The sequence below is a fragment of the Lactuca virosa genome, chromosome 5 (assembly GCF_052849685.1).
Source record: "Lactuca virosa cultivar CGN04683 chromosome 5, Lactuca_virosa_CGN04683_v6, whole genome shotgun sequence".
Lineage (NCBI taxonomy): Eukaryota > Viridiplantae > Streptophyta > Magnoliopsida > Asterales > Asteraceae > Lactuca > Lactuca virosa.
In genome coordinates this window covers 436,731,315-436,803,403 of record NC_136430.1, presented here as the reverse complement: position 1 = coordinate 436,803,403, position 72,089 = coordinate 436,731,315, and the positions used below count along the sequence as shown (strand labels likewise).

At 37.7% G+C, this 72,089-nt stretch overlaps 2 protein-coding genes and 2 non-coding genes across 6 annotated transcripts; 1 reads left to right on the top strand and 3 right to left on the bottom strand.

Annotated features, from left to right (window-relative positions):
* Window positions 1-24,348: 24,348 nt before the first annotated feature.
* On the top strand, window positions 24,349-28,732 carry NET4A (Kinase interacting (KIP1-like) family protein). Of its 3 annotated transcripts, none has more exons than XM_079049736.1 (4): window positions 24,349-24,547; window positions 26,305-26,361; window positions 26,493-26,604; window positions 27,106-28,732. In XM_079049736.1, exons 2-4 carry the CDS (start codon window positions 26,347-26,349, stop codon window positions 28,491-28,493), a joined length of 1,515 nt encoding a protein of 504 aa, XP_078905862.1. In that variant the 5' UTR covers window positions 24,349-24,547; window positions 26,305-26,346; the 3' UTR covers window positions 28,494-28,732. The 3 variants fall into 3 exon arrangements, with proteins under 3 accessions (XP_078905862.1, XP_078905863.1, XP_078905864.1); XM_079049737.1 differs by having other exon boundaries at window positions 24,349-24,551; XM_079049738.1 differs by lacking the exon at window positions 24,349-24,547 and adding an exon at window positions 24,714-24,784.
* A 3,836-nt stretch (window positions 28,733-32,568) lies between these two features.
* Window positions 32,569-38,056, bottom strand: LOC145113673 (DEAD-box ATP-dependent RNA helicase 20-like). The gene is made up of 14 exons (XM_079049735.1): window positions 37,637-38,056; window positions 36,432-36,524; window positions 36,156-36,320; window positions 35,936-36,031; window positions 35,531-35,605; window positions 35,162-35,323; window positions 34,842-34,922; window positions 34,558-34,656; window positions 33,926-34,021; window positions 33,718-33,849; window positions 33,539-33,613; window positions 33,308-33,397; window positions 33,116-33,190; window positions 32,569-33,038 (listed from the first exon to the last, which is right to left on the bottom strand). Exons 1-14 carry the CDS (start codon window positions 38,018-38,020, stop codon window positions 32,856-32,858), a joined length of 1,806 nt encoding a protein of 601 aa, XP_078905861.1. The 5' UTR covers window positions 38,021-38,056; the 3' UTR covers window positions 32,569-32,855.
* Window positions 38,057-68,751: 30,695 nt separating this feature from the next.
* LOC145118179 (small nucleolar RNA snoR74) lies at window positions 68,752-68,892 on the bottom strand. Its single transcript, XR_013713154.1, has one exon. It is a non-coding gene; the product is annotated as a small nucleolar RNA snoR74 (small nucleolar RNA).
* Window positions 68,893-69,038: 146 nt separating this feature from the next.
* On the bottom strand, window positions 69,039-69,146 carry LOC145118174 (small nucleolar RNA snoR100). The gene has a single exon (XR_013713150.1). It is a non-coding gene; the product is annotated as a small nucleolar RNA snoR100 (small nucleolar RNA).
* Window positions 69,147-72,089: the final 2,943 nt, after the last annotated feature.

Sequence of the window (72,089 nt, the reverse complement as noted above, 5' to 3'; positions counted from 1 at the left end):
AGAGACCCTGAGGGCGGAGAAACTTTATGCGAAGTTCTCCAAGTGTGATTTCTGGCTGCGGGAAGTACAGTTTTTGGGGCATGTCATCAATCAGGAGGGTATTTCGGTTGATCCAACCAAAGTTGAGGTTGTGATGCGGTGGGAAGTACCGAGGAATGCATCAGAGATTCGTAGCTTCTTGGGTTTAGCGGGCTACTATCAGAGATTTATCCAGGATTTCTCCAAGATTGTTGTGCCATTGACCCGATTGACCAAGAAAAATATGACTTTTCGGTGGGGTGCGGATCAACAGATGGCTTTTGAGACCCTGAGACGGAGGTTATGCGAGGCTCCGATTCTAGTACTACCTGAGGGGTTAGATGATTTGGTGGTGTACTACGACGCGTCGATTTCAGGGTTAGGTACGGTACTGATGCAGAGGGGGCATGTGATAGCTTACGCCTCGAGGCAGTTGAAGCCTCATGAGGCGAATTACCCCACTCATGACCTGGAGTTGGGGGCAGTGGTGTTTGCCCTCAAGATTTGGAGGCACTATTTATATGGAGTACGGTTCACTATCTATACCGATCACAAGAGTCTGAAGTATTTGATGGATTAGCAGCACCTCAACATGCGACAGAGGAGGTGGTTGGATTTCCTGAAGGATTATGATTGCGAGATTATATACCACCCAGGGAAAGCCAACATGGTGGCTGATGCATTGAGCCGCAAGACGGCAGGGTCCCCGATTAGGGACATTTGTATGAGGATGGCGGTGACTTCTCCTTTGTTGGACTTGATAAAAGAGGCTCAGGTCGAGGGGGTGAAGAAGGAGAATTGGAAGATCGAGCGGATTCGGGGGCAGTATCCTTTGTTTGTGAAGGATAGTTGCGACCTTTTGACACAATGTGGTCAAGTATGGGTACCAGTGACAGGGGGAGTGAGACAGAGGCTATTAGAGGAGGCGCACAAGTCCAAGTTCTCTATACACCCAGGAGCTACGAAAATATATAGGGACTTGAGGCTGGGTTATTGGTGGCCCTGCATGAAGCGGGAGATCGCCTGGTTCGTGGAGCGGTGCTTGACCTGCCGGAAGGTCAAGGCCGAGCACCATCGGCCTCATGGCAAGGTTCAGCCACTACCCATTCCCATGTGGAAGTGGGAAGAGATCACCATGGACTTCATCACAAAGTTGCCTAAGACGTCAAGGGGAGTGGACACTATATGGGTGATCGTAGACAGACCGACGAAGAGTGCCCACTTTATTCTAATTTCCGAGAGTATATCCGCGGAGAAGTTGGCAGATATTTATGTGCGCGAGGTGGTGGCTAGACACTGGGTGCCTGTGTCTGTGGTCTCCGACAGGGATGTCCGGTTTACTTCCAGGTTTTGGAAGAAGTTCCACGAGGAACTGGGCACCCAGATACACTTCAGTACGGCGTACCATCCTCAGACTGACGGTCAGAGTGAGAGGACGATCCAGACGCTGGAGGACATGCTTCGAGCATGCGTGCTGGATTTTGGAGGGAGTTAGGATACATTACTCCCACTGGCAGAGTTCTCGTACAATAATAGTTATCATGCCAGTATTGACCGAGCTCCATTCGAGATGTTATATGGCCGGAGGTGCAGGACCCCAGTGTGTTGGGACGAAGTTGGGCATCGGGTCATGGGGAGCACTGAGGTAGTGCTCAAGACTATCGGATTGATTCAGCAGGTGTGTGACCAGTTGCGAGTTGCGCAGAGCCGTCAGAAAAGTTATGCTGACCGACGGCGTTCGGATCTCGAGTTTCAGGTGGGGGATTTTGTACTGCTGAAGGTGTCACCTTGGAAAGGAATTATCAGGTTTCGAAAGAGGGGCAAGTTGGGGCCTCGGTTCATAGGCCCGTTCAGGATTACTGCCCGAGTGGGCAAGGTGGCATATCGCTCAGAGCTGCCATAGGAGCTTAGTCAGATTCACAACACCTTCCACGTATCTCAGCTTCGGAAGTGTGTTGCTGATGAGTCCGTGGTCATTTCCTTGGATGACATTTAGGTGGATGGGAGTCTGAATTATGTCGAAAGGCTGGTCGCCATCTTAGATAGGAAGACTAAGGGTCTTCGGAACAAGGAAGTGAAGTTGGTAAAGGTGCAATGGCAGCACCGCAAGGGTTCCGAATGGACTTGGGAACCGGAGGATGAGATGCGGGAGCATTACCCTGATATGTTTTCAGCTACGGACTTCGAGGACGAAGTCTAGTTCTAGTGGGGGATAGTTGTAACGCCCTAAATCATGTATGGCTTGAACCCTCGAAGAATCCCTATTTTGTCATAATTGGCCCCTTGAGTACGCTGGGCATACTTATGAGTACGCTTAGCGTACTCTGCATGAAGGATCGCGGAGGAGCCTTACGTACGATGGGCGTACGTAAGGGTACGTCGGGCGTACGCTGCAGAGGGCCAAAACCCTAAATCTCGGACTTATCCCCTATTTAAACACCTTTTAGCCTCTTGGACCAAACCCAACCAGTCTCTCTAGCCTCTTTTCGTCTACTTTCAGTTGTGATAGTGTGTGTGAGGGTTTTGGAGCTTAAGGAGTGAGTTTTGTGGCCATTTTAGAGTTCTTTCAAGAAGGAGGGGGTTGCTAAACAAGCTTGGTTCGAGTTGGTGCTTCAAGAATCTGCATATTGGTCATCTTGCAAAGCTCCTGGACGTAAAAAGCTTGCACCTTTCCACTTAAGTCTCTAGATCTAGCTAGGGTTTTCTAGATTTGTTCCTTTTTTGGATTTTGGACCTCCATTTCTGAGTTTAGCAACTCCAGAAGATGGGAATGACAGATCTGAGGTCCCTTGGTCCTTTAATGTCATAAAAATGGAGTCTTGGTGGGATTTTGGACCTCATGCATGGGTTAAGAGCCTTGGAAAGGTCTTAATGGGGGTGTTGGGTGCATATATGGCATGCAAAGGCTTAAAGTTGCCAACTTTATGCCTTAGGACATCTTATCAAGCTTAGATCTGACTTTTGGACGTAAAGGAATCGTGTATTAAGCACTTAATGGAGAAAGTGCTTAACCTGGTCGTACGATGGACGTAACCCAATGTACGCCGCACGTAGTCCCCAAGACCCTAGTACGCTGCACGTACCAGGATGGTACGCCAAGCGTACGCATCACAGTTGGGTCGTATCTGTTTTGGGCCTTTGAGCTATTGGGCCTCATTTGATTATTGGGCATGGTTGTATTATAGGAATTATGAGTCATATCATCTGTTATGGGCCATGGACATATTGATTGGGCGTTATTGGTCCAAGAGGCCCATTAAGGATTTTGGACTTGGACTTTGGGCCCATTAGCAAGGGATGGATAATTGGGCCTTATGGAAGGGTTTGGAGTTTGGGTTTCCTTTGATTAATTAAAGTCCTAACATTGTTTAATATTATTATTCAACACGGGAGGTTACAGACTGTTAGGAGAACAGCTTTTGTATTCAGCAGACAGAGGTGAGTCTCCTCACCATACCAATGGGTCTAAGGCACCAAGGCCGGTCCATTTTATGATGTGTAGTATCCTAGCTGAGATTGTATCATGTGACATGTTAGTTGGTATGAACTAGGAAGTATGCTTTTGATATATGTGGTATGTTGTATGGAAGACCATGGGAGAGCCCATGACACTTGGATGTAAGACCATGTGGAGAGCCCATGACTTTCCTATCAAAGACCATGGGAGAGCCCATGGCACTTAGGTGTAAGACCATGCGGGGAGCCCATGACATCCTGGAGTAAGACCCTGGGGACGAGCCCATGGCATCCTTATCAGTTGTATGCATTGACTTATGTGATGTATGTAGCCTTAGGGCTAGTATGATATATGCTATTTGAATTGTATGTGTGGTATGCTCTGGGGAACTCACTAAACATTCGCTTACAGTTTGTGGAATTGTTTCAGGTACATATGAGCCCAAGGGCAAAGGCAAGGCATGATGGCGCGGCATGCACTCTATCTCTCTTTCACTGATATGTTTTCGGGGACACTCTGATGATTTAAATAAGTTGTAATGAATGCTGATTTGAAAATAATTATGTTGGGATTTCATGGTTTATGCAAATGTGTTTTATTAATTAAAAATGAAAATTTCTTTGAAAAATTTGGGTCGTTACATAAAATCTACGTAAGAGTTCAATTTAACCAAAATGTTTGCCAATTAGGATCATATATGGAGACCACATCAACTTTTTGCCTAGTCGATAAGTGAGAACATTGAAACACCTGAAACAAACCGGTCGATTGGTTAAATTTACAACAAATTTGTAAATTTAGTGACTTAATTGAAAAACTATAAAATACAGTATCAAAATCAAAATTTTGTATAAACTTAGTATCTTTTATGCAATTTTCCTTTATTATCATAATAAAACATAAATATATAATACAATTGATTTCCAAATATGTTTATTTTGATGAATATTACTTTGGTAAATCCAAATATGATTATTTTGATGAATATTACTTTGGTAAATTAAAGTCTGTTGACAATCTCGGTAGAAAAGATACCCAATAAAAGGGCTTCTAGTTCTATACTAGTAGTATCAGATGTTGTTCTTTCTATTTGAGATCGAAAGTTCAAGTCTCGTGGTGGACATAAGTATTAGATGTTAGTTTAAAAGTAAATTAGATTTACTTATTAAAAAAAATAGATAAATCGTTGCACCGTAAAAATTTATGAATGCATGTTCGGTCTTATCATCTGATACTAACTCAAATATCAACTAGGACTAGGCTAATGTTATTTTATTGTTTTTTACTTTATTATTTTTTATCTATTTCCAAAATCATCCATTAATTTTCCTTTGCATTTAAACAAGTGTGATAATTTGACCTACACTACATGACTATGTTCGGCACCACCACAACTTTAAATATGGACCGCGTGTAATAAGTTTATATTATAGATGGTTCCTTGGCCCATCAAACCCTAACTACCATCTGGTAGCTTTTTTTCTACGTTTTTCCTAGAGTTATTGTCAAACAATCAATATATTTTCGATTTATTTATGGCCAAAGTTATGGTTTTGTTTTAACGAAGAGAGACAAGAAATATCAAGTGTTTATAAATTAGAGACCTATAAAAAGAAAAATATCGTTTTTTTTGTAATAAAATTGAATGTCATTTGAATAAAAATGAATAAAAGAATTTTTCTATAAATGACCATTTTATAATTTTATTTTTGATCTTGTTTTATTATTTAGCATAATTTTAATGAGTTCTCTTCGTTTGATCAAAATAATCACATTAAATTTTTACTGTGTTGTGCTCTTTTGTCTATCCTAATAATCCAATCAACCCTAACACCAACATTGAGCACAAGTCCATAAGTCTCACTCTTGGTAACAGGTGATGTGCGCATATTCCCCATGATCGGGTTCAACCTTCCATGCTCCACTTCCTCACTTTCTTTTTAGCCCATGCATATCAGAACAAATATGAAAACCACATCTCATATCAAGGACCCAGGAATGAGAAAACTGTGTGTTGTTGATTTGTATAATGTATATACATGACGAGGAGCCAGATGGCTTGATCTTCCCCTCTTTCAACTCTTGCAGGTATTTCGGACAACTTCTTATCCAATGCCCATTTTCGCCACAGTGAAAGCAAGTGGACTCCTTTGGATCACCAACAAAAAAAACATCAAAGTTGGGCTTCCTCTTCGACCCACTGCTAGACGCTCCAGCATGGGCCTTACCCTTCCAATTTGGTTGGGAGGTGGCCTTCCTCTTCCTTCCTCTACTATGACCAATGGTCATGACAGGAGCACTTGTCGCAGAAGGGATATGATTTTTCTTCATTCCTGACTCAACAATTTGCAACAAGTTGTGAGGTTAGGTCAATGCGGTCGTTGTTCAAATGATAGGTTAATATAAACTGATCATAACTGGGCGGTCAGGAGTTAAGGACCATATCAATGGCCAACTCCTTATCGAAAGACACATTGAGTTTTGCCAACCTCTCCCCATATCTCTGCATCCTTTTCTCATGAGCACAAACATATTCTCCTTCATTTAGCTTACATGCCATAAGGGACTTGGCGACTTCATACCTTTATTGTCTTGCTTTCTTGTAAAACTTTTCAGCAAGATTCAAGCATATGTCGTATGGAAAGTAGTCCTCATAGAAATTTTGTAGCTCGGGTGCCATGTTGAAACCATTATGCAAGCGACCTTAGTGGCATCGTCAATATGTTTGTTATAAGCAACAATTTGTTCGGAAGTGGCAATCAACTCATCGATTTCAACAAGAGGTTTATCGAGAACATACTCTTTGTTCTCGTAGCGAAGAGTCATCTTCAGGTTGCGCATCCAGTCCATGTAGTTTGGAACTGTCATCTTTTCTTTTGATATAATCGACAAGAGAGTGAAGTTGGAGTTTTAAGTGGAGGTTTGAGCAGCAGGAGCATCACCGTTTCCAGATATCTATCATAAGAGAGATAATTTTAGTCAGTTGATATAAATATTTAATAATTTAACCCAATTTAATATTTAAGGCTAGGATCCAAAATACAATTCACAATTAAGAAGAAGGATGTCGTAATCCAATTGCGAATTATTCAATGAGATAATACACATTTACCAATTTCAATCTAATATGAAATTCATACATCGTTTTTGATGCGTTCTAATTTCACAATCAAATGGCAAAACTTAGTTAAGATGATCAACAGGGGGCAAAACCTTCAACACAAGGTTTTCACGTGAATATTCCAAAGAAAAAATTAGCATCCAAAAAACCGCCGTTTCTGGCTTAGGGTTCGGAACAAAAAAACATGCAAAACCAAAATTTTGGAAAGTCTAATAAACTTGGAAAGGAAATATTAAAAAGTCAAAACAAATTAATTTGACCACCAAATAAATAAAAAAAAGGTCTGCACGTAATTAAAAATTCACCCCAATTGAACTGGGTCAAGATCAGATGCTCCGACATCATCCTCCCCTGCTTGAAAGTCTTCCTCGTCACTTGCATTGCCCTCTACATCTGTTCCCTCATATGGTGCTAAATCCGACACATTAAAGGTAGCTGAAACATTGTAACGACCCGGCAAATCCAACTTATATGCATTATCATTTATTTTTTTCACAATTCGAAAGGGACCATCAGCCCTTGGATGAAGTTTACCAAATCGTCCACCAGGGAAGCGCTCCTTGCGCAAGTGCAGCCAGACCAAGTCGCCTTCTTTAAAAGTGACTTGTCTACATTTTTTTATTAGCCTGCTCCCGGTAACGGTTGTTAGCATTGATAATGTTCTGTTGTACCTGTTGGTGGAGCTCCTTGATATGATCTGCATGCTGTTTTCCATCTACATTATTCGGAGTAGTTATCGGTACCGGAACAAGATCCAATGGTGTGATGGGATTTTTCCCATAGACAACTTCAAATGGTGTTTTCCCTGTGGTCCTGTTAACAGATCGATTATATGCAAATTCGGCCTGTGGAAGAGCTAAGTCCCACTGTTTGGGTCGATTCCCAACCAATCCTCGTAATAAGTTCCCCAAGCTTCTATTCACAACTTCAGTTTGCCCATCCGTTTGGGGATGATGGGCACTACTAAACTGTAGTTTGGACCCGAGGTTACTCCATAGAGTCCGCCAAAAATGTCCCACAAATTTAACGTCACGATCAGATGTAATAGTCTTGGGAACTCCATGCAACCTGACGATTTCAGCGAAAAATAAACGAGCCACTTGGCTGGCGTCATACGTTCGTGTACAGGCGAGAAAATGTGCCATCTTGGAGAAACGATCGACTACTACCATCACCGAGTCTTTTTGCCGTTGAGTTTTAGGTAATCCCAAAACGAAATCTAAACTAATATCCTCCCACGGGGCGGTAGGTACCGGTAACGGTAAATATAAGCCTGTGTTACTACCATGCATTTTGGCAACATGGCATACCCGACACCTTGCGATAACCCGACCAACATCTTTGCTTAGTCTTGGCCAGTAGTAGCGTTCCCGGACCTGCCCTATAGTTTTGTCACGACCAAAATGACCGGCTAGTCCACCCGCATGGCTTTCTAAAATAATCGCATCACGTAAAGAGTTGTCGGGGATACACAATTGGTTTTCTCGAAACAAATAACCATCTTGTTTTGTGAATCGTTGAAATGAACCAGACCCACATGCTGCCCATATATCTTGGAAATCAGGATCATCACGGTACAGGTCACGGAAAGTGTCAAACCCAAGAACCTGCACACTCATTGTGTTGAGTAAAGAATGACGTCTGCTAAGGGCGTCAGCCACCTGGTTTTGTGCCCCTGCCTTGTGTTTTATAACAAAAGAAAAGGCTTGTAATGTTTCAACCCATTTTGCATGACGGGGGTTAAATTTATGGATCCCGTTAATATACTTGAGGGCTTCGTGGTCGGAAAAAAGAACGAACTCGCTACCAATGAGGTAATGTCGCCACGTTTCAAGGGCCCGCACGATGGCATAAAACTCCTTGTCGTACGTAGAGTATTTGCGACGGGCTTCGTTTAATTTTTCACTAAAAAAAGCGATCGGGCGTTGGTTTTGGCTTAGAACACCACCAACCCCCACTCCGGATGCGTCACATTCTACCTGAAAGGCACACGAAAAATCAGGTAGGGCTAAGACCGGAGATTGTGTTACCTTGACTTTGAGTTCCTCGAAGGCTTTAGAGGCTTCGGTTGTCCATTGAAAATGACGGCCCTTCAAGCATTCGGTAATAGGTGCGATTATTGTGCTAAAATTTCGTATGAATCGCCTATAAAATGAAGCCAACCCGTGAAAGCTACGTATGTCGTGTATGGTTCGAGGTACGGGCCACTCGAGAATTGCTTCCACTTTCGTAGGGTCCATCTTTAAGCCTTCCCCCGAAATAATATACCCCAAAAATGTTACTTCTGGAACAAGAAAACTGCATTTCTCTCCATTAGCATATAATTTTTGTGACTTCAGGACATTAAACACTTGGGTGAGGTGTTGCACATGTTGGTTTGTAGAGTCACTAAAGATCAATATATCATCAAAGTAAACAACCATGAATTTTCCAATATAATCCTTAAAAATCAGGTTCATAAGCCTCATAAATGTACTTGGGGCGTTGGTTAGACCAAAGGGCATGACTAGCCACTCGTATAACCCGTCACGTGTTTTGAATGCCGTTTTCCACTCGTCACCGGGCCTCATTCTTATTTGGTGATACCCGCTACGAAGATCAATTTTCGAAAATACTTTAGCCCCGTGTAGTTGGTCAACAAGATCGTCAAATCGAGGGATCGGAAAACGGTACTTAACGGTGATCTTATTGACGGCTCGGCTGTCGATACACATCCGAAATTTTCCACCGCTTTTTGGTATCAACAACGCGGGAATGGCACATGGGCTCATGCTCTCTTGAATCAATCCTTTATCGAGCAATTCAGAGACCTGTCTTTGTAGTTCCTCGTAATCTTTGGGATTCATGCGGTAAGCTGGTCTATTCGGAATAACTGCACCAGGTAGAAAATCGATGCAATGTTGAACATCCCTCATCAAAGGTAAACCTGGTGGAATTTCGGTTGGGAAAACATCGTTGAATTCTTCCACTAGCGATTGGATTGCAGGAGGGAGAGGTGAACTTGTTTGTTTATTAGACTCTAAAATTATTAAAGCAAAAAAGTTACCTCGTGACTTCAAGTTACGTTGGAATTCTGCATGGGGTATAAAGAGAGAATTTTCTTTCCTTGGTTCTTGTTGCGGGACCAAGGGGGTAAGAAGAATATTTATTCCATCCTTCTTGAAACGGTATGTGTTTTTGAAACCATCGTGTATGGTTTTCCGGTCAAACTGCCATGGTCGCCCGAGTAGGAGGTGGCATGCATCCATCGGCACTACCTCACACCACACTTCATCCTTATACTTGTTGCCGATCGTGAATTGGACTAAGCATTTCTTATCAACTGTGACCGTGTTCCCTTTTTTTAGCCATGCGAGTTGATACGGTTGAGGGTGGTTCTTTACTGGAAGTCCCAACTTTTCTACCATTAAGGTTGATACTACGTTCTCGCAGCTTCCTCCATCAATAATCACGTCACACACCTTCCCGTTAGTTGTGCATTTAGTTCGGAATATATTATTCCGCTTCCAACCATCCTTATCTGTATCATCTGCCTGAGTGGTGTTTAGTACTCGCCTAAGCACTAACGATTCCCCGATATCAGCACCTATAATTTCCTCTGCATCCGTCTCCACGTTATCATCGATTGCTTCATCATAGTGTGTAATCGTGTCCTCGACGAGAGTGACCAGGTGCTTATTGGGACATTCACGTGCCACATGCCCTACCCCTTGACATCGAAAACACCTGAGAACTCTTGAGCCCGATGAACTTGATGGGTTAGCGGAGTTTACTTTGACTGTGGCTGGCGGGTTAGGCGGGGAAACAGGTGGAACCTTAGGACTAGCAAAGTTTCGGGATCCCAATCTTGACTTTGCAAGTTGTTTTTCGACTTTTAAAGCTAATTGGCATACATCATTATAACTCCAGTAGGGTTGTAGGTTAATGACATCGGTGATTTCTGGTTTGAGAGCCCCAAGGAATCGGGCTATGGTATGTTCTTCTTCTTCCTCAACGGCACAACGTATCCTGAGTCGTTCAAACTCAGCGATGAAGTCGGTCACTGTGGAGTTTTTCTGGGCAAAAGTATGATATTCCATGAAGGCTTCTTGACGGTAATTGACGGGTAGAAATTTACCTTGTAACAACTTCTTGAACTTTGCCCACGTTTCAACTTTGGATTTTTGAGCTTGTTGGCGACGTTTTTTTTCATGTTCCCACCATAGTGATGCAGATTTCCGTAGTTTAATGGCTACGAGCTTAACCTTTAAGGGATCAGGGATATCTTTCAAGTCGAAGATCCGCTCTACGGTGCTTAACCAGTCTATGAAATCATCAGGATGGGATTTACCATCAAATTCAGGAATTTCTATTTTCATTCCTAAATTCCGCAAAGGGTCCTCGTGAGTTTGTCTCCGGGCATGTCGCTGGTATGTAGCAAAAGCGTTGGGTCGGTCAAAGCCAAAAGGGTTTACGTCCTCCCCGACTCTGTCATCCCAAAATTCTGATCCAGTTTCTTCCTGCTCCTCCTGTCTTAATTCCAACTCCCTGATGCGTTGCTGGAGTCTTTCAATCTCACGATCTCGTGGATCGCGTTCTTCTTCTTCGTTGCCTCGGTCGGCGTTTCTGCGAAGAGGGGGCGTCCACGACGGCCAGCCATTTGAATAACCTAGAGCTCTGATACCAAATGATGCGTTCTAATTTCACAATCAAATGGCAAAACTTAGTTAAGATGATCAACAGGGGGCAAAACCTTCAACACAAGGTTTTCACGTGAATATTCCAAAGAAAAAATTAGCATCCAAAAAACCGCCGTTTCTGGCTTAGGGTTCGGAACAAAAAAACAAGCAAAACCAAAATTTTGGAAAGCCTAATAAACTTGGAAAGGAAATATTAAAAAGTCAAAACAAATTAATTTGACCACCAAATAAATAAAAAAAAGGTCTGCACGTAATTAAAAATTCACCCCAATTGAACTGGGTCAAGATCAGATGCTCCGACATCAGTTTTGAGATTCATTGAATCTTATCAATGACATGTTTAATCTCGGATTATGCTCTTCAATTTGTAACCGGCATATCAAGGATCACAAACAAGATGTGAATAACCGTGCAAACCAACTCGACAACCTCGATGTCATTTATCATCTCAAATTGACGTGTCGGTAAACCACACACGCTTCATCAATAATGATAATCTTCGATTTGTTCCATCATTTCAACTTTATAGTCCTAGTTTAGTGTGTCGGTTAGCCACACATGATTCACTAACGACTTATAAAGAATGATGTGCATTTTTATAGATTAGCATACATTTCACATTTTTTTCTAAAGTAACTATAGTGATATTTTAAAGAAGGTTCTAGTACTTTATAACATTATACTTTTAATGAGATTATGTTCTATCAAATTTGTTTGGCTAACGACCCTCCACCACATAAAGGAGCGGTGGTTGAAAAGGACACTCATTCAACATTCATTTTATAGGTTGTTTCCTTATACCCCTCTTATATCATGGCTTCGGGAATGAGGTGTACTAGAGATTCGGCTAACTTTTCATTTAGGAATTAAACAATTATCTTAATTATACCTTTAATTAAATAATCAACTTTAATCTCAATCCTTCTAATTTTTCGAAATTAAAGTTAGGGTTACCAAGGGTTAATTGTTCAAACTTTAAGACATTTAAAATAAAACGTAAGGAAACTAGAAACCCTAAGAAAACCCTAGGAATTTTATAAAATAGGCAAGGAGGCTAGGGTTTGAATAAACCATAGCAATAATCGAAATTCGCAAGAGGCAACAAATTATTTTCGATAAACCCTAGGTAGATCAATTCAACTCATGCACAGTCAATTGTGAGACCAAGTCTCTGTGTACCACCGTAAATTTTCAGACAATTTTTTCATTTTTAAAAAACATAATTCTCAATATCACATTCCAAAAACAACAAGTGTCAAATTGTCAAAACACAAATATCATACATCGTTTGATAAAATCCAGGATCCACAAAACATAAACTCCATCTCAAGTGTGTGTACAATCAAGTCGGCGCCTTCCCGCGATCCTGAGAAGTACCTGAAACACATATCACATAACACGGTAAGCACGAAGCTTAGTGAGTTCCCCCAAAATACCACACATATCTAATTAGACTTCCATGGTTATAAATCAAATCAGACCCTCCGATCAATGTCTTTCAGTGGGACCCTCCGGTCCCACAACTCGGGTGGACCCTCCGGTCCTAACTCAGTAAAGCTCAGAATAATACACATCATAAATCACAAAGACATAATGCAGGATATCACAATACTCAATAATAGCATATAAGACCCTTCAGTCACACAATTTACTACTCAAGGTAAGTATAGTCAGAAGACTCACCTCGTAAGCAAACAAATGAATCTTGTACACGAAACACCGATCTAGCCTCCGCCTAACACATACGATATATATCTCTAATTAACACTTAAATTACAACTCTAAATAGACCAACTATATTCTCTCTTTGAATCTCTTGGAATGGATAAAAGATCATTTTACCCCTCCATGGTCTCCCTATTCTCTGTCTTGACCAACCCTAAAGTCAACAGAAGTCAACACTCGAGTCAACAGTCCATGTTGACCCGACTCGTCGAGTGCACCTATGTGACTCGTCGAGTCCCCTTGTTCCCAGAAGTTTCGCGAAAGTCCCCCTTAGCTCGTCGAGTTGTCTCATCAACTCGCCGAGTCACACATGTCCAGGCTCATCGGGAAAACCCTTACCGACTCGTCGAGTCAGCTCTACGACTCGTCGAGTCCTTTCAGACTCTATTCTCATTCAGACGTGTTAAGGTAGATTTACAACCCCACACTATAGATCTAGACTCCCAAGGCTGAGATACCACGTAAAGCTACAAGCTTTACGTCCATGCATGGCACTCAGGGCTTGAAATGCCAAAAAAAAGTTCCATTTAGGGTCTTGAGCTCACAAGCTCATCTATAACTGGATAAAGTTGGGACCTCTGGACTCTAGGGACCTCACAAGGTCCAGATCTGAAGTCTCCATCACTTGGTACACTCAAAGCCTCAAGGAAGATGGAATAAGCCACAAAACTCCATAAAATGAGATCTAATCAAACTAGTGAGCAAGGTAGAGACTTTTTACCTTCAACAGAAGCTCTAGATGAAATAACACCAGATCCCACAGCCTCTTCTTGTTCCTTGCTTGATACTCTTCTCTTCTTCTTCACAAAGTGCACCAAAATGCCCAAAGATTAGCTCTATTTCTCTCTTAGCTCACTAAAAACGATTAGGGTTTCACACAGGGGAGTAGGGTGGCTGGTGAGGCGGAAATGAGGGCTTAAGGTACTTTAAATAGGACCCAAACCCGAAGATTTAGGGTTTCCTCACACAACGTCAATTCGGCGAGTCGACTCTCTGACTCGTCGAGTTGGTCATTAAACCCACGTGGCCAATCCGACTCTACTCGACGAGTTGGGCATACAACTCGGCGAGTCACTCAGTCAACCCTAAAATATAAATATAAATATTATACCTGGGAGTTGGGATGTGACAATTCTCCCCCACTAGAATCAGACTTCGCCCTCGAAGTCATGCTCCAGAAACAACTATGGGTACTTCTCGCGTATCTCGGACTCCGGCTCCCAAGTCCACTCGGATCCCCTGCGGTGCTCCCATTGCACCTTAACCAGTCGCACCTCCTTGTTCCTCAGGGTCTTAACTTTTCTATCCAAAACTGCTATCGGCCTCTCAATGTAATTCAGGCTCGCATCTACCTGAATGTCCTCTAAGGGTATCATTGTCGTCTCATCGGCTACACACTTCCTCAACTGAGACACGTGGAAGGTGTTATGAATATGGCTCAACTCTGTAGGTAGCTCCAACCGATAGGCTACCTTCCCCACTCTGGCAGTCACTCAGAAAGGACTGATATATCTAGGACCCAACTTCCCCCGCTTCCTGAACCGGAACACCCCTTTCCACGGGGATACCTTCAGGAGGACAAAATCTCCAACCTGGAACTCTAGCTCGGATTGTCGCCGGTCTGCGTAACTCTTCTAGCGACTCTGAGCTGTCAGTAGCCTCTGTCTGACCTGCTGAATCTACTCAGTCATCTTGAGCACTATCTCAGTGCTACCCATCACTCTCTGCCCTACCTCTCCCCAACAGATGGGAGTTCGACACCTCCTCCCATATAAGAGCTCAAAGGGAGGCATACCAATACTGGAATGATGGTTGTTATTATAAGAAAACTCAGCCAAGGGCAAATAGGTGTCCCAACTTCCTCCGAAGTCCATAACACATGCACGCAGCATGTCTTCAAGCGTCTGAATCGTCCGCTCACTCAGCCCGTCTGTCTGTGGGTGGTATGTGGTACTGAAGTGAAATTGGGTACCCAAATCCTCATGAAACTTCTTCAAGAACCTGGAAGTAAAACGCATATCCCGATCTGACACTATCGATGTGGGCACCCCATGCCGTGTCACCACCTCTCGCACGTAGACCTCGGACAACTTCTTCGCAGAAGAGCTCCCACTGATACCAAGGAAGTAAGCACTCTTTGTCAACCGGTCCATAATCAACCATATCGCGTCGACACCTCGCACGGTTCTCGGTAACTTGGTGATAAAATCCATAGAAATTTGTTCCCACTTCCACTGGGGAACCTCTAAAGGCTGCAACAAACCATGCGGTCGCTGGTGCTCTGCTTTGACCTGACGATAGGTCAAGCATCTCTCGACTACCCATGCCACGTCTCTCTTCATACAGGGCCACCAATAATCCCTCTTCAAGTCTAAATGCATCTTGGTGGCTCCCGGATGGATCGAGAATCTTGATCTATGTGCCTCCTCCATCAGTATGCGTCGAGCTCCACCGGTATAGGGCACCCAAATCCGCCTACGGAAAGTCATAAGCCCCCGACTATCCGTCTCAAACATGGAAACCTGTCCGATCACCTGCTCCCTCTTGCGTTTCTCCGGTCTCACGGCCTCCACCTGGGCCTCTCGGGTGGTATCTAAGACATGAGTCATCACCATCATCCTCATACACACGTCTCGAATCGGAGCACTCTCTGCTCTACGGCTCAAGGCATCGGCTACCACATTAGCCTTGCCTGCGTGATATAAGATCTCACAGTCGTAGTCTTTCGCTACATCCAACCACCTCCTCTGTCTCATATTCAGGTTGGGCTGATCCATGAGGTACTTCAGACTCTTATGGTCTGTGTATATGGTGCACCGGACTCCATACAGATAGTGGCGCCAGATCTTGAGGGCGAACATCACTGCTCCCAACTCCAAATCATGGGTGGGATACCTCGTCTCATGAGGCTTCAACTGCCTCGATGCATATGCAATCACGTGTCCCCTATGCATCAACACATTTCCCATCCCTGATATAGATGCATCACAATAAACTACGAAGTCCTCCACTCCCTCAGGAAGGGCTAACACTGGAGCTTCGCACAGTCTCTGGCGAAGAGTCTCGAATGAGGCCTGCTGCTCAGGCCCCCAGGCAAAAGTAACACCCTTCCGAGTCAATCTCGTAAGAGGAACAACAATATTGGGGAAATCCCTGATAAATCTCCGGTAGTAACCTGCCAAGCCAAGGAAACTCCTGATCTCGGATGGGGATCTCGGCACCTCCCACCGCATAACTGCCTCAATCTTGGTCGGGTCGACTAAAATCCCATTCTAATTGACGAGGTGCCCCAGGAACTGGACCTCTCGTAACCAGAAATCACACTTGGAGAATTTGGCGTAAAGCCTCTCCGTCCTCAATACTCCAAGAATCTCCCGAAGATGCTCCCTGTGCTGCTCTATGGACCTCGAGTATACTAGAATATCATCGATGAACACGATCACTGATCGATCCAACATGGGCCTGCACACCCGGTTCATGAGATCCATGAACGCTGCCAGTGCGTTGGTGAGCCCGAAAGGCATCACCACAAACTCATAATGCCCATAACGAGTTCTGAAGGCCGTTTTCTGGATATCCTCCTCGCAAACCCTCATCTGATGATATCCAAATCTCAAATCAATCTTGAAAAACCAAGATGCTCCCTGCAACTGATCGAATAAATCGTCGATCCTCGGAAGTGGATAACGGTTCTTGACCGTCAGCTTGTTCAACTCCCGGTAATCGATGCACATCTAGTGTGAATAATCCTTTTTCTTGACAAAAAGGATCGGAGCTCCCCACGGTGAGCTACTCGGTCTGATAAAACCTTTCCTCAACATCTCCTGGAGCTATGAGGATAACTCCTGCATCTCAGGCGGTGCAAGGCGATAAGGTGCCTTGGCAATAGGCGCCACACCCGGAACCAAATCAATCCGGAACTCCACCTGCCTCTCGGGAGGCACACCCGGCAACTCCTCGAGAAAAACATCTGGAAACTCGCACACTATCGGAACCTCGGAGATAGAACTCGGCCTCTCTATAGCAACCCGCGTATCCATCACGTACGCCAAAAAGCCCATACAACCCTGTTGTAGACTCTGTCTCGCTCTGGCAGCAGAGCAGAAAGCTGATCCAGATCTGGTACCATCGCCATACACCGTAAGCACTCCCCCATTAGGGTCTCGTATGGTCACCATCTGACGCTCACAGTCGATCACAGCTCCAAACCGACTCAACCAATCCATGCCCACTGTGACACAGACATCACCCATGGCTTTCGGCACCAAATCTATCGGGAACTCAACACCAAAAATCTCTAGTACACATCCTCGGAATACATCAGTGGCAAAAACTGCATTCTCTTCGGCTATAGAAACCCTCAGACGTCGACTCAACACCCCTCGCCTGAAAGTGATGTGACGACTAAAAGCTAAAGACACGAAGGATCGACTCGCACTCGAGTCAAATAACACCAAAGCAGGTACATAACTCACAAGAAAAGTACCTATATACAACACAGTGTAAGCAAAACAAATCTCAAAATAACAGGAATAAGGAAGTACATACCAGCCACGACATCAGGTGCTGCGCGGACCTCCTCCGCTGTCAGCTAAAAAGCTCTCTCGCGAGCCTTCGGTGCCTCGACCTTCGCCGGTCGACTATCAGTAGCTCGCAAAGCAGCAGGAGCGGAACCCTGGGCTGATCCCTAAATGATCTGAGGGCACTCGACCTTCCGATGGCCGGTCTGGTTGCAGTGAAAGAAAATGCAAACCCCTTGGGGCAATCCTTTGCCAGGTGCCCCTCTTTGCCACATTTGTAGCAAATCCCTGCCCGACACGATCCCTCGTGACTCTTGTCGCACTTGCCACAAGTGCGGCCCTTCTGGCCCCCTACCCTCGTATCAGCGGGCTTTGCTTGCTTCGTCGCCGACTGCGACTACACTGGCCTCCGGTCTCTCCCCTGAGACTCCCCCTCCTCCCTAGCCTATAAATCTAGCTCAATCTCCCTGCACCTGGCATTGGTCTGAAGCTCGGCCAATGTCCGGTATGACGAGTTCGCCACGAACTCTCGTATATCCCTCCTCAGTATGCTCAGGTATCGGCTCACACATGCCTGCTCGGTAGACACATGCTCAGGGCAAAACAACGCCCTCTCATGGAACATCCTCGTGATCTCGGTCACAGTTTTTGTCTTCTGCTTGAGAGATAGAAACTCCTGGGCCAACCGTTCCTTCTCTACCTGGGGAACATACTCATCTCGGAACAGCTGTGTAAACCTCTCCCATGTCACTACAGCCTTATCCGTAGGAGTAAAGATGGCAGTCACAAACTTCCACCAGTCCTTCACTCCCAAGCGAAGCTGGTTCAGTGCAAACCGAACTCTCAGGTGCTCAGGGCATGAACACGTGTAAAAACATCCCTCAATGTCAGAGATCCATCTCATAGCAGCAATCGGATCTTGTGTCCCATCAAACTCTGGTGGCTTCGTGTTGCTGAACTCCCAAAACAACAACGAGTCACCCCCATGTGGTCTCGAAGCAGCTAGGGTTGCGGTGGTTGCGGCATCAGCAGCCTCAGTAACAACATCATAGCGTTCATCGAAGGTCTCAATCAACATGGTCTTAATAGACCCAAACATCTTCGGTATCGCCTCTCGGATAGCTGCGCCCACCTCAGCATGGATGATCCTGCGGATCTCCTCATCACTGGTACCATTGGTGCCCTCGGGGTTGTGGCGTGTACCCACCATAATGTCTCCGAAAAACAACATGAAAATAATCAGAGACTCATTCGAGCATACTCACACTCAATTTCCCGCCCCTACATGCTCCTTAGTATCCCAAATATTCTTACTTGGGTTACATACAGATCCGGTGCTTTCAGTAGTACGGGCCCAATACTACCTTCCACACCAACCTGTAGTCATCCCAAGTCCTCCTTATGGGATCCTAATTCACAGTACTCTATCCTTCACGGATATCAACTACTCTCTCGGTAGATTCCTCTATGCTCATCTAGGTATCTCTCCTATATCACTCAACTCTCTCTAAAAGATTCCTGCTATGTCTCTCCCACTCAGTCCACACAGAGCAAATAACAGATAAGATCACTCAATAGCATGCCCTAGGCTAAGGCATCATGAATCATGCAACTCTAGCTCTAAATTCTAAAGTACCTAGCCTATCCTCTAGCATGCATCCCTAACATCTCATAAATATCTCATAACACAAATAATTAAGGGTATTTTGGGAAATCACGGTTCGGGCTCTGGCTGATTGTACACACTGCTCCAACTCGTTTTTCTCTTAAAACTCTTTCTCATTTTAGAAAAACCATTCCTTTTGAAAATTTTCCTCAAATTCTCAGTTTGAGTCCAGACATACCCGAGGGTACATAATTCTAAATATCACATTCCAAAAACCACAAGTGTCAAATTGTCAAAACAAAAATATCATAAATCGTTTGATAAAATCCAGAATCCACAAAACATAAACTCCATCTCAAGTGTGTGTACAATCAAACCGGCGCCTTCCCGTGATCCTGAGAAGTACCTGAAACACATATCACATAACACGGTAAGCACGGAGCTTAGTGAGTTCCCCCAAAATACCACACATATCTCATTAGCCTCTCGTGGCTATAACTCAAATAAGACCCTCCGGTCAATGTGTCTTAGTGGGACCCTCCGGTTCCACAACTCGGGTGGACCCTCCGGTCCTAACTCAGTAAAGCTCAGAATAATACACAACATAAATCACAAAGACATAATGCAGGATATCACAATACTCAATAATAGCATATAAGACCCTTCAGTCACACAATTTACTACTCAAGGTAAGTATAGTCAGAAGACTCACCTCGTAAGCAAACAAATGAATCTTGTACACGAAACACCGATCTAGCCTCCGCCTAACACATACGATATATATCTCTAATTAACACTTAAATTACAACTCTAAATAGACCAACTATATTCTCTCTTTGAATCTCTTGGAATGGATAAAAGATCATTTTACCCCTCCATGGTCTCCCTATTCTCTGTCTTGACCAACCCTAAAGTCAACAGAAGTCAACACTCGAGTCAACAGTCCATGTTGACCCGACTCGTCGAGTGCACCTATGTGACTCGCCGAGTCCCCTTGTTCCCAGAAGTGTCGCGAAAGTCCCCCTTAGCTCGTCGATTTGTCTCATCAACTCGCCGAGTCACACATATCCAGGCTCGCCGGGAAAACCCGTACCGACTCGTCGAGTCAGTTGTACGACTCGTCGAGTCCTTTCAGACTCTATTCTCATTCGGACGTTTTAAGGCAGATTTACAACCCCAAACTCTAGATCTAGCCTCCCAAGGATGAGATACCACGTAAAGCTACAAGCTTTACGTCCATGCATGACACTTAGGGCTTGTAATGCCAAAAAAAGTTCCATTTAGGGTCTTGAGCTCACAAGCTCCTCTATCACTGGATAAAGATGGGACCTTTGGACTCTAGGGACCTCACAAGGTCCAGATCTGAAGTCTCCATCACTTGGTACACTCAAAGCCTCAAGGAAGATGGAATAAGCCCCAAAACTCCATAAAATGAGATCTAATCAAACTAGTGAGTAAGGTAGAGACTTTTTACCTTCAACAGAAGCTCTAGATGAAATAACACCAAATCTCACAGCCTCTTCTCGTTCCTTGCTTGATACTCTTCTCTTCTTCTTCACAAAGTGCACCAAAATGCCCAAAGATTAGCTCTCTTTCTCTCTTAGCTCACTGAAAACGATTATGGTTTCACACAGTGGAGTAGGGTGGCTGGTGAGGCGGAAATGAGGGCTTAAGGTCCTTTAAGTAAGACCCAACCCTAGAGATTTAGGGTTTCCTCACACAGCGCCAACTCGACGAGTCGGCTCTCTGACTCGCCGAGTTGGTCATTAAACCCACGTGGCCAATCCGACTCAACTTGACGAGTTGGGCATACAACTCGGCGAGTCACTCATTCAACCCTAAAATATAAATATAAATATTATACATGGGAGTCGGGATGTTACACTCTGATACCATTGATGGGTTTTATAGGTTATAAAATTGCATGTGAATGCGGAAAAATCACTTAACACTTAGGGGCACATGCAACCTATAAGGATCTATGTCTTCACAATTAATAGCAACATACTATGAATATCAAGAACCCTAGTATAATTGAAAATTTCAAGAGATAGGGTTTACATACCTTAGAATTATTATTGCAAATAATTCTCTTAATTCATTTCCTTTGATCTTTAGAAAGCTGACACCAAAAGTTTAGTGCCTCTAATGGTTTACAACCAAACTCTAGAAATTATAAGATAAGAGGAGATGGGAGAGGGGATGCAAATTTCGGCTTTCCTTCTAGTATATGGTGTGGACGAATATAGGCTACCCAAAGGATCCTATTTATAGTTGATAGGAAAACTCTGGAAACCCTAATTTAGAATATGATAATAATATTTCAAATCCAGGTGGTTTCCAGTTTCCTTATCTTCATGAGGCTTCTAGAATGCCTTATTAGGACATCCCCAAAACCGTCCACAAGGGAAGGTTCTGGAACCCTTCCCTTTTTCAACTTTTGAATAACTACAACTTAAGTTCTTGCACCTCTAATTAATTATAATTAATCCAAAAATTAATTCCAATTAATTGTTGATTAATTCTTAATTAATTATTAATATTTCCAATTAATATATTAATCATATAATATATTAATAAATCATTTATTTCAATTTTCGATTAACTTATTACTCACATAATAAACTAATAAATTGCCCTATCTCTAAATGTCATTCTATTCAGTTTCTAGGATTTTGTTTTTAATTAGAAGTATATACCAATTTAGTTATGAGCTTAGACACCTTAGTCCAACACCTTTCACCTCTAACTTTTATACATATTTAATCGGTTATTTTTCTGGTTTTCAGTCCAGTTGGAGTCGGTTTTCTCTTGAACCGGCTCGTTTGAACTAGGTTAGGGACCCATGTGGTTTTATATTCTAGACTTGCCACTGTATGAAATGTGAATATGAAATACATGTCATCACGAATAAACACACACAAAAAATAATTGTTGTCTTATGTGTGTCTTATACAAGTTTATACGGATTGTATATCACACAATATTTTTTCCGTTTTTAAATGGGAAAAATTATGTTTGACATGTGTAATACACAAAACAAGAATTTGAAATACGGGTCGACACAAATAAAAAAAATGAATTTTTAAAATGTATACACAAATAACGTATTTTGTGTTCATGTCGTCTAATGAATTGGCATATCTACCTCACAATATCTTCCCGCTTTCATCTAGTCATCCTCTCCTCCCCGTACCCTCAATAGAAACCGACTCCACCCACCTAATTGTAGTTGCACCGGTAAACTCCTTTGGGCATGGACATGCCATAAAAATCTTTCCTCTTACAGTTTATCAATGATCGAAGCCACTCTCAACAATTTTCTTATAACCATATTAAATATTTTGGTAAGTAATGTTACCACATATTCACCTTAACATTCTCATTTCCATCACTTCCATCTTCCTCCCATACTATTTCTTCATTGGAGAACATTTTGATTCATACAACATAGTTGCCTTAAGTAAGACCTTATAAAACTTCCCCTTCAATTTTAAGGGACCTTCTTGTCGCACAAGACCCATTTAGCTGGCCTCCACCTTAGCCAGCATGCCTTTATGTGGTGAGTAACATGTAACACAACCCTTCACCTTTATGGATCATAGACCTAAGTAATTACACTCTCATTTTGGGTGGAGGGCTTGTTATTCACAACTTATTTCTACTTCTTATTCGTTACGCTCTCGACTAAAGTTGCACCATAGATACTTTATCTTAACCGTATTTATCTTTCACTCTCTCTTTCTTCCAACATCTTTCTCTAGGTGTCCAACTTGGCATTCAAATCAAACCCATTCTTAGCTACCAAGACATTGTCATCGTAAAAAAGCATACACAAGGGCACTTCTCTTTATAAATCTCACGAGACATCTCATCCAAGATCTAGGCGAAGATATATGAGCCAAAAGTTGAACATGATGCCCAATTTCCACCGGGAGATATGTTGTGTCACTAATAGGAATTTGGACTCATGTCAACAACCGAAAATTCATTATCACGAATAGCCTCACATATTTCCTCAGGACATTTTTCGTTTCTCAAGTCTTCAAAATCACCTCTTGCGTTACACTATAATACACATTCTCGAGGTCGATAAAACCATATGACATTCTATATTTTTTTTCTCTATATTTCTCCATAAGACATCTAAGGAGGTGGATTGTCTCAATACTCGATCGTCCTGTCATGAAGCATAATTGGTTTTCTGATATAGTAGTAACATGTTGCAACCTAGCATGTAGCACTCTTTTGCATAGTTTCATATTATGACTATGGAGCTAAATACATATGTAGTTGTTACAACTTTGAGCATCACTAATGTTCTTGCAAATTGGAATGATCGTACTAGATCTTCACTCATCGGGTATCACAAGAGTCGCTAATATGATGTTAAAGAGGCTTGTGAGACATTATATATACTTCCTCTCCCCCAAAACACACCTATACACTAATAGGTATTTTGGTCTATGCATGCTGCTTTGTTTCTCCCCATCTTCCTCAAAGGTGTTTTCATTTGATCGCTACATATATTCATATAAGCATCCTCATTACAAGTTAGTAAAGTCTCTCTGGGGCCTTTCATGTTCTCGCCACCCTAGGAAACTCACAATCATTATATAAAGAAAGAAAACAACTGCCCATTTCCTCATAATATATTCGTCTTTCACTAGAACTCTTCCGATGTCATCTTTAATATTCGTAGCATTACCTAAGTCCTTTTGTCTCCTCCATATGGCTTTAGCTAGCTTGAAGATTCTATTCTCCCTTTCATTGGTGTCTAGTCTCCTATAAATCTCCACACATGCTAAGGCTTTAGCATAAGCCACCCTTTGTACGTATCCTTCACAACGGTTCTCTCCTCGTTCTTACTACACACAAAAATCTCCTTCGAATGACTTTTTTTGGACCTTAACCTTTAGACCTTCTCGCTCCATTATCACGATTCTCCCCAAATTATATTTGGCAACCCTAAAATCAAATTAAAATGGGTGATATTATATTAACAATTTCAAATTCAAGACTTTACCTCTTGGATTTTTTTGGTGACTTTCGACTATATAATCCTTGTAGCTTTTGTTATGCAATATTACATGATTAGTTCGAAAAAAAAAATAGAATTCAACATTATAAGATATAATATTTTTGTTATCTTTTGGGTATTTTTTTCAAATGGTAATCGGTAGTTGACAAAATGAAGCATGTGAAATACAACATACTGAGATATACGCGTCCCTTTTCCCCAAATACCCATTATTAACTATCCTTGAATTTCCTCATTTTCTCTACTCTCCTCTCCCATGGCGAAATTTTGAATCCTCATCCTTTCTCTACAGCATCTCGCTGCTTCTTTCAAATTATCCGTCTCTTCGCTTCAGTCTCTGCCTAATTTCATCGTCTTCATCACCAATAGTCAACAACGAGGTAGGTAAAAATCAGATGTATTACTTATATAGTTATATGTATGTATCGATTAAGAGCTGTTCTTTCAATCGTGTATTTTACTCGTCTTCGATTTAGATTTTTGGTTAACTATGACGCCGGTGACTTTATCGATCTATCTTTTTTGTAGAAAATAAGTATCTGAACATCTCTTTATCAGTTCTCCACGTTGAACTGGTTTTGATTCCGATTTCATTGTCAGATTCGTGGTTAGAATTGGTATTATTTTAATTTATTAATCTGTATTAGACGTTTCTCTTCTTTACAATTAGCTGGATTCGTTTTTATCTTCATTTTACCATGGAAGCTTCCTGCATCACATGTTTTTTTGTTCGTTTATTATTTTATCTTCAATCTTCAATTCGTTTGTGTTTTTGTAAATTTTGTGTGTTTGCATTTACAATGCATTAGATTAGATTATTCGAATCTCCTGGTTTGTAGCAATGATATTAGATATTATAAAAATCAAGCTTAAAATTTTTTGGAATTATTTACACATTATTATGTCGCTTTTTGATATTATTATAATTCGATTTCACTTTTTGGCCTTTTCTTAATTTGTTTTTTTGGTTCTTCTAGTTCAAATTCCTGACAACTTGCCGCTTAATTTTTTTTGCTTTACGAATCTGGAAAATATCTTTGCTCTCTTTAATTAACATTTAACATCAATTATTTGTCGTTGCATTTTAAAATTTGAAACAAAAACGATGTATTTGCTGTTTAATTAAAAATTAAAACAAATTAAATTAATGCGTTTGTATTATTATGATGTATGAATGCGGGAGAAACGCGTAGCTGGAATCAGCGATTTCCGGCACTTGTTTATTTCAGTCGGCGACCCTCCCCACGTATATTTTGCCGATTATTACTCTTAACTTAATTTTATAAAGCTACTCGCGCTTCAGAGCGCGTGAGTTTTACACCTTCTTCAGAAATGGATCCGTGTTCTTTAGAGTTGAGTGTATTTGTGACACGTTTCATGATACCTGCATTATTAGGTTTGGAAACTTGTAGATGAATATGCCTCATTTACATTTTACATTATAATAATATATAGTTCAGTTTCTTTTTTTTCTTTTTTATGATCCAAAATTGATGTAACTTTTTTCGATTAAAATATCTACTAGAGATTTCTTTGTTTTTGTTAAAAAATATTAGTAACTTTACGTTTGGTCCATAGATCTATCTTAAACATGCCGTTAATAATTGGATTATTAAAAAACAGATATATGTAATATGTTTACGAGAACATATAATCAACATTGGATCTCTTATCTTTTTTTATGATCATTATTGTTCTCGTTATAGTTTTATATTCCTGTCAACGTTTTCCAAAATATTCCGTCCTAATTTAGAGTTGAAAAGATTATTTCTTTGATTTTAAAGAGTCAAAGATGGAATATATTTTTAATGGACAGACCGATTGTTGATTTCAATAGCTACAAATGGACTATTACTACAACAACAAAGAAAAAGTCTTGGACAGCTGAGAATTCTTATTTTAATATTCAATCACGTTCTTCTTCCTCAATACTTTCTTGTTTCTTAATTGTAATAAATAATAATATTGTTTCCAAATTTCATCATGACCCTAAACATGAACAAGAATTTTCAATAATTTGAAGCCAAAATCAACCATGATTTTGGAACATGAGTTATGTTGAGATAAGTAAGTTGCAAAATATCTTCCTTATAGATCCTAAATTCCTAATTCTTGTTTTTTGTATTTTTAAATTCAGGTTTAAGTATTAGCTAGCCTCAAAAAGCACGAAACAAGCAAAATGGACTCATATGTGGTAAGCAGGCTGACTCCCATATAATCATAATGCTTTTAATGATATTATTAAATAATCTTTAATTTATTGATTGTTTAGTTTTATGTATATGTGATACTTATATATCATGTTGTATATTTTTGTGTTTCCAGGGTAAGTCGCATAAAGGTTATAGGAGGACAGAATCAAGAAATAAACATTCCTGGTGGTGGGATAGCCACATCAGCCCCAAAAACTCCAAATGGCTTGCTGAAAATGTCGAGGGTATGCAATTTAAATTCCAATTCTTTATACCATTTTTCACTTTTCCCAACATTTTTAACCAACAAATTAGAATATTTGCATAAACTACCCATTGTGTATTGATATCAATCGTATAAAGCTCCTTGAAAGTATCCCATGTTCATTCATAATACCCTCAAACAGGAAAAAACTTTTTGCCTTTTTTTATTCTTTTTTTTTAGGAAAAAAGTTGGATTTGAACCACGAAAATGTAGGTATCAACACGTAATAGTCAAATGCCACTAAAACTAAATACTTTTTTCTACATTAAAGGCAACTCCTTCTCATGGAAGTTGATGTCATGTCCCCACTTTTGGTTCCTTAGTGGCTGTCATAGTTGTTCCTGTAAATCTCCACACTTTCTAGTGATCTAATCTATCTGGGCCCCTCAAATAAACCATCTTTAATTCAAACAACCTATCACATTTCCAAACGCCCAAAATCTTAAATCATACTCTCAACAAAAACACTTGTTGATTGCAGAAATGGACCAAAGCGTAAAACGCATGTTAAAGCTAATTGAAGAAGAAGGAGACTCATTCGCCAAAAAAGCCGAAATGTATTACCAAAAAAGACCCCAACTCGTATCTCATGTCGAAGAATTTTACCGCATGTACCGATCATTAGCCGAACGATACGATAATGTAACCGGTGAGTTACGTAAAAACATCCCTTCAGATCTCCAGTCCCAAGGGTCCGGAGTCTCAGACGTGAGCTCCGAACCACCTCTGGGTTCGAATTCGAATTCGAACCCCCAGCGCGGGTCCCGGTCTACTGGGATCCGAGCTGCAGGGTTTGATGTGTTTCTCAAAAGCGGTGGGAGTAGTTCCGATTTGGGAACCAAAGAAGGCGACGAGACGTCGACTTTGGATTCGGAATCGGAATCCGACGACTCGTCGGTTAACAACTACCCGATTCCGTTGGAATCCGAGGTCAGGAATAAGAACGATCACGTCGAAGAGGAACTACGAGTTGCAAACGAGAAGATACGTGAGTTGACAACCGAGCTTCAAAAATACGAATCGATGCCGCCGCCGCCACCACCACCTCAGCATTCCGATTCCGAAGGTGGAATTGTGAATGCCGGTTTGGAAGAGCAACAACGCAAGATTCAATCACTCGAGATTGATTTGAAAGTAACAAAACAAAAGGTTTTGGAATCAGAGGAGGAAGTGAAAAGATTGAGACACGAGCTCCAGAACAATGCGGCTCAGAAGGAGATTTCGAGTTGGAAATTGAAATTCGAGAAAGAGAAACGGGAAGTGGCGAAGATGAACGGTCGGGTAACGCGGTACAAAGAGAATTTATCGGAACGGGATCGGGAAATCCGGGCGATGAGGGAAACGTTATCCAACGCGAATAAAACATTATCAGAAGAGAATTTTCAACTTGAAGAACAAGTCACCAAGTTGTTGAAAGAACGCGCACTTTTGGAAGATGTCATCAAAGAATGGGATTTACGGTGTCAGTGTTCCGAAGAGGAGCTTCGAAGACTTAAGATTGTGAACACCGGAATGGAATCCGAGATTGAGGAGTTGAAGTCTAAAGTGTTGGAACTCGATGAATTAGTGGTTTCGAAAGATGCGGAAATCGAGGGTTTGTGTGGGCATTTGAGGGAGTTGCATTTGGAGCATGTGGAGTTGGTTGATGGAATTGAGAAGTCAAAGAAGTCAATAGAGGAGTTAAGGTGTAGTGGAATGGAATTGGAGAGAGAAATTGAGAGGCAAAGGGAATTGATTGAGGAAGGAGGTGAGGAGAAACGGGAGGTGATACGACAGCTGTGTTTTTCACTTGAGCATTATAGAGATGGATATCAGATGTTGAGACAAGCGTTTACGAGTCGAAATAAGCGACACCTGGTGATGACATAGTAAGTAAGTAATTATTAATTATATAATACTGTAATTAATTTACAGTTGGGGGTTGATTTTGCAAATTTTGAGTTTATGTGGGACTAGTGTGTAACTAAGTTAAGGCTTGAAACCTCTTATTATGGACTATTTCTGTCATGTATCATCTTTAATATATATATCTTCCATTTCAAAAAAGATATATATTTGATTGTGTTTAGCATATGAACTTGAAAATTGAAAATATAGCTTGTATCTTATGCTCAAAGGTGCAATTTAATAAAACTTAACTAAAAAAAAAAGATAAAATACGAATTGAGTTCAAAGCTTCCCAATATGTATTTTATTCATACGACTCTTAAATAGTTCTAGATTCTAGAATTGGATTATAAATGTGGGGAGAGGTCGATATGAGAACGACAAAAAAGTTAAAAGAACCATAAAGAGCTAAATTTAATTATTGTTGATTTCTAATTCAAAAGCCACGGCCCATGATCAAAAGAAGTTGTTGGCCGATTTTGTTGAAAACGAGGGTAAATTGGTATTTAAGCATTCGAATCCAATAACAACATTCATTAAATTTTCTTTAATATACCCTTGAAACAGCTTCTTCTTTTTATTCCTTTTAACTATATCGTCTAAAAAAACAAATATATCAAAAAGAAGATACTTCTTTTAAAGTTGATTTCGATAAAGCCTTTGATTCACTAAACTGGGATTTCCTTGACTCAAATCTAGTGAACATGGGATTCGGTAACAAAATGAGAATGTGGTTAAAAGGATGCCTTGTTTCCTCCAAGTGTCCTCAGTACTTGTAAAAGGTTGCCCAACCGAAGAATTCTCGATATCCAAAGGTGTCAAGGGGATCCACTCTCACCATTCCTGTTCATTATAGCAATGGAGGGACTTAGTGTAGCGATGAAGTCGGCGTGTGAGCTAGGCATTTTCCATGGGATTAATTTGCCAAATGGGGGGCCAACACTCTCCCATTTGTTATACGCGGATGATGCCCTTTTCTTGGGGGAGTGGTCGAAACAAAACATAAATAACCTATCACGCATCTTACACTGCTTCCACGTTGCATCGGGGCTTAGAGTCAACTTCAATAAATCTAGAGTATCTGGAATTGGTGTTGACACACAGGAGGTGACAAATTGGGCGAGACCTCTCGGCTGTGAACCATCCTCCCTTCCTTTTACCTATCTTGGTGTCCGGGTTAGTGCCAATATGAAGTTGAAGAAACATTGGAAACCGATCATTGACAGATTCAAAGAAAAACTTTCAAAGTGGAAATCCAAAAATCTATCATTCGGCGGCAGACTGACCCTCGTCCAATCAGTCCTAGGAAACCTCCCGACTTATTATTTATCTTTATTTGTGGCTCCAGAGGGCGTCATCGAGACACTTGAAAGGTTGAGGAACAGATTCCTTTGGGGTGGATCAGATGATAGGGAGGTTATTCATTGGATTTCGTGGGACAAAGTGACAGCTTCTAAAGACTCGGGTGGCCTTGGCGTTGGCACAATAAAGGCTCTGAACATATCCCTCATTATGAAGTGGTGGTGGAAGCTTAGAACTAAACATGGACAATTATGGGCAACGGTCATCTATAGTGTGCACAACCTCCGTTCAAAACCTGATGACTGTTACTCGATGAAGACTTTACCCGGGGTATGGAACAATATTGCAAGTATAAAGAATGATCTCATGGAAAAAAAACATCCATGTTTGTTCAGTGATTTCCAAGCAACAAGGTCCCACAAGTGAAATCTGGAAATGTGGCTTAACACCGGATGGCTCATATACAGTGTGTGCCATGAGGAAAAAATGGGATTATAAGTCCCCTATCATTAACTCTAATTTTCATTGGCTTAAAGAAATACCACTGAAAGTATCATGTTTCATTTGGAGGGCGCAAGCGGGCAGAATTCCAACCGCCAATGAACTGTCAAAAAGAGGGGTAATTGTGGAAACATTGACATGTCGAATGTGTGAGGAGATAGAAGAATGTCCAGACCATACTCTTGTGGCATGCTCTTATGCAACGATGGTCACAGAGGGGATATTGAGATGGTGCAGGGTGCAAGCTGGAAGTTTTCATAAGGTGAATCACATTCTAGAGTTTGCTGCCAAGTGGGGGTCGTGTTTAAAAAGGAGGATTTTTATGGCCATTTGTTACTGTATGCTATGGTCTATTTGGAAAGCAAGAAACGATAGAGTTTCAAGAAAAACCGGCTGCCACCCAATAAAGTCATAGATATTGTCAAATCTATGACTTTTCTTTGGGTGAAAAACATGGGTAAAATGAAGGAGTTAGCCTGGGCAAACTGGTCTCAATGCCCTTTTCTTAATCTGTAATTTCAGTTGTCTTTTGTTGTTTTATTTTTGTGTTGTTCGTGCTTCTGTGTTTTGCCACTAGCTTTATGTGGCTTGTATTGTTACTATCCCTGTTACTTTTCTTTTTCTAATATTAATTTATTGGCCGGTTCCAAAAAAAATCAAAATGCATAATTATTCATTTTTTAGGACGAAATATTAATATCGATATATTTTTATATTACAAGAGAATGATTAACATATCATTTATATTAACCATTCACATGAGAATAAATATGGTGTACAATGAAAAATAATTAGATATTATAGGTTCACTAGTATACACCATCATCATTTTCATGTAAATACTAAATATCGAGGATTGTCATGTGTATGTTCTCATGTTAATTAATGATTACAGTGTGAAATGAACTTATGATATCTAATGGTTTCTCGTTGTACATTATTTTTTTTAAATGAACTTATAATATCTAATGATTTCTGGTTGTACATTGTTGTCTTTTTAAGTGAAGGGTGATGATGGACGATTGTATGTATATAATCATTGTTTATGGTGAATCTCACAATATCCGACGCTTTTTTGTTGTACGTTGTGAAAAATGAATATCAACATTGACGATGGTGCAAGACCTTCAAATTTTTAGGGCCTATTTTTTATATATCTATTTATATTGTTATAAAAAAAAGTGTTTGATATTAAGTCGTCGTAAGCAGCAATAAAAAGAAAAAACAAGATTGGAACCAAGATTGGTGTAGAAGAAAAAAAATTCCAACCGATTATTCATGAATCTAAACAATTAATCATTTTTAACTTAAAAAAATTATTGTTAAGAGCCTCATTTTATTGTCTGGAGCCTCAAATCAACTTGAATCGGCCGTGTAACGATCTCATGTGAATGACCATCATAATCTTATGATATTAAAAAAAAATGTTGTATGTCATGCTTATTCTCATGTGAATAATAAATATAAACACAATATCTCTCTGTGAAAAAATTATAAATTGAACAAAAGTCCGTATGTTTTCACAAAAAATTGATTTTGATATTGCATTAATTTTGTTACAATTTAGTATTAAGTTTTCCGATTTTTTCAATGTTTGACCAATTAACAGTCTTTGGTGACATGACACTAACATGGTATGTTTATGTTTTATTTTTTTGTGACATCACATTCCGGAATTTCAATTTTTACGACAGTTATAATATTTACATAAAAATCACTATGGGCATTTTTGACACGGAACGTTTGAAAACTTTGAGAGCTTCTAGCTTCTAGTATTTGACAAAACGTTTCATTAGCGAAAAACCAAGTTGACCGATTAAGTGGTTAACATTGCAAAAATTGGAACTAAATTATAACAAAATTAATACAACATCAAAATCAATTTTTTGTGAAAAGTGAAAACATGGCGACTTTTGTCAGATTTGTGCAATTCCACCTATGTCCCTCCCTAACTCCTAATTCCAGCGAGAAGCCCTTGGTTCTTGATCAATAGTTGAACTTGAAACCAGTTGTTAAGGACTTAAGGGTCTCGGCCTTTTGTGGTTCTTACTGAACCTCTCCCAACAGATGTAATAGTATAGTTTTGTGGTGTAACTAAACCTAATACACTAGTTATATATAAATAAAATTCAAAAAATGTTTCTGGCAACCACGTTTCACCCTTACAAAAAAAATTAAAAAATAAATAGTCACCAAAAAGCATTGATGAGAAATACGAAAGCAAGCAAGCAAAGTACATGTACATGAGACAAAATTGGAGGGATTTTGTTTTGTAGTTTATAAGTAGTAATATAGCAAGTCCATGTCCTAAAAAAACAAGTTTGAAATGCAGATGCATCAGATTATACACAGCAGAGCAGCAGCCTACGGTATCTACCAACCTCTCTCTCTCTCTCTCTCTCTCTCTCAACCTACTTCACCTTCTTATTGCAATGCTATCACATTTCAATAATGAGATATCTTTTTTTTTTTTCTTTTTTCTTGTTTAAAAGTCTAGTGGTACCGCGGAGTCATGGAAAAGTAGTAGAGACTTTACCACCTTTAATCGTCCCATGCATCATCAGCGGAACCCTCATTCTTGATCATGGCATTGGGAGCCGGGGAAATCATGTACTTGTACTTGTCTTCCACATTTATGGATGATATTGTTGCTGGCAGCTTTGATTGTGCCATCCGAGCCTCTTTCTGTGCTGCTGCTGCTTCTCTCTCCTTCCTCCGTGCAACCTACACATCACATCTCTTTATCATTATTATTATATTCTCTTAAAAGAAAAACTAAGTGTATGTATGTATGTATGTACCTTGCCAGTGGCAAAAGCTACAGTGTTCCCAGATTGAACGTCTGCTATTGCTTTCCTTATTTGCGATACAAGAAACTGAAACACATACCATACATCATATTTAGTTACTAGTATTAAATTTTCATTTGCTCAGAATCAATTGTTGCAATTAATTTCGGATAGGGAAAAAAAAGGATAAGGAAAAGGTAAAACCATATCACGGTCTGTATAGAATGAAGTAGCTCTTCCTGTTGATCCTGCACGCCCTGTCCTTCCAATTCGGTGCACATAGTCCTCCATTGTCTGAAATCAAACCCAACCCAACACAGATAAATGCTACTCACTTTCCCTTCCATAATCCCAATCCCATTTTATTTACTCTTTTACTAATAAACCTCATAAAGGATTCTGATTCTCTCTCCAAAAACTATATTATAGTAATACCTTTGGAAGGTCGAGGTTAACTACATGAGCAACTCCTGTAACATCTAGACCACGAGAGGCAACATCAGTAGCAACCTGCAGTGCAAATCCCAAACACACAAACAAACTTATTATTTATCATCACAACCCTACCCTACCATTCATTATTTATATTTATGAAATTGCGAGTTGTGACATACCAAGATGTTAGTGGGACCATGTCTAAAATCACGGAGTGCACCCTCTCTTTCGCTCTGAGTTCGGCCTCCATGAAGAGCAACAGCATTTAAACCCTGAGCTACCAAAGCTTCAGCTACTTCATCACACCTTGTCTACATCCACATCCAAACAATAAATAACCAATTTTCAAAATAAAAAAATAAAAATATCTGCAATACAATACTTTACCTTCCGTTCAACAAATACAATTGTTAAGGGAAATGGGTGGCCTAATTTTTCAGCCAATGCAGCCTCCTCAACAAGCAAAGATAGCAACCGATCAATCTGCAATTACAAGTACAAAATCTTAATTATTCCTAATGCTGCAGAGATTGGTAGTATCAAAACTAACTGAAATATATGAGTATTTTTCAAGTTTTATGATATGTACAGCTGCCCAAGATGACATGACAAAAACATTTTACAAAAAAATCATGGTTTTACAAGTGTTGCACAATAAAGAATCAAACACAGCAATAGTTTTCTGGAAAAAGATGACTGTAACTCAGAAAATACAATAATATATATATACCATATAGAGTAAATTAACAAATGAATAAATACATAAAAGGCCTCTATATTTCATGTTGGCATGCCAACACAAACTTTATTAATAAAATTTACCATGTCAAAGAAACAAGTATCAAGACACAAAAAAATAAAAGGAATAAGCCAATAAACATTCAGATTGATATTTGAATAATGATCAAGAAAAAACACAACATTCAATATCTTGATTATCAAAATTAACTGTGCCAATTAGTTGGGTCCAACATTATTATAAGTATGATTTAATGAACCTAAAATCAAAATTGGCATACCTTTTCACTTTCGGAAATCTTCTCCAATGTTTGGGATACATTCTCTGTTGGGCTGCTCACTTTTCCAACCTTCACTTGTACTGGATTTGTCAAATATTCCTGAAATTCATACCACACAAGGGAAGTTTAGTTCACGAAACAAATTCACATAATATTAGGATCTACTACCAATATCAAGCTTCATTGTGCAGACGATTTGTCATAAAATGCAATTACTTTTTTATCATGATTAATAAAATATATAACTCAGAATGACCGAAAAGAGAATATATTATCAGATGAACCTGTGCTAGTGCTTCAATCTCCACTGGCATAGTTGCACTGAACAACAGTGTCTGATGCTTTTCTGGAAGATTATGCATCACCTAAAAATAAGCAAAAACCAAACAAATTAAATTTCTTTTGTTTATCATCAAATTACTAAAGCCTATATGTATATATATGTATGATACTTATATACACACACACACACACACACAGATACATATGTACATGCACTGGAATTTTAAATGCTAGACATATAAAAGATATTTCAACAGTGCCTATTTTCCAAAAAGCAACTCTATGAAGTTGGCAATGACATTGACATTAAAACACAATTTACCTCTCTTATTTGAGGTTCAAACCCCATATCAAGCATTCTATCTGCTTCATCAAGAACAACATATGAAATCCGTGTGAGAGATGTGTTTCCCTGTTGTAAATGATCAATAAATCTTCCAGGAGTAGCAACCACAATTTCCACTCCTGCCCTTAGCTCAGACCTCTGTTACACATCCACAAAACAAAATACAAAAATATAAACTTCTGATGCATCTATAAAAACCCACAAGATAGTATATTGAAAGTTGTATAAAGTGACTCTAAACAATTAACCACTTGTCAAAAAAACATGAAAATTTGCTTCTTGCAACAGTTGTTTAGATAAACAGTCATATAATCCACGTGAAACACCAATGCAAAAATCAGTCACCTGGTCAGCAATGTTTGTTCCACCCACAACGATTGCAGTTCTGAAAGACTCCACAGATTGACTGAAAGCTTTCACCTGTAACAATCCCATGAAACATGTAAACCTTCTACATTGGACATGCATATAATATAATCAAATCAAACACAAGTCAAAAGCAGTTTCAAGAATTACAATAAATTTATACTAATCACTAAAGCCCTCTTCAACATATAGATAATAGCTCAGAGCTTATGAAAAAGTAGTACACTGTATGATCAAATGACTAGGATGTACAGTGTATGCAATAAGCAAAAAGGAATCTTTGATGAAGTCACTAGTTGTCATATTAAACACTTGAACTTTAACAAGTGTAGTGTTTATGAAGCTATGTAGAAGTGCATATAAATCAACCATAAGGTACCTTACCTCTTTCTCTATCTGCTGTGCAAGCTCTCTGGTGGGAGCCAGCACTAGTGCTAAAGGACCATCTCCCCTCCGAACAGGTGGCTGAGCTATACAATGCTGCAAATGTAAAAGAAATAAACAGAAATGAAAAAAACCACAAGTCATCACATAAATAGTAGCTCATTGTATAAAATAATTTATTATAGCACAAGTATACTTGATGATTTTCATGAAGTGGTACCTGTATCATGGGTATTGTGAAAGCAGCAGTTTTGCCACTGCCTGTTTCTGCACAGCCTAAAAGATCCCTTCCACTTAGAGCAACAGGCATTGCCTGCGCCTGTATAGAAGTAGGTGTTGTGTATTCATGAATAGCAATATCCTTCATGATGCTTGAGGCCAGACACTGCAGATGTTAGAGAAAATGCATTACATCAGTCATCAATTAGTAGAAATTAATCAAATAACATATTGTATGAGACAGAAAAGGCATGTCAAATATATATAACTTGGTTACCATATCTGTAAAGGATTCAATTGGTGCAGGTGCTGCAGGGGAGTCAGGTGTAACAGTAACATCAACATTGAGTCGTAATCTGACCTCTTCTATCTGCAGAATTATAAAAATAAAAATAAAATAAACATATCATCTCTTAGCAAATTAATAAAAACAAACTCCATAAAAGCTAGTGAAACATCAATGACAAGTAAACAGCCAACTGATCATCTTTCAATGAAAGTCTGCTTTATTGTGAAAAGTAATCATAAAATTATGACAGTAGTGAGCCCTCCATGTTCAGCATATGTAACATGGAGGGGCTACTTGATTGACATAAGAGGTCCACAGTTTCAAATAGATACCACATAAACCAGATTTTATAAATGCACTTCTTTATCTCTGTTAACCATCATTTAAATTGTCATAGAAAATGTGACATTAACCATGCCCAACTTTTAGTTTTAAATCTCCTTCGGGTAACTTAACAACTCATTAGCATAACCAAGTCGCCACTGATCTCTAGCTAACATAATGTGATAATATATTCCTCAAAGTGCATAACATAGTTGTATGAAATTCTCAAAATGAGTAAACATGTTATGCTGTTTAAGGCACACTTTGGTTCATTTTGTAGGAGCACATAAGATCCCTACCCTAACTCCTAAAGTAGACAATTAGCTGTCCGGGATCATAGATTGTGTACTAGTGTATTATATTAATTGATTCTCCCTCTATGTACCAAAACCATAGATGCATCTGTTCATTTGGAGGAAATTTGGAGATTTTAAATCTCAAATTTATAGCATATATATGATAGAACCTAATAAATTTGTACATTTGGTGAGAATGCTAGAATTTTAGAGGATCAACTCAAAAGGTTGAAACTCAACATGTGTCCCTAACTTCAAAACTGAGGAAGTAATGCTTATTATTTTTATTCTATGAAAAAATTATCACGTCTTTTGATAAACCAGATAATCGAAGACTCCAGATATGCTTCGTATGAATACAATCATTTCACGATTCAACTATAGAGACGCTTAAAAACTCTAAAAATGCCCTAAAACTGAAATTAAAACCAGAACAAGAAACAGTTATGCGGTAAGGATCATTTCATCTTTAATTAAGAGCGTTAGTTCTCAATCAATCTCATAACCGAAACAGTTGTCACGCACAGTTGAAAAATAAACAAGTTTTCCTAAAAACAACGTCGAATACGTAACCTGCTCGGGTTTAAGACGTAGAACGCGTTCAGAAGGCTTCCATTGAGGAAGCACTACGTTAGGAACAGCGAGGGCTCTCGACGGTTGGATGTGGTTGTTGGCTGAGCTCCGTCTAGGAGTTGAATTAGAAAAGGCATTGTTATTGGATTTAGAGTTAAGTTTGTGGTTTGTGGTGATGTTATCTACGTTTGTGGGGGTGACGGTGGTGGTGGTGGTGGTGGCTGTGGCTGTGGCGGTGACGGTGGCGGCGACTGACTTACGGAGGTGAGGAGGCACATAAGACATTGTTTGGATGGATGAGTGTGAAGAGTGTGTGTGTGTGTGAGAATTGGTCTGCTGCGGTTGATGTTCAATCTTAAGTCCGAATCTCAGCGAAGTAGACATGCCATTAGGATTATCTCGGAACAGTATCTTGAAATTAGGGTTTATTTTTCAAAACTAAAAATATTTGGGATATTTCAAATCTCATTCTCAATTTCTAATCAACGAAAAAAATCGCATAAAATTCATTACGCTTTAAAAAAAAAATATGACACTTATTTTTTGTTTCAATTTATTCGATAAGTTTTCTAATCCTAAAAATAAAAGTTTTTTTGTCACATGTAATCACCTAATTCAATATGTCATGTGATATTTTTTAAGATTTTTCAATTTCATTTAAATCCACTTTGGCAAATTGTAATTTTTTGGTTTTTTATTAAATTATAAAAAAATCTAATAAAGAAAATAAGGAAACTTAAATGTCTCCATAAATTTCACGTATTTTGTCAGTTAATGTATTAAATTCAATTTAAATTTAAATCAACCTTCCTAATTGAAAAACATAATTTTCGGCCAAGCTCTTTTGAATTCACGATAATTTGCAGAAACTTTGTAAAAATTAGTTCATTCACAGCTAATATTGATATTTTTTCCAAATTCATTTTTGTAATTATTAAACATGTAATGCTTAACAAAATATACTAAACTTAAAAAAAAAAAAAAAAAAAAAAAAAAAAAAAAAAACTCGTGTATTACACGGGTCTCGCCTAGTTTTTTATAATGTTAATCATTTGACCGGTCAATCTAGTTATCCGCTGATATGGCATACCAGTTTGGCAACGTGGCATTATGATATGGCATTATTTTGTTATGTGCGCCTAGTTGGCCGGCAACATGTCATTATGACATGACACTATTTTGTTATGTGCGCTTAGTTGGCATGATGACGTGTCAAATTGAAAAAAAAAATGACACAAAAGACACTATGTTTTCATTTTTTTAAAATTTTGAAACTAACATTTTTTTTACACTCTATTTTTTTGTTTACACATCGAACATCTTTTTCCAATTTGATTCACTGTTAACAATTTTCCATTTGAAACCGTATAAATAATTTTTTACATTTGAAATCGTATAAATATATCTTTTTACTTTTAAAAACCATATTTTTTGTATAGATACAAGAATATCACATTTAAACCATAATGTTATATATAAATATGTATCATTCATATTGTAACTATAATTTTCATTACATACATAATTTTAATACGATATTGAGGTGAAGAGTGCACAATCAGATAAGCTAATTTGATCTTGTAAACACAAAGGTCCAAGGTTGCTTTAATTACCAAGGGGTCGTACGTTATATGTTTATGATTTTTTATTCTTATAGATATATTTCTTCTTCACTTAATGTTGCTATGCAAAAATCTTATCTCGAAGAACATCAAACAAAGCAATTTATGATTTTTTGTTCTTATAGATATATTTCTTCTTCACTTAATATTACTATGCAAAAATCTTATCTCGAAGAACATCAAACAAAGCAATGTATTTTGTGTTTGGGAAAATGATCCAAAATGACAACCAATAATACAAAATTTACCCATTAGGTCACTAAAGTTTTAATTGCATCTAATTGACCATCGAACTTTTTTTTTGGTTTATTACACCATTGATACTGGTGATAGTCGGTTGTCAGCCCACGTGGAGTCTACGTCATCGGTTATGTCCACGTCATCAATGGTATAATAGAACCGGAAAAAAAAAAGTTCATTGGTCAAATTGATACAATTAAATAAGTTTAGTGACTTAAAAAAACAAATAAAATGTTATTGGTTGGCATTTTATGACATTTTCATAAAAAAATAGTAAAAAAGTTTTAAACATCATTTATATATCCAAAATCTTCGATTTTGCCTCAACTTACTTATCTTGAAAATATTCATACCAGCCATAAGACAATTAAGATTTTTTTTCAATGAGATATATTTTTTTATAACTTCATTGTTAAATCCACATAATCATTTCTAAGACTTAACAATGTATATGCAACGGGTTGTTTGGAAAAAGAAATAATGTAATAAACAAGACAACTTTTAATATCTTTGAATATATATTGCTTAAATTCTTAAATTTTATAAATGGTTACGTGAGTTTGACAATGAAGTTAGAAAAAATGAAAATTTCTCATTGAAAAAAGATCTTAATTGTCTTATGGTTGGTATGAATATTTTTAAGATAAGTAAGTTGAGACAAAATTGAAGATTTTGGATATATAAATGATGTTTAAAAGTTTTTTCAATATTTTCTATGAAAATATCATATAATACCAACCAATAACATTTTATTTGTTTTTTAAGTCACTAAACTTATATAATTGTATCCAATTGACCAACGAACTTTTTTTTCGATTCGATTATACCATTAATGATGTGGATACAACCGTTGACATGGACTCCACATGGGCTGGCAACCGGCTATTACCGGTATCAATGGTATAATAGAACCTAAAAAAAGTTGATGGCCAATTGGGTGCAATTAAAACTTCGGGAAAATGTCACTGTAGCCCCCACAAACTTACACATTTTGGTTTAAAATGTCTCTATTGTTATTTTTTTTTTGGCTTTATATGGGTATAAATTCACATTTTACCAGCTAATTAGGGATTTTGACCCAATTCAACCGGTTTCCTTGCCTAGTCACCACCCAACTCGGTTAGAGAGTCAACTCACCCAACTGGGATGACACGTCAGCGACTCACCAACGAGTTGGCTTTCTTAGGCCCTAAGGTTTCAGTGGTCCCCTAATATATAATAGAAGGATTTGTCGGACAAAACCCTAAAATATCGTTACCATTTATGGCCAAACACTAGTCGACAACCATTCGACAATACTCTCTTTTCCCTTCACTAGCTTCCATGGATCCTACCCCACCACCATCACCAGATACTATAAACTCCAAAAACTCCATAAGCTCAAAAGACGGGCTTAACTTGAACGATTTGCACACGATCTTCTATGGTTGTGGTGAAAAGATAGCTTAGCAACAAGGTCAGGTCGAGCATATGAATGAGGAGATGGGTCGAGATTACCTTCATTCCAGGTGGATGTCCTCAACATGCAGCAAAGGTTTGGCCATGTTGAGAAGCTAATTAAAGCGATTGCTCTGTTGGTTGTAGGTGTTGTCGTCGTCATGCTCCTGGTCATTATTTTCATCATTCACTTGATAATCAGCAAGTGGATCTCATGGACATGGGTTGTGGTGGTATGCTAATCTAATGGTCGTAGTATAATGGTAGTTGTAATGGTGTTCTTGGTTATATATGTTATTAGGATTATGTGTGTTTAGTTTGTGTTAATGGTAATCCAATGTGTGTAGGCAGTGGTACTCCAGTGGTGGTTGTAATGGTAATGTTTAGATGTATTTTGAAGTCTTGGTTACCTGTAACATGCATTTTGGTATGATATTGGTATAGATGTAAATTGAAATACATGCATGTCTCATACTCACATCAATTCCAAAATTTTGTTTCACTTCTTCCTTAAGTAGCCTAGCACTCATTTTTTTTTGTTTTTGTAATAATTGTGTTGTAAAATGGCTACCAATCCATGCATAGTTAACAATTGGCCCCATTTTGAAATTTCTTGCACAATTATGCTCATCTATAATAGAATTAATCTGGAAAGAATTTTATTCACTCATCCATGAAACCCACAATCTAAACTTGCACTGCCCTGAACAACATTTAGCTAAAAGTCTCATACTGTCAATTTTTTTGTAGCACAATTGATAACCTTTAGCAACAACATATGTTTTAACTGTTTAGGACTTTCAAATCTCATTCTTAACAAATGATTTTGCTTTTTCCAATGAACATTTTCATTAGAAGTTGTTACCTCCTCAAGAATTGGCGTGTTTTCATCCATCTGATCATATGTATCCTCATGAGGTGAACTGTATGGGGTTGGCTGCTCCTTGGGGCAGAGCTTGTTCAAAAACGCATCATTCGAGGTCTTGTTCAATGGAATGCAATCAAAATCTTCAATGTTATCGTCCAAATTACCTTGTAATTACACTTCATCTAGGTCAATGATACCTTCTGTCTCAGCATGCAACTCTTCTATTACTTTACCTACACCAGAAAACTTGTCCTCGGGGGTGCATACTTTAGCTAGCTCATCAAGAATCCATTGATGGACATTGACACCAAAATGATCCATGTACACCGAATTTACACAACCACAATCATACCCTACTTCGATCAACTCATGGTAGTCTTTTTTAGTTGCTATTATCCTCAATCCATCAGGGAACTCAATATCGGGCAGGCAAAAGTACACATAATGCATGTATCGTTTGCGAATCTTTGAATGAATACACAAATTCGTTTTTGTCCATTCCATCAAAATCCACATCCTCAAACCTCTACTCCTCTCCATCTGAGTAACTGATCATTGGGTACCTCGTTAACATAACAACAAAATAAAGATCGATCTTCATGTAGACGACCATAACAAGAATCCAATTGAGAGTTTTTTAGAGGAACGGTAGAATAAAATAGAAGCAAGGGGAAGAAGAAAACGACTACATAAGAATATAGCTTCTAGAGGAAATGTTACATATCTCATTTAACGATACATTAGGTGGCATCTGATTTGGCGTATGAGTTGGCTTTTTTATGACATGTACAACATAACCAACTAATTGGGAAGGGGGTCACCGGGTGACCCCTTCACTTTCTAGAAAATGGCCTTAAAAGCCGGTAAAATGTGAATCCATGCCCTTGTAAAGCCAAAAAATAACAATAGGGACCTTTTAAACCAAAACGTGTAAGTTTGTGGGGCTACAGTGACATTTTTCCTTAAAACTTTAGTGACCTAATAAGTAAATTTTGTATTATTGGTTTCCATTTTGGATCATTTTCCCTGTGTGTTTCTGAATATTAGATTTTGCACAAAATCCAAATTAAGTTTTTTTGGATCATCCCAAATATGGTTTTTGTGTTACTCCATGCATCATGGTCGAAAATAACAAATTTTTGAAGATGTTTTCACACACTAGTCATTCCCAATGTCTATCTTACTACTTTTAACATGTATGCATGTTATAGTAGCGGTTGAGAATTAGAGGATTCGAGATTTTTAAAACTATTGTGATACAATGGTTGCTTATCTTATGTATGATATTTAAATTGCTAACCCTCAAAAACTTAAATTGTTTTGGTTAATAATTTAAAGGCTTTTGGACTGAAATCCGCAAACAAAGATATTTACTTTTAAAGTGATTAAAATGGTTTTAAAAATATAATATAAAAAGAATGTGTTTTCAATTGTATTAATAAAAACATAACTTCTACTTATATGACTCATTTAATTTCCAATGGCTTGATTAGCAATTAGAAAGTTTCATATCAATCACTAATTACTAATGGCTCAATTAAAAATGATGTTCGATTTAGAACAAAAAAAAAGGTGTGTCAAATAGAAAAAAAAATGAAAACTTAATGTCAGATTTGTAAAAAGTGAAAAGTTAGTATCTCTTGTCCAACTTGTTTTCAATTTTGACAAGTCAGCGCCACATAACCAAATATTATCATGTCACAATGCCACATCATCAAAGACTGACATGTCAGCAGTCGGGTTGACCGGTCAAGTGATCAACTTTGCAAAAAAAATAAAAACTTAATGACTACATTGAAAAAAAAAAAAGCAGTGTCAAAATTGAATTTTTGTGGAAAAATAATGACTTTTGTGCAATTTACCCTAAAAAAAGTGAAATAAAACTTTAAAAATGTGTCTGGCATTTTTTTTCTAATCTAAAAATTGTTTAAAGTTGATTTTTTATGGTTTTGGTTCCTCAATATAACAGGTAAAAAACTTTGTTAAAGTATGTCACATGGAGACAATTTCGTCCTTTCGTTGGTCTCTCTCCTTTAACATTGTATGTCTAACTAAATACGTTAGGTCTTTATTGTCTTTCTTCTTCACCCCGCACATTGTTCATAACGTCTAGATCTTCTTCCATCTTCCTACTAACTTCACCTGTTCAATTAAAACGATTGTGAGTACTTTATCGGCATCAACCAACCATAATTGAAAATTTCATGTTTTCCCTAAAGTGGTTAACGTTTTTAAAAGAAATGAATAGTAAAAAAAACTGTAGTTTCCTTTTTCTTATTTTTTAAGGCTTCCAACTGTTGTTTTGTAAGATGAATTTATCCCCCAGTGTGTATAAGGTCCGTTTTGAGCAAATCGGGTTTACTAAGAAACATTTGTTGGGTTTTATTCAAAAATTAGTTTAAAAAACTCAAAGATAGAAACAGAAGCATTTTATAATTTGAATAACATAAACAAGTACCCATCCACTTTCAAGCAAAAGAAATATTGACACATCCATAGAGGATAAAACATTAACAACCTTGTAAGCTTTTGGATCCTCAAGGGGAAGTTATAAAGTTGATAAAGAGTGTAGAGTGCAAGAAGAACTCCTCCAAATCTTTACGCCAACAATTACCAACTTCAAAGAATGCTAGTTCTAACTCTTAAGGTCTAAGACAAACAAAGTTGTGACTTAAAGAGAGCATGCAAGTATCGTCTTTCCAAGTCTTAGAAAGTAAGAGATAAATGAGAGTATACGGTTTTTGACAAGAGAGAAATTAAGAGAACGTAAACATTAATAAATCTACTTCTTTACTCATTAGGTATTAACCCTTTAAGCTCTCCATGCTTCTAAAGCCTATACTTAATTATTATATCAATACATGCTTCTAAAGTATGTCTCTCTTAATAAACTAGGTAAAAGAAATCAACTCTTGTCTCCATTTGAAATCCACATCAAAGAAAGGTGGAAGACGACAAAAATTATAAAATTTATCTTAAGTTTTTATAAGATATAAAACCTTATCCCTTTAGCTAAAAGACAAAAGTCTTTCTAGTCCAAAAATATGTACATGACTTAATAACCATACCTTATGATATATTATGATACTTAAGATTGAAATTATTTTCATTAAATAAATAATTTACAATTATTTATAAGAGTTATAAATATTTATCAAGTATCAAATTCTTATAAGTAATCTATTTGCATCAAGTTGTTGTTAATGTGACCCTTTATGATTATATGTTATTATTAATATCATTCTAATATGATTTTGAGCATAAAGAAACTAGTGCGGAAGGCAGCCTTCATCTTCTTTACCCATCGCGTGCTAAGAACCCGATCCTTCCTCCTCTCAAATATGGAAAGCTAATACACAACCATGTCTTAGCAAATGTCCTCTCTAGCCATAGACTTTTCATCCCAACTAAGTATGTAATCCTTTTATTGATCATCTTGATCACTTCCTCCTTAAATCATTCGGCCCAATCCTCATAATCATCCCACTCAAGTTGGTTTGCATCACTTGGACCCGATCCATCACGGCTACATGGACCCGAACCAAAACTGCTCTCCTTCTGCCTAATCATAACCATACTACCGATACAAACATAAGCCTGTTACAGTCAAACATATTGATATCCAACACCATCTACACATATACATGTTTCTTAGTAACTTTATGACCCCTCTTAGTCCACATGTGTATCATGTGTTTCCAGTAGTACAGATCCATACTACCTTCCACAACTATTTGTACTCACCTCAGAGCTCCCAAGCCACAACACACCACCACTACTATGCATTCTAACATACACGTATGTCCTTAACAAACACATAAAACTATTCTTCCTAGAATTTCCTTTGAGGATTCATCCCACCCTTGCTCTCGTACCACTAGAAGTCTCTACTAATGTCGTTAGTCTCCTCGTAAATTCAAGTCCTACATAATCAAGGATAATTTAGATATTCAAATACATGTCTCTACCCTAAGGCCTTTATCATAAAAGAAAAGACAATAAAGTCGAATCAAGAATTTTAAGACTATCTGATGCTAATTGTGTACAACTCTTAAAGCATTACCTTAACAACTAGTTAACGTTAGTATGAACTTCAAACAACACATAACAAGAAAAAACTAAGGCTACAGTACATCTTAATAATTATATAATTCTAACATGCAATTCCTGAAAAGATCCTTAACCTACACACTAGCATGCATTTCTAACATGTCACATATCAACAGATATAACAAGTATAAATATTTTGGGAATCACTTTCTTTTCTGATCTCTGGCTAACTGTAAGCATCACATCTTTTCTTCTTTTTACAAATTTATTTTCAAAAACATTTGTAAAAATTCTCATACCCTAGTTTGAGTTTGGAATCATAAGAACGTTCATCTAAATCTCTCAATCCAAGGCTCTGATATCAACCTGTAACGTCTCAAATTTCAAACCAATTTTTTCATGTTAAAAATAGAATATAAAGTCAAACTGTGTTCCCAAAAGCATTATAAAAGCCCTTTTGTTCAATCATTGTAATAACATAATTTCCAGAACATAGTAGTACCATTGCAACATTGCAAAAACAACAACAAATTTAAACTTTTAAAACAACCCATAGTCATAAAATGTTTACAAAATCATTGTTTTCAAATTGTTTATCAATATCATAGTATCCCAAAATCATAAAGCCATAAAACAGAGGATGTGTACGGCCACACCTTCGCCTTTCCACAATCATCAGAAGTACCTGAAACAATAAACTAAAATCGTAAGCCAAAGCTTAGTGAGTTTCCCCCAAGGTGCCACCACATAAACATAACAAACAACAACATGCATGAATGAGCCTTCAGTCTGACCGGACCGCCTCACAGGACCTACAACCTATCTTGACTGCTCTCAGAGCCTTCGGCATGACGCGACCACCTCGCAGGGCCTAAAGCCTATCTGGACCGCCTAGGGTATCTTGGCCTTCAGCACAAAGCAGGACCACCTCAACCCAACCAAACATAACATGTCAACATATACATAACAAATAAACATATAGCCAGTCAACAGACAACAAACATATATACATATCACTACCGCATGCTACCATCTTATATACCAGGATACCGATCTTATAAATCTCTACAACATAATAACATACTACCATATAATAGGATATCCAATCCAATTGACCGACCTTGGTGCCTTTGACCCTTAAGTACAGTGAGGAAGACTCACCTCTCAATCCGAACACAGTCTGAATGAATCGCTGCTCTAAAAACTGACACTACTCGACTCCTAGTGATCAAAACATTTCCCAATCTAAATTAGTATCAATTTCCCAAAATACCATTGAGTCAAACTTAGTCAATTCCATGATTCGTTGGCCATGTCGTGACTCCCATAAATCCAAAATAGAAGAGGATCGCCATCCTCATGTCGTGACATCCAGGGTATCACGTCGTGAGGACGTCCCTGAACAAAAATTCTTAATGAAGTTCTTAATCCTTTTTGCCAAGTGACCAAATCTTTCCTAGGGTCTTAACCACTCCAGAGCATCATAAAAATTGTGGCTTTTTGGACATGTTTGTCCAATGCCCGTCCCAAACACTACTAAAGTGCAAAATGAGAAAATAATACCAAATCTTCATGCAATAGTCATAAAGCTCCACCAAAATCCAGATCTGGAATTTATAATACTCAAGAAACACTGGAGATCCATAAAGTTGCTAACTTTATGGATTCCAACCACTATTTCATCATGGGAATGAAGGATTTAAGCATAAAAACCTAGATAAAGCAAGGAACTTGAAACTCACAAAGGTTCCAAAACGTGAAAGGATGTTTGATGGAAGGACTTGAATGTAGAAATGATGGGCCAAATGCTCTTCTTCTTCTTCTTCTTATTTTTCTTCTTCTTATTCTTCTTCTTCTTGGCTAAAATCACCCAAAAATGACCTCAAGATCAAATATGAGTGCTAGAGTTCCAAAGAGAGGTGCAAGGAGGTGATGGGGTTGAGGGTGGGCTAACCCTAGCCCTCACTTCCTTAAAATACAGAGTAAAACCCCCAAAATGAGGGTTTCATCCCGAAGTGTCCTCACATCGTGAGCCAATACACACTCACGTCGTGAGGCCCAAAATGATAAGCGACTGCACCAACCTCCTCACGACGTGACATCCAAGAACTCACGTCATGAGTAGGGTTAAATCTTGAATTTTTAAAACTTATTTACACTTCTCCCCCACTTGATATAGACTTCGTCCTCAAAGTCGGTTGCGGCGAATAACTCAAGATAATGCTCCTGCATCTCAGCCTCCAGCTCCCCAGGTCCATTCGGAGCCTTTCCAATGTAACCACTGAACCTTTACCGAAGGTATCTCCTTGTTGCGCATAATCTTCATTTTCCTTTCCACAATCGATACCAGCCTCTCAACATAATTCAGGCGCTCATCGACCTAAATACCATCTAAGGGGACCACTTCCTTATCGTCCAACACGCACTTCCACAACTATGAAACATGGAAAGTGTTGTGGACTTGGTTGAGCTCACTCGACAAATCCAATCGGTAGGCCACCCTACCTACCCTGGAGATCACACAGAACGACTCAATATACTAGGGACCCAATTTGCCCTTCTTCCTAAAGTGTATCACACCCTTCCAGGGTGAGACCTTCGGTAATACCATATCACCGACCTGTAACTCCAACTCCGATCGGCGTCGGTCAGCATAACTCTTATACCGACTCTGAGCGGTCTGCAGTCTCTGTCTGATCTGTTGAATAAGCTATGTGGTCTGAAGGACTACTTCAGTCCTTCCCATGACTCTATGAATGACCTCCCCCAACAAACCGGGGTACGACATCTCCAACCATACAAAAGCTCATAAGGCGGTGCATCAATGATGAAGTGATAAATGTTTGTGACATCCCCAATTTCATGGCAAGAAAAGACCGATTTGTTTATGCTTTATTTAAAATCAAAGTATCCTTTTGAAGAATAATATTGCATAATTTGTTCCCAAAAAACATGATAATGATATTATCAAATCATTTCCGAAGAAATGTATTTTATTTATATTAAAACATTGGGATGTCATCATCAATACAAAAACATAAGCATAAACAAACCTTACATTAATTTACACTAATGATCTACATCTCCTTGAATCTCTCAGCAGAATGTATCTTTAATATTGATACCTGTGATACAATAAAGTGAGTAGGTCAGGTTGGGAAACCTGATGAGTACATAGGGTTTTCAACCCACAATAATATAATTAATATGTTTAATCATCAAACAATTAACCTAATTTCTCATCCCCATTATCTTCTTTATTCTTAAGGATCTACCATAAGGATCATCTATGCTGACAATACTAGTTCAGGGATTCCTCCATGATACTTGTCAGTAGGTCCTCTTCTATGTTTATTCTTAAGGATTTGTCCTAAGGAATAACCACGAAGTCCATCGCTGTCAGGGTTTATCTAATAGGCACTAAGTTCATAGTTGCCGGTGTTTATCTATTAGGCACTAAGTCCATAGTTGTCAGTGTTCATCTATCGGGCACTAAGTCCATAGTTGCCAATGTTCATCTATCGGACACTAAGTCCATAGCTACCAGTGTTCATCTATCGGGCATTAAGTCCATAGCTGCCAGTGTTCATCTATCGCGCACTAAGTCCATAGCTGCCAATGTTCATCTATCGAGCACTAAGTCCATAGCTATCAGTGTTTATCTATCATGCACTAAGTCCATAGCTGCCAGTATATATCTAATAGGCCCTAAGTCCATAGTTGCCAGTGTTCTACGAAACTATCATCAATTAGTCTGGTAGTTGTCACCTATACTTTGCTAAGTGACTACATCATTGGCAAAATAACAATTCCAAAGTCGTGGCATTCTATCAGTGCCTACTTCTTTTTCCATACTATGGCATCCTATCTTTTATCACACTATGGCATCTTTCATATCTCATCATCTATATCGTCTTTCATCTACCCATCTTTACCCAATATATTTGTAGGTATAAAAATACATATACAGTTTAAATCAAGTAAATATGTATAAATCGTTCATCTAACATATATATTAGGAGCACAAATAATAGGCACACATAGCATGTATTTATTTTAAATATTTCATAGATATATATATATATATATATATATATATATATATATATATATGTAAGATAAAAGTAATTATGCACTCACTTGTTAAAGTGACGACTCGAAATTCGGACAACATTTCGCTTCTAGCAACTGTCTTTTCCTTTGACGTAACCTAGTATCATTATCACTAAGTCTTAGTCTAATATTTATTGTGACTAATTATTAGTCTAGATTCATCATTAATTCAAAGTCTACTGGTCTATAGTTGATAAGGGACAACCAGGTAGGATCATATCTGAGGTAGAGTCTGTTTGGTATACAAAGTATACTGTTTGGAAATCTCATTTTAAACACCTCACTAAATCCAGCCTAGACATCATCCCCGCAAGTAGATCAATCAGTATAACGACTTGGAATCACTGATAAATCTTGTTTATAGGTTCATAATAACGATAATGAATTTAAACATAAGTTACACTTAAAGCGTAATAGGTGTAGCTCAACTTACAGGGTTTCTAGCGAAAACTTAGAAATCCATAGTCTGAACTTCATCGATGAATCTTTTTTTTAGATTCCTGTAGCTCTTTAGCGCTCACCTTACTATACTAAAACTACAAAAAGATAAGTCGAATCACGAGCGACCGAAATGCTCAGGGGATAAGAAGAGAAATACTCTTGTATCAAGAGAATGGTGCAAGAAATATGAGAGCCTAGAACCTCTTATTTATAGTAATTGAATTTTCAAAAACTACCCTCTATATGTACTTAAATGACCTTATATTTATTTAAACGACTAAATACCCATTTATAATACTATTTTAAATAGATTTAACGATATTTGTACTAAACTAATGTCGAAAGTACTCAACACTAGTCTTATAACAACCACATCGTTGATACATTTCTAATGATATATACATATATATATATATATATATATGTGTGTGTGTGTGTGTGTATACGTATATATGATTTATACTTTATTTTAATACGTAAATATGTTATTATAAATTATAACTCGTTTGTACGAACTCGTTCATAATTGTTTACGACTTTAAAAAAAGTCTCTAGCCCTATCACATAAGAGCAAGGCGAATTGTGGCGTCATAGCTTCATTTGGCTCATAAAGTCCCATCCTCCATGCTAGCTTGGCCAAACTACATTCTCTATACTGTCCTCCAAGTCTAATGGTAAGGTCCCTCCTATAATATGGGTCCTCCGGATTCTCCTCAAAGCAAACCATTGCAAGGAATTCAACACAAAGTTCCCTATAAATCGGTTTCATCGATAGAGAATAGGTTCCTCCATCCATTTTTTTGGAAAGGGAACTTCCTTAACGAGGGTTTCCAGGCCAGCTTTCGCGCACCGACTAATCCCCCGCTGCAAACATGAAGCTTTGCCTCATACCCTGGAGTCACTGCAGGCGAACCTCCATGGCCACAAGGGCTGAGTAGTGCCAGGATTTGAACATGGGTCAATCGGTTATCCACCAAGTCTAAAGGTATAAATCATATATATGTATACATATATATATATATATATATATATATATGTATACATAACATCACATTATAGAGCCAACCTAGCTCATTGTTCCATGTTGTAGATTGAACTCTAAGGATAACCCCCCACCCGAAATTGGTAATATGGGTGAAGATTTGATACGTTTCCCTGAGTTTGTTGGTGATTTTGCCATATTGGACCCATAATACTTCAAAATAAGAACAAATAGCAATAACAAAGCAAACCCAAAATACATGCAAAATAGAAACTGAAATAGCTTCTGTTTGTCCAGACTTCACGTCGTGACAAAGAGTTCGCCATGTCATGACCTTCGACGACAATAGTTTTCCAATCGAGACTTCTCAGGCCAATTTAGTCCAATGAATCTTAAGGATTTCATCCTAGGGTACTTCAATCACGATTTTACAGTTTAATTTCACAAATTCTACCAACCCTAACCCAAAATCGCACCTATTATTCTAAAATAAGTAAAACCTGGACATATTAAATGTAATAGATCGACGAAGCATACCTTTGATTTAGCCTAAACACGAAGTGTGGGGAACGAGCGAAACAAACTGAAAATTCGAAGTGTGGTGAAAAATGGAGAGCACGTCGTGAGTTGGATTTGAAAGTGATAGTCAAAGGGTTATTTTAAGGTTAAACCATCGTTTTGGTCCCCTTTATCGTCACATCATGATGCTTATATGGTCACGTCGTGAAATGTAGAAGCGTGTGCCAGAATCGGGGTTCGTCAAATTCTCATGTCGTGAACAAGAATTTTCCACGTCATGATATCGTTAAATTTCGAAAAACCATTTTTTTCTTCAAGAATTAATAAAAACATTTACCAAAAATACTCCTATGACCCCACACTTAATCAAAAACAGAGAATGAGCGAGTGACCAATCCTAGAAAAATTAACAACGAAAATAAAATGATAAAACTAAAAATAAAAGGAAATAAAATGCAAACCAAACACGGGTTGCCTCTCGAAAGCACTTCTTTTTTAGGAATCGTGATCCGGACTCCTTCCGCTCTATGTTGTGCTGGTTGGGAGCAAAATCTCCATGGTCTCCTTTAATTCGAGTATTTTCCGTTTGTATGCCACAACCCTTCTCTTGTACGCTTTCTTTTAATTCTCCTTCTTTCTCGGTTTGTCACTTGGATCGTGCTTTCACTTGACTCCTTTAATTTGTACAACCACTTCGTCCTTCTTTTTATATCTAATGAACTCACTTGGACTTGGTGTCATCTGATCTCTCGCGGTATCGTGGGGTGGAGCTGCCTCGCTCAAGTCAAGGTAATCGATGCGCTTTCGTTGTGGCCTTCCATGTTTTCTTGTTTCCATTCGGTTTGTGACCCAACTAGGGGATATCGGTACTCGGGGAGTGCTTGCACCCCCACTGGCCTTACGACTTCAAGTTTTTTTTATCCTGCTCTGCTCGCCTACTTGCCATCCTTTTTGTTCGTAGATTGAGGTTCACGCTAGCCGTGGGGCAACGAGGGCCTGATAGTAATGGCGTGCGTGTGAGCTAAAGGTAACGATGGTGGCCGATCCAGTGCTCGTGCTAAACTTCATGGTGTCGTGGATCGTCAACGGTATGGCTCGTAGTTGGAAGAGCGTCGGCCGCCTGAGCAGGATGTCGTGCTCTGCCGGGGAGTGTACTGCTAAAAACCTTATCGCACATGTAACCTTGTCTCTCCCGTCATGACTAGTTATAGTAAAAGGGAGATGTATCATTCCTAGTGGCCATAAGTTGTGCCGTGTAAACCCTATGAGGGGATCGGCAGTCGAAGGCGTTAAGTTTTCCTTTCAGGAGGTCGGCAATTGTTGGAAACAGTGCTCGTAAAGTATCTTGGTACCATTGTCGTTGTCTATGTAGACACGGTTGATTTGTATCTGACGTACACGGGTGGTTATCAAGAGCGGATCCCTGGGGTTCTAGTCTGCCATCCTCGGATCCTCTGACGAAAAACAAATATTGAGGATGTTTTTAGGGAGTACCTCAATATCTTCATCTGTTTCACAACAGTCACTCCTCTCACGGGGCCTCGTGATGGTAAGGATCTGCTCCTTAACTTGGCGTTTGCCGACATCTTTCCGATCTCGGAAATTCTTTTGTTCAACGTCAAACTTGGACCTCAAATCCTTTGTGATTGTCGTGAGGTCGCCCGTTAGATGTTTTTCATCCATTTCCTTCCTCATAATTGTGCACTCGCCGGTATCGTGGGTTTTTCTCTTGTGGTACTCACAATATTTCCCTTTCTCTTTGTCCGCCTTTGGAGGTGTTTTCTCGATTGCATGCACCTCAGCCTGATGGCTCCGGGGCTCATCTTTACCAAATGGATGAAACCTACGAGATTGGTGTCTCGAGTACTGGTTGTGCTTGTCATAGCTTCTGTCATGGTGATCTTGGTGGTTGGGGCTTACGTGGGAGTTTGCTTCTTCTTGCTTGATGTATGTGTTTGCGACGACCTTTGGGTTGGCTTCTTTCCTTTCCTCACCCTCGATTTGTCATAGGTATTTATCAACTCTATATTTGAGCTCGTCTCTCAACTGGGATATCGTCCTTTGCATCTTCTTTGACAAAGGGTCGGGGAGTAGACCTTGGGCGAAGGCGCCAGTTACGAGGAACTCTTTGTGGCCCAGAACGTTGAGCATTTTCAGCATGAATCTATCGTAATATGCCTGTATCGACTCTCCTTCTTTTTGCTTACATGTCATTATAGAGTTTTCATCCCCTTCCCTTTTATCAATTGTGTGAAATTGTTGAGGAAAAGGTATCGTAACTGCTCGAAACTCGAGTTGTTGCCCGATTGCAACGCCTTGAACCACTTTTCGGCGTTTCCGGATAACGTAACAAGGAAATACGTACAATAGAACCACTTGTCCATCCTCAATGATGTCATCGTCCACTTATAGGTGTCAATGTGCTCGTCGGGGTCCGTTGTTTCGGTAATACTTGGGGATATTTGGTATCATCGCCAAGTGTGGGATCTCATAATGCAAGAGCTCCTATCAAAAGGTAGAATTGGTGCTTCTCACTAGGTTTTCCATGTGAGAGTGTGGAAAACCATCGTACATCGTAAACTGTTGAGCGTAATACGGGTTCCCGCATGCTTGATTGTACATTGTTGCTTGTGAAATGTATGGTTGCTGCTGGGAGCTCGATTGTCTGCTTTGCTGCAATTGTGAACTTTTTTCTGGCTACTGGAGCATGTTCAGAATCGACCCCTGAGGCTGTTGAGCGAAGGTGTTGAGCTGTTGCGCCGATGACAAGTGAGGGTTAGACTTTTGCAACGGTGGTGTTTAGTGGTTGGATCTGTACGACTAATGGAAATAAGGGTTGAACATCGGCGGTTGTTGAGCGAAAAGCGGGATATGCGACATTCTTGTTACTGGAGAGAAATGATAGCTTGACATTGGGTATTGTGTGGAGGACAGTAATGTCCCTGGGGAGCAAGTGTTCTTCTCCACCTGTTGCGGTTGCGTTTGCGGTTGAGAAATTGTCGGTTGTGATTGTTGAGTCGACAACTCTGACTGTTGGGTCAATGATTGCGTCTGTTGAGTCGTAGTCAACTGAGGCGTTGTGTTCGTGGTTATAATCGACTGCTCTGTTGTGACGGGCGATGGTCGCCATAGGGTGGCAAATGTTGCCGCTACAGTTCCCGTTATTGGACCTGACGTCTATGTTGTTGGCGTATGGGTGGAGGCTAGTCCGTTTGAGCCAGATGGTTGCGTGCCATCGAGCAACAACATTGATCTTAGTGGGCTCGTTTCTTCTCCGTCGGACGTCGCAGGTACCTTTCCCGTCATTGTCGCCGTCTAGGGTCGTTTTAAGGTTGTGTAACTCTGAGTACACGCCCGGATGACGCCAAATGTTGTGATATGACTTCTAGCTTAACATTGTATGTGGTGGTTTTTCCCGAGTTAAGGCGGAGAATCACAACAAAGAAAGAGCCGACATTAGTCTTCGTCAGGGAGGGGGTCCCGGAACAAGACTCTGACGGTCTAGTCAGTAATTGGATGAGTGAGCTAGGGGTGTGCAAAAAACCGTAAAACCGAAAAACCGAGCCGAACCGGCTGTAACGCCCGCGTTCCTGGGCTAGGCATTAATATTGATGTAATAGTATAGGTTAACCTTTGTAACTCATTTTGAAATAATAAGAATGTATTATTTGAGTATTATGTGTTTTATGCTTAATTGTGTGGCTTAATTGAATTAAGAATAAAAATAAGCATAAAAATAAAATGTTAGATAGAACCAATATCGATACATGAAGACGAAGTGGTCGTGACAAGGTTTCCGAATATATAAAGAATGCCGAAATCCGAGTTATAACGAAGAAGTTATGACTTGTCGAAGTTTCGTGACAGAACCGGCACGACGCTGAATGACGTAAAATATGAATTCAAGATAGAGTGATATTTAGCCTTAGTGATCTAAACGAAAGTTGTAGAGTTCGTTAAACCGAGGGCGTTCATGAAAAGAACGTCTAAATCTGACTTCGAATGAGGAAGTTATGATTTTTCGAAGTTTCGACTTAGCAGTGCAGCCCGAAGTTCGATTTTGAGATCGAGTGATTTCTAGCCGAAACAATCTAAACTAGAATCGAAGATCTCGTCGATAGCAGTGCAACGGTGAAAAGACAGACGAAAACGGAAGTCAGACGAAGGAGTTATGAATTTCTAACGGAGTTTTCCTGTCCCGTCCTACTAAAAATAATATAATAAATATATAATAAAAATAAAGTCAAAATTAGCCGACGGAGTCTAAACGAGAGTTGTAGAGCATAATCTCACCTACGCGTCGATATAAAGAACGTCGAAAACGAAGCTCGTATGCGAAAGTTATGAATTTCTGAAGTTCGGGGCGCGAACCCCAAAGCTGTGTCAGGGTTCACGACGTGAATAGAGGGTTCACGACGTGAACTCAGTGATTTGACCTTTCAGAGCCTGTCAGACGCAACCTATGATGACGCATGTAGTGACGATCAAGCCCACGACGTGGGAGTACTGTTCACGACGTGAATTTCATGAAAACAGCCCTATAAATAGAATTCAAGGGGCAGCCGAGTTTGGTTGCTCAATCTCTTCTCTCTCACTCCCGGTACTCTCTCTAAGCCCTATTATAACCCCCCGAAGCCCCGGTATCATCCCGAGACCCGAAGCGAGTCCCGAAGCCCGAAGATCCCGAGAAGAAAAGAGTTCCCGAGCCGAAGCTCTGCCCGCGAGAAGCCCGGTTTTCAAGAAAGCATCCCAGTTTCACCGAAGAATACTACTTTTTGAGCCGTAGTGCTGTCCGATCATCTTCTGATCAAGTGAGTGTATATTCATTTTCTTCTAACACATAGATACGAAGTATTCTCTATAAAATACGTGTTATGTGTTTGTATATTATTTGCTTATTTGAAATAATTGTTGAATGAATGATTTGTACAGGTTTAAAGCTGTATATAAATGTATATATTTTTATCTACTAAATGTTGGGTAGAACATGGGTAGACATTTGTTGTGTGATGAAATAAAATGATGAGAGAACTCGATGTTGTTGTTGATCTAGTCATCTAGCGGAGTATGGATGACGACCACTGACTCTTTCTAGACTGTCCTGTGGAACGCTGGCAGGTTCATAACCTGTAGGTGTTGTGAACGATGTGTTCACCGGTGTACTCTACCCCCCTCATGGTTGCCTTTAGGACATCTATTGTCAAGGAAACCCCTTTGCAGTAATGTCCATCCCGATGAAAAATCCTAGATTAGGTCCCTTGTGATAGTTGTCGTTTTAGGGACGCAAAGTGAGGATAACGGGAATGGGTAATCGGGTTATTGTTGGTTGGTGAAATTAAATATAATTATTTATTGTGGGTTGAAAACCCTATATGCTCACCAGGCTCCCAAGCCTGACCCACTCGGTTTTATTTGTATTACAGGTAGTGGCGCGAGAGCATAAGATGGATGAATCATCAAGTTATTTTGTTTATAGGCATGTAGTTGTATATAACTGTTGTAAGGCTTATAATGTGTTGTTTATGCTTTTGTGTCTGTATCGGAACATGACATCCCGAGTTTTGATTATATAATGAAAATACATTTCTTTAAGAAATGCTTTGATAAATTTTGTTTTATCATATTTTGTTTTGGGAACAAATTCCGCAACTCTTTTAAATCAATGGATTTACTCTGAAATTATTTTAAAAGCATAAATGAAACCGGTCTTTTCTGGCCGTGATTTTGGGGATGTCACACCGGCCGATCCGAAACTGACAAAAATCGAAACTGAAAAAACTGAAACCGAAAAAACCAGATATCAACGGGTCAGTTTTGGTTTGGATACTTAGGTATCCGCGAAAATCATGATTGGCAATCCCAATTTTACACTTCTACATTATGTTTTCTTGTGTTTTTATTTTTATATTTATTATACAAATTATAATGTATGTTATTTGAGCTACATTATGTTTTTATAACTTTTGGACTTACTAATTTTCAGAAAGAAAATCTTTGGAATGGAGTTTATAGTTTTGATTGTATTTGATTTTTTATATTTACCGGGTACCCGTGAACCGAACCGTGGTTACCCGCTTTTATATTGTTCGGTTCGGTTCGGTGTTTTTTCCGATTCGGTTCGGTTTCGGTTAGTGCACATGAGGTACCCGCCCCGTGGTGACAGTTCACAATTTTATTACTATTCGAACCGAACCGCCCCGTTAACACCCCTAGAGAGAACTAGGGTTTAGCTTGAGATAGAGAAAGAGGAGATCCCTTCTTTTGGAGGAGAAAGATCTATTTTATACATGTCGTTGAGGGAGCATGTCCCCGACAATACTTTTTGTCTTTCCTGGACCGTCAGGACGTGGAGGCGTCCTATTGGCGGATCGTGCACCACTAGCGGCTATCTGCTATTGGTGCAGAGCTGCCCAAGAGCAGTGCTCTGAGCGCTACACTTGTCACTCTGGGGAGTGATTGGTACTGTTTTGGCTTGTTACGGACCGGCGCGCTCTCGTTCTACATTGAACCTTGGCGCTAGAGCGTCATGGTCTAAGTGCGAGGTCGCGAGGGTAGCGACTGTTAATTAGGTCGTCATTTAGATAACTGTCTCTTTATCTTTGACGTATTCCTATAAGTATACGTTAACAACTACCATAGGATAATGATAACTGCCCTATGTGTATTGTCCATGATATGCATTTGGACACAAATTCCATCTTAAATGCATGCAATCTAAACTTCCTGTAAACGATGCACATTCGCATGATGAGCATATAACTTTTGTATGTCACTAGAAGTAGGAAGACACAAATATCGTGGACCATATAAAGACATGATAGATCTGCAAAATCCGTGAAGACTTTCTCGTGCAGTACGTGCATACATCTTAAAACTCTCGTCTAATGCATCGGGGGGGGGGGGTGTAACGCCCAGATTTTTCTACCAAAGTACACCCAAATTTATCAAAAAAAAATCATTAAAAAGTTTTACAAATAATCTTGGTGTACAGTGGCACTCTGGCATGCAAAAAGTTATCACATGGATCGTGCTGACATCAAGCATAGGATCGAGCCGGGTGTCACAATAAATCTACGCTGCAAAACAGATTATCACAAAAACGTAAGCCTCACGACTTAGTGAATAACAACTACTATAACATAATCAGATAAATCAGATTAAGTGTAAAATCATACAATTCATGCAAATTATATAAATTTCACATAATAGTCACATATCAGATATAATCATTTCATCAAGGGATCTATCTCTTAGTAATGATCTATCTCTCAAATATATATCTTATCAATAATCAATACCTCCATCATATTCAATATCTCGATCCATAACCGATCTATCAAATTAGTTCTATCTTTCAATTATAGTATATCCATCAATCAACTATCAATCTATTAACATAATCTAATCTCTCCATAATTATCTATTTCTCAATATCTTAATCAACAATTAAGTATTGTCAGTAATAATCAACCATATAATAATTATCACAGTTATCACAACAATAGATGTTAGAGTAGTGTTACTCACCTGGTTAGTCGATAGACTTATTCCGGTCTCAGCTTTGCTCTCCACTATCTATCAGCTCATCACATGATAGCACCTATTTATCCAATAACAAGTTCCTTATAACCTGTCCATACTCACTAATAATTATACCATGTGACCTCTTATAACAACAATAACTAAATATCATAATATTATCGTAATAGGCTAAACCCGTAAGCCCATGGCTAAATCTCTCATATTGGGTATTTCTCGGGTAATAGGGTTTATAACCCTTATCAACCAAATTCAATATCTAATCATGAGATTTTCTCACTAGTCTCACCAACGGGTTCACAATAGCTTCATATCACGAATACCTATAACCCTTACACGGGTCTAATATATCTAATAATAATCATGTATCACAAATACTAATTAACGGGGTAAAATAAACCTCAACAGATCTCGTATATTGGCCCCGCATCCCTGTATGACGGTATAACATCTCCGGTATAGACTCCCGAGAATGGCTCCCGAGCAGCATCTCTCGAGCCAAAATCCTCCAAAATAACACAAATGACTCGTTTTTATAGTCTGGGCTTGCTCACATCGTGAGAAGTGTTTAGACCGGTTTCTGGCATATGTTGTGCTCTTTCGCCACGTGTTTTCGTCGATTCATTCTTCTCACGTCGTGAGGAAACATCCCTCACGTAGTGAGGGTTAAAGGTTTGACCATTGACTTTGACCTTCGTTGACTTTCTCAATATAGCAGCGTACTTTCATCAAATCTTCAAATGATCATAACTTTCTCAAACGGATTCCATTTTTGATGATCTTTATATCCACATAATCCTCTCAACGAGGTTTATAACATTATTTAATTATCTTTTGCTAAATATCATTTCTCAAAATAGAGCAACTCAAGACTTTATTTCATCTACTCAACTCGTAATATCCATATCTTGTAAAATAACACCTGTTACGAAAAACCGGTTGTTACAGGGGGGTGGGGGGTTGCCATATACTAACATAAGAAATACAACAATATATTTTTGAATTGGATCAAGGTCTAATGTACCTCTTGTGTCTGGGCGTTGTCGCATATACTGTGAACTCACACCTTCAATACGAACCAATCACTTCCCCCTCCTCTTGTTATGCATATAGCGAGTTGAAGTTGGCGAGCCCCCAAACAAGAGCTAGGGTGAGTGTTCCTTTTCCTAACGATGATGCTTAGCACCTTAACTCCCTTTTGACATCAACTTGCTTGTTAAAATTCATGTATGATTGTTTCTTTAATTTCAGTATACCAAATAGTTCCCATTTATAGCATTATATTTTCTAAAATGGTATATTTTTAAATTTTAACTCCCTTTTGACATCAACTTGCTTGTTAAAATTTATGTATGGTTGTTTCATTAATTTCAGTCTACTAGATAGTTCCCATTTATAGCATTATATTTTGTAAAATGATATTTTTTAAATTCTGACATCATCTTACATGTTAAAATTCATGTATTGTTTTTATTAATTTCAGTCTACACAGGTAAAGACAAGCTTCACCTATAGCATTGTATTATGTAAAATGATATTTTTTAATTTTTAACATTAGCTTGCTTGTTAAAATTCATGTATGATTGTTTTTATTAATTTCAATCTACACAGATAGTTCCCATGTATATCATTGTATTTTGTAAAATGATATATATATTTTTTTAATTTTTGAAATCATCTTACATGTTAAAATTCATGTACGATTGTTTTTATTAATTTCAATCTACACAGGTAGAGACAAGATTCACCTATAGATTCAAAGATACAACAGATCATTCAAAGAAAATGTATATTAAAAATATTTATTTAAAATAACAGTTTGTTTACTCAATCTAAACTTTGGAAAACAAAAGGAAAACAATAATTACGAAAATGAAACTTGCCAAAAATTGGAATCCATTAGTGGAGAAATTTAAGAAGAGGTTATAGAGTTGGAAGGCAAAAGCATTGTCTTTTGGTGGTCGTCTCACTCTTGTGAATTCGGTCTTAAATAACTTGTCTCTCTACTATTTTTCGATCTTTCGAGCTACAAGGAAGATCATTCTTATGCTTGATGGTATTAGAAGGAGATTTCTTTGGGGCGGTGATTGTGACAAGAGAAAAATAAATTGGGTTTCTTGGGATTTGGTCACTAAATCTAAGGTGTTGGTGTGGGTTCTCTCAAGTCGGCTAATTTCGCTCTGTTGCCAAATGGTGGTGGAGATTAAAGCAAGGAGGTAATTCCTTTTGATCTTCATGCATTAAGTTAATCCATAAATTAAAACTCATTGATGATAAACTTATTGTCAAGAATTCTATTTAAGTATATCTCAAATTGATTTTGACTTGCATGATAAGGGTTTATCCTTTCTGAGCTTTTTAAGATGTTTGGTGTGGAGATATTCATTTGAAATACTTATTTTCGAATTTGTATGATTTAGAGACATACAAAGATTGTCTTACTTTAGATAAACGCAACAATAAAAACGATGTTGGTTCAAGATGGATTTGGAGCTGGTCCAACTTAGGAGAGACAACCAAATTTTCGGAGTTAATTGTTTTGCTTGACAACGTTTAGTTTGTTAGACCATTTCCAACTCATTTCCATTTTTCCTCCAAAAAATGGAGTAAAAAATATGGTAAATAATGTTTCATCTCTAACCTTACTTCATTTTTTACCCTATTTTTACCCCCAAAAAGTATTTTTCTAATATATTTCATTTTTCCAACTTATATAGATTGTCAATTATACCCTTCTACTAATTTGAATTTAACAAATATATAATCTATATTTTTTTCATTACAATACTATTAAATAAATAAGATTATATTTATAACACTTAATTATAAGCTTTTGTAAAATACATTATCGTGTTTTAAATTTTCAATATGTATTTAAATTTTTATATGAATTTGATAAACAAAAAATAAACTTTATATTTATAACTAGAAGGATGCCCATGCGAAGCATGGGGCGGAAGTTTTGTTGTTGGATTTAGAATTATATTGGTTTGTGGTCAAAAACAGATTAAATTCATGCAGTAGCAAATCAAGTATCAAAAGCAATATTCCGTTTCTAAAAAAAAATTGTTAAAAGCAGTATGGTTTCCTCAGATATATCTTCATTGTTATAATATTCATCCGTACGTGAGCACAACCAAACATTGATGAGTGAATGTGTACAGATATATCATCTGGACCTACATGCATACACACAAACTCCATATCAAAACATGCACATCGTATTAATCATGGATCATGATATTTTGAAAGTAACTTAATTCCCTTCATACGTAACTTACAAAATGGATTCGCAAGCACACATTTTCATGTAGACAAATCTTCTCCGATTTCCTTAAAGATCTGGTGCAACAGCACATGAGTAGGTATAGAGTTTCAAAGAACAATGATTTAATAACAAAAAGAATAGAAGCAAATTGGTTGTAAACTTGTAGCAGATAGAACTCAAAGTAGGAAGACACATCAACGACAATTAACATCAAATTTAATAAAGAATGACAAAAGCAAAGGTAAAAAAAACACATTTTTCTATCATAGTCCTTGACAATCAACAATCCTTAAATAGACAAAATACCATATTTGTCCTTATGACTCTTTTCGAGTTAGAGTTTGACTCCCTCTTCTTGAAGTCTGCATCCCTTTTAGGTCACATTTTCTGGTATATTTTTGAAGTACAATGCTATATGTGGTAGATTTTCCATAATAGAATGTCTTAATAAGAAACAAATTTATAGTCAAAGGTTTCAATTTTAATTAATTAAAGTAGAATTCTTTAATAAAAAATGGAAGTAAGTTGCTATAACTTGCAATTAGATTAATGGAAAAGGAAGGAAAATATGTAAAAATTTAGGACTCATGTGTATTGAATTGCAAGTTATAGCAATTTTAATTAATTAAAGTAGAACTACCTAGACCAATATATCACCCTTTCCATTACCTTTAAGAAAGATGATGGATGGAAAAATGGTCCATAAAGTTGAAATAAATAACAGGGCTGCTGCACATACGCGTGGAAGTGGTCCATAAAGCTGAAATAAATAACAGGTAATACCTAATAGCATAATCCTGTCAATATTCCCAAATATTTACACAATCGTCCTTTGCTGAACTCGTAAACACAGAAAGCTTCTCCGGACAGCACTACAACATAGAAAGATTTGTAAATACAAAACTCCAAAGCTCATAAATTAAAAAGAATGCGCGAAGAAGTAAATTCGCAGAAAACCAAAAAAATTTGGATACATGAACACAAAGAATAGGAACTTTATGTGATTGACCTGCAAAATACATTAAAAAAAGATTATCTATAATAAAGGGTTGTGATTTAGGATTTACAGATATCACTGGTAACTTTTACTATATATATTTTTCATGCATGAATAATCATATGTATGTTTGGAAATGATTCTCCAATCGTTGCTATATTTGACTTCTACACAGCCTTACTAAGCAATGATATTTGCTGACTAAAATGTCCTCTAAAATGATATAAAAATACCTGTCTATGAACATAATGGAAATGAGCAGCTAAAATCTACTGCAAAGATCCTGAAGAAAAAACAAAAAACAAAAACACAAAGTTAAACAAATATACATATGAGAAGTGTGCCATCGGTTGACAACTCCAAATCCAACACATCCTTTTCATGAAACATGTGTAATTTCTTTCATTAGTAGAGTTTGTGAAAATGAAAAGCCTACTTAAAGCATTTTTGTATCAACCAATATAGATTGTGGTTTTTTCTATATTTTGTCCTTTTTCAAAACCAGAAATAATGGTTTTTTAATCGGTAAAAATAGTCAAATGGTCTAATAGTGGATTAATCAATAAAAAATAGGACATTATTTGAATTTAAAATAAGTTGAGGTTTTATCTGAGTATACAGTATACTGAACTCAATTAGCATAGACTACGGTTCTTGTATACAATTTCTTTACTTGGATTAAATCTGAATATCTAATAAAGCATTTAAGATCAACGTGTAGCACCTTACCCCACATAATAATCATCTGCAATCAATGAATTATTGCTAACATGCAGCAATGCTAGATGCCCATCTGTATACCCCTACATTACCAGAATTAAAATGTCAGACAGGAAAATTTAAAAATTTATACAACGTAAACTAATTAGATTATCAAGTGGTAATTACTGGAGCAATTGTGATTCTTAATCTCTCCGTACCAATGCATATCTCTTCTGTTTTGTGGTATTACCGATAGACCAATGATATGTATACCATACATCAGAAAGTAAAAAATAAGTCTGATAGGCAAATACAAAATCAAGTTGAAGGATATGCATATTTTAGCTAAATGACCAGAATACCCTTCGAATCAAAGAAAATCTTATGAATAATTGCAGTATTTGACACCGATAGATATTGTTGACCTTTAGGTAAATGACCATATTACCCTGACAATGATTGCCACATTTTCCCCTGATAGAAATTGTTAACTTTCAGGTAAATGATCAAACACCATTTCAATTATTTCTCATTCACACCAGAATTGCAATATTTCACTAAATGACTTTTACCTTAATGACTTAGATGCCCTTGAACATACCCACTTATGATCATAAAGGAAACTGGTGATAACAAAAAATACAAAATTAATATCAAACGTACGGTTGAAATGCTTGAATACTAAAATTAAAAAGAACATTACAAATCATACATCCTTTATTAAAAATATCAATACATAATCGGTACCTATAATTCTCATTACTTTATGTCTCTCAAATTACCATTTCATGAGACGGGGAAACAATGACCTCTGTCTTATAGACTCCATTGTATGTACCTACAAATAATATTTCACCTCATCATCAAGAGTTTATTTTGTAACATAACTATATATTCGTGAGGCTTCCATGAGTTGTGACATTAGAAAAGAAAAAAACTATAGAGATTATCAAGGAAGAAATAGAGAAGGCAAGAAGACTGACCAGTAAGTGTAGACTTTGAAAAAGAGACACGATACCTAGAATTGGCTCCAGTTCTCGGTGTTTCTTCCATAACAACAAACCGACGGTAGAGATTATCCTCACCCTGAGCAGACGGTGGGCGAAACAGTGAAATCGAATTGACCAATGATCCCTCTATCTCTTCCTTTCAACAATTACCTGCCCAAAATCAACACCCAAACCATCTGATTTCACAAAAACCCAATAAATCTAAAGCAAATCGACAACATGAAATAAAAAAAGATATTATAAACTTTTCTGAGTTTCTACAACAACTGTAAGTTGTCATTCTCAATTTGTTTGATGAGCTTCTTAGAATCGGAAAAGAGACGCGAGGGATGAGTAACCAAAAAAATTAGGAATTACCTCATTACATGAGTTGAAATCAGTCAAATCACTTACTTTATCAAGAAACGTAATGAACAGTTTAGAGGTTTGTTGGGCAGAAACGAAATTCCTAGAAGTATAAGTGAAAAAAGAAAATCAATAATCGAGTTGAGAAGCGTCTATTTGAAAAAAAAAATCAAACCTCGAATCGCTTTCTACTTGAAGGAGGAACCTTCGTTCTTGCTGTTTCTCTTTTCTGCTGCCAGACGGAAGCAAAGACGTTGGTCGAGAGGGATAGAGAAAGGTGAAGATCGACAGGAAAAAATAAATCAAATCGAAGCTACCGAAATCGAGTATTCATAAGGTTTTCCAGAACACGGATTCCTTGATACCTTCTAGGGTTCCGAAGTGAAGAATGTTTTCATCCGATGGAACTTCAATCGGTAGCCGACGATTGTCAATTAGACCGACGGTAGAAGCAGGAGGTGGAGGGAGCCAAGAAGAAGCAGAGGATAGTATGGCGGTGGACTAAACGTGACTATCCCAAAAGGAACGATCAAGAGAATATGGTTTCTCGGACAGTGGAATGAGGAAGGATCCAGAATATAGCTGATGCCTGAAGATATTTGATAAGGATGCAGGCGGAAGGATCGGGAAGCGTAAGAATCTGAATATTTCCATAAAATGCCCAGTAAACGTAACCTATAATCAAGGGACCATTTCTGCCAAATAATACCTCAGTTCAGTATTGCTAAGATTCATTTCCTTAATTAATAAATTAAAGAAGTGACATACAAACAAATATAGAGGGACCGAAAATGTAATTCAAGGGACCAAAGATGGACAAAATGTGTCAAGTTAATTATTCTTTTTCTCCACAATTTTAATATATATATAATAATTAATTAATATAATTTAATATACAATACAATACCATAAGTATTAAATATTACATTTAAATGATAATTAGTAGATAAAAATAAACTAATAATGTATAAATGTATAAAAAGAAAGACTAAAACCGACAACTCATAGTTTATCCCCAGTTTGGGAGAAATAAATAGTATAACACTATATTTGATGTTATACTATTCATTTCCCCCAAAATAGGAGAATAAATAGGGTATGGTTGTAGGGCTGTAAACGAACCAAACGAGGCTTGTTCATGTTCGTTCGTTTAAGTTAACCGAACAAATAAACAAACACGAACGGTTAAACGAACATAAACAAACGAAAATAAACAAACATATATGAACATAAATGAACAATAATATAGTAATGTAATCAAACACAATTAAACATATATGAAGATAAAAGGAACTTATATGAACAAACATGAACAAACGTAAACGAAGAACATAAACGAACGTTCACGAACATAATTGAACGAACGAGACCATTTTTCATGTTCGTTCGTTTAACTAAACGAACGAGAATTTGTGTTCATGTTCGTTCGTTTATTAAATAAACGAACATAAACGAACTTCCCGCCGAACGGTTCACGAACAGTTCGTTGAACGTTCAGTTCGTTTACAGCCATATATGGCTGGAAAGAAATTGAAGAAGAAATGAAAGAAAAAATGAAAATTGGGAATGACTTTGAGATGCTCTTAGTGGAACGGACAACTGGTGTTGGATCGGTGATGATGCTGGTGATTTATCTAGGTGATGATGCTAGTGATTTATCTTCTAAAGCGCTAACACTTCGTGCATTGAAGGATAAACATGATAGTGGGAGAATTCTTTCAAGTGGTTGAATTTGGATCCCTTTAAAGATTAGTTGTTTTTTCTGGAGATTATTTAAAAATAAGATCCCTCTCTTTCAAAACTTTTTGAACCGTGATAATAATGTTTATTCCTTTTTATGCCCTTTCTGTTAGATTTGCATCGAGACCTAGATCATGCACTCTTCAATTGTGATGTAGTGAAGGTTTTATGGAGTTATGTTGTGGGGTAACTGTGATGTAGTGAATGTTTTATGGAGTTGGCTTGTAGGGTGGGCTATGTGATTCTAGAGATGTTCAATTCTAAGACTACTAACAAAAAAAAATTCAAAACTTTAAATTGGAAACTTAATCCACCTTATAGGTCATTTGGAAAAGGGCATAATGACATTGTTTATAGGAACATTCGACGAACTTCAATGCTTTTGGCGAATAATATTTGCATTAGCACATTTAATTGGACTAAACTTAGATCCAAATTAAGTTATCTTCATTGGTCGATTTGGTGTCCTTCTGCTATTAAGAATGTTCTCTCATACATTGGTGTACTTCTCCTATTACGAATGTTCTCTTGTACCCATTTGCCTCTTTGTATGTTGGTTAAGCTTCTTGCTTAAGTCTAATTGCTTTGTGTTAATGTTATTGCTTGTTCAAAAAAAAATTGAACCTAAGGTGTTGTTTGTTTTTTCTGAAGCAAAAATCCATAAAGTCTGCGGACCACAAGTAGAAAATGTGGACCAAAAAGCTGCAGACTGTAATAAGAAGACTTAATAAGAGGCGTATTTTTTTCCTCCTATTGAGACCTCTTATTGCTCCTAGGAGGTCTGAAAAGGTTTTTTCAAAACACAAACATCACCTAAGTAAGCATCATCAGGCCTAGAGAGGAGGTTTGAAGAGCTGCCGCAGAAAAAGGCAAGCAAGCAACAGTCGAGAAAGGGATTTTCAGATTGAAAACTAATATGCTTAATTTGAATGTCTAATATCGAGATCAGCTCCAAAAGGTTACTTTTCGTATGCGAATTGTTAAACTAATAAATACAAAAATGAGTAAAAACTGATTATTATATAAAAACTATACCAACTTTATTGTTTAGGTCATTCTTATTTGTTTGTAGCATAGTATCACAAAAATATATTTGACCAGGTATTTTAGATCATTAACATTATTCTTATTGTAAATTTTAAATTTCTAACCCTAAATATTTTCTAGAGATTATAATAAAAACTTTATATAAAAAATTCATAATCTAGCCACATAAGGTGTAAATTTTACAGATTTTACAAAAAATATAGCTTCGTTTACTGAACCTTATCCGTCATATAAGAATTCAAGAGGTTCACCCAATAACGATGCCCAGCTCTATTTCCCTGATGTTTACGAGAGATCGATTCACATTATTATTTGGCAATAGATCCCTGCTTTTATACATCAGGTTAACACACTTATAATTTTGAAAAAAGGTTATGATAACTACAGTTTGATTCATCTAAATCCAAGATTAGAGGATATGAATCAAGAGGAAATTTGGAGATTATAGAAGACATAAATAGCCGAAGCAGTTTTCTATCTATAAATGTAGGTTTAATCCAGGCCCCCAAATCAGAGAAAATCAGAGGGAGCAGACATGACGACCTAAAAGTTACTTGATCTCCGTGCACATTACCATGCTACCTTCATCACATATATCCAGAGCATCGGCTTATTTGTACACGGATCCGTCCATTCATTGACGTAAAAAAATTGAAGAGGCAAACATCAAAAGAAAAAACACATATGAATCAAAAATCAAAATCCAATCGATCTGCTAAAAAACAAAAACAAAATAATAGTTGCGATAAATCAAGAGATCATAATTAATCTGAAATCGGGCAAGAAGATAATGAAAGAAATCTGAGATAAAAACATCAGCCGTCGATGTTTGTATATATAAGCATAAGCGATAGATGGGTTAGGGTTTCTAATAACGAAGCCCAAAATAGCCTCCCACGGGCCTTACATAGAAGCTAGAACTTAGTAGTGATTAGGCCAATAGCACATTTTCGAGAAAATGTACATAAGTGATACTTTATTAAATGTGGTTTACATAAACAGTGAGTTTTTAACCATAATAGTGTTTTTGCAAAACTTATCTACTCAATGGGTATACTTCTAAACTTATTTATCAAAATAGGGTTATTTGGTTATTTAGTAAAAATGATAAAAGCACGGTGTTGGAACGATTAAAAGACGACGGGACGACACCCATCTTCCGCCATACTTTCATCTCCGGCATAGACACTACGAGCGACTCCACTCCAGCCGGCGATTCCATCACAGGTAAGATTTTCGATTTCCATCACCGGTTCGATTTTTGAACCATAATCTTCCATCAGTTCGATTTTTTGAACGAGTTTGGTTTGATTCTATTGCACCTTAGGGTTCGATTTGCTGTATTTGATTAGTTATAAGTCAGGTAGCATGTGATAGTTTGTTCAACCCTACCATTCTTAACTCTGCTTCAACCCTTTGCTTTTGCATTCTGATTTTCTAAGCATTGTGAGGTAAACTCTTTAATTCTGATTTTCAAAGCACTGTGATTTATTGATATTTATTCAATCTAGATTCACTTGATCTTTCTTTACAATTTCATTGTTTAGGTGGACCATATTCACTGGTCGAATGAGACAAAATGAAATTTCTCAAGACATGTCATTGTTTAGGTGAGACCAACACTTGTGAATGGAACAGTTGGACACCGAACTGTTTTGCTTGGACATTAGCTTTGAATAAAACATCCACACTGGTGTAAATCTTGCAAAAAAAAAAGGATTATCAAATTCATAGTAAATTGCCCTTTTGTAACTTGCTGGATGAATGCGTGGACAAAGACAGGAGTTACTAAAAGGTCAAAAGCTAATTCAGGCATCGATTTTCATGGTGTTCTAGTGGATTTGGAAGTCGTGCGTTCTTCAACTCTACAAAAGAAAGCATTCAAGTTACTTTATTCAATTGGATTAAATTTAGAGCTAAAAAGTTTGGAAATATACATTGATTTGTTTAGTGCATTAACCCTTGTATTGCATGCTCTTTGTGGGGATGCCTTTGGATTTCTCATGCGAAGGGTGATTTTTGTTTAAAACTCGATGTAGTTTTTAAGCCATTGGTGAAAATTAACATTCATAACAGTAAATATGAATGAAACAATTAGAGTTATTAGTGTTTGTAAAAAATTTTGATAAAAAATAATAGTAAAAAGTAAAAAAAATGTATAAACAAAAAAACAGTAAAAATAAAATAAAAGCTAAAAGTTAAGAAAATATAAATTTCTAAAACTATACCTATTTGGTAAATATTTTTAAAACTATACCTATATGGTAAATAAAATTTTCAAATACATTTATTTTGTCAAAAACTCCATAAACACTCTTAACTTTCCATAATTAACTATTATTAACGATTACAAGGCATGAAAAATAACCGTATTCCTAATTGTTATATGCCAATTTCAAAATCAGATCGAACGATCAGTTTTTTAAAATCGGGTTGAACCATTGTGATAAAACTTATAAAAAAGCTTTTGTACCCGTTTATTGGTTGTGGATAGTTGGATTTCACTTAACCCGTTAAAAAATAATTCATCTCCAAAACAAATTGAAAAGTTCGATTGATCATGTTAACTGAATTGTACACCACTTCAAAGGTCGACGGACACCACAGTCAGGGGTAATAAAATTATTTGTTGTATATTATGTTATAGAGAAATTAAATATCCTCCTACTTTTTGTTCCTACATATCCTGATACCCAATGAAATGGTGACATATGTAACATTTAATGCTCATTTAATATGACACATATCAGGAAAATATTTAATTTTTCTATGTTATAACTCATATACTACACATATGATAAACTAAAAACAACACTGGTGCTTTAAAAAAAAACATAATATTAATCATGGATTATAAGATAAGATTGAAATTACAAATGAATATGTAATTTAAATAATAAATCAATAATATTCAAAATGATAAGAAATAGGAATTAATAAAAGAAAACATAAAATAAAAATAAGTAAACATTAAAATTTTCTAACAGACATTTTCCGATAGAATTCTAAAAGGATAGATATTTTCCAATAGAATATGAGCAAAATAAATACATACTTTAAATAATATAGCAATATTATTCAAAATAATAAAAATAAGCAGACATAATTCATATATTTCCAAAGTTTATATATATATATATATATATATATATATATATATATATATATATATATATATATATATATATATATATAACATTTGATGGAATTTAGATAAATACATACTTTAATAACAGACGTAAATCATATAATTCCAAAGTCTTTTATATAACATTGGATTGAATTTAGATAAATTAACTTCGTTAAGCAATCTTTCGTTGTAAATCTAAATCGCCAATTGAGTATTAATTTACAATTACCCAATACGTGTATGATCGTTTGTGCCCTTCATTGCAAAGATAAAAGATTTTTCTATATCAATTGTGATAATTTTATGGGAATTGGGAAGTATGTAGTAACTATAGAATTATCAAGTATCGAGTATTAAGTATTACTAGTATGTGATAGAATTAGGATTAAACTGGAATTAGCCA

What these genes read in the sequence shown, in the direction of transcription:
- NET4A (XM_079049736.1), top strand. An exon ending in GCTTGCTGAAAATGTCGAGG is followed by an intron (nt 26,605 to 27,105) that starts GTATGCAATTTA and finishes TGTTGATTGCAG; the next exon opens with AAATGGACCAAAGCGTAAAA.
- LOC145113673 (XM_079049735.1), bottom strand. Translation starts at nt 38,020, where the DNA reads ATGTCTACTTCGCTGAGATTCGGACTTAAGATTGAACATCAACCGCAG. An exon ending in CACAGCAGATAGAGAAAGAG is followed by an intron (nt 35,606 to 35,935) that starts GTAAGGTACCTT and finishes GGATTGTTACAG; the next exon opens with GTGAAAGCTTTCAGTCAATC. An exon ending in TAGCTTTTGCCACTGGCAAG is followed by an intron (nt 33,039 to 33,115) that starts GTACATACATAC and finishes TGTGATGTGTAG; the next exon opens with GTTGCACGGAGGAAGGAGAG.